The sequence below is a fragment of the Magnolia sinica genome, chromosome 12 (genome assembly GCF_029962835.1).
Source record: "Magnolia sinica isolate HGM2019 chromosome 12, MsV1, whole genome shotgun sequence".
Taxonomy (NCBI): Eukaryota; Viridiplantae; Streptophyta; class Magnoliopsida; order Magnoliales; family Magnoliaceae; genus Magnolia; species Magnolia sinica.
In genome coordinates this window covers 79,413,471-79,485,559 of record NC_080584.1, presented here as the reverse complement: position 1 = coordinate 79,485,559, position 72,089 = coordinate 79,413,471, and the positions used below count along the sequence as shown (strand labels likewise).

Below are 72,089 nucleotides of genomic sequence, written 5' to 3'. Positions count from 1 at the left end.
TTATTATGTACGGTCCTTGTAATGTACTTGGTGGAATAGTATAAGTATATCGGGCACTGCACGGCACTCTGTGGCACTTGTGGCATAGAGCTAGTAGCTCTCTATTCGTGAGGGTCCAACGTTTTGGATGTGTTAGTGTTGTACAACCATAAATAAGCTGTCGTTGTGATCAGCAAAAACCGCACACATAAAATAAAAACAAATGACGACAAATAAAGTAAAATCAAACATGCACACAAATAAATTAAAATAAAATAAAAACACACGATCACGAACCAAATCAAATCAAGCACACGGAAATAAAATAGCCATGGCGAGAAGAACTCATCAGCGCCTGTTGAAAGGTCGGCGTTCTTTGAAGTAGACATGGCGCTTGATGTTGTCTCCTTCCAACTTGAGGCTGGCCCACCATACCAACTCGCCTTCCACCTTAACACCACCCCCACCGATAACAGTTGTAGAAGCAGCAGCATTGTCATTAGAGATTTGAAGAGGAAGCTTATTCAGCTTCGGACATCCACCCACTCTCAGTTTCTTCAATGCCCCCAAGCACACGTCACTGCAAATACTCTCCAGCTTAGGTAGCTCCCACAGACACACCGTGTGTAGTCGTTGGAGCGAACCTTCTTCCTTAGCTACCCCTCGAAACACTGCCTCCAGTCTAGTGCAGAACTTGATATGCAGAGTTTCCAGGTTTGTTAAGCATACGCCTGACGAGAAGACGACAATGAGTCTCGGACAGCGCTCCAGATATATATGTTTCAGGAGTGTGAAGCTTTTGCTCGCATATCTGCCCTCGCACACGCCCTTCAGCCTTGGAAGGTTAGACATCCATACGTTCTCGAGGCAACTTAAAGCGGCAGAACTTAGATTTACTCCTTCAAAAAATTTCTCCAAATTCTTGCAACTCTCAACCCGGCATTCTCTCAGTTCTGCTATTGCATCCACAATGCAAAAATCCGACAATCTATGGACGAAGGCATTGTCACACAGAGTGAATAATTCCGTTCGAATGAGAAGATAACGAGTAGAAATGTGGGGGGAAGTATCGCCTCCTCGGATCTCCAAATGCCTATCGAAATGGCTTTCTGAAGGTAAATTAGGTATTTGTGTCTTGAAACCGATTTTTGCATATAAAAATCGCCTTTGACGTTTTTCTTCTTGGCAAGGAGAGATGCATATATGGAATCGAGAGAAGCATTTTGCTCCCCACAATTTTGAGTCTGCTGTCAAGGATTGTAAAAGATGGTAATTACTTACCCTTATGTGAGCCCCAACTGTATCTCCCTGCCATTTATTATCCCCCGTGTTGCACTGATCGATGTTGAGATATTCGAGCTCGGTACTTAGATCATCCCATTTAATTTCTTGAAGGTGATTCATGCATTGGAAGTCCAGGCGCCTTAGATGATTAGTGTCGACCATATTATCTTCAGGAAAGCATTTGATTTTGGTACCTGAAATATTGAGCTTTCGAAGGTTTGTAAGCTGGTTCAGGCTTACAGACTCTAGGCTTTGGCAGCCATTCAAGGAGACCTGCGAAATTGCCTCGATTCCGGAAAGATAGAGCTTTCGGAGGTTTGGCAAGATATTTCCAAGAGAAGTAGAAAGATCCTCAATATCTTCCAGGGAATTACAGTTTTCGATATCAAGCTCCTTGAGTGCGGAGAGCTTTTGCAAATGCGGCAGCAACTTCATCTTTAGGGAAGAACAGTTCGCTAGCAGGAGTTGCCTAAGATTGACCAACTTGGAGAGAGAGGATGGCAGAGATTCTAGATTAGAAGCACCGATCAAGCTAAGAACCTGAAGCCGCTCCATACATTCGAAGGTCTCATTTGGGATTTTCAATAAAGAGGGGGATTCTGTTAAGTTGAGTTGATGGATGGTGTGTAGCTTGGAAACAGAGGAAGGCAGTGACCTGATGCTCGTTCTATAGAGTTTGAGAAATTGAAGGTTGGTCATTTGTCGAAAGCACTCATCTGGCATTGTTTCGAAAGAAGAACATTGTTCAACATAAAGGAACTCGAGATTGTAAAGAGCTTGAATGGAAGTGGGGAGAGAGTTTAAGTGTTGGCATTGAGATATACCAAGAAGTCTGAGATTGTGCAAGCAGGCGATGGAGGAGGGCAGAGATTTGATACTTAGTTGATCAAGACGCAGGACTCGAAGGCCCTGCATTTGCTTAAAAAAAGGGTCTGGTATGACGATTTCGAAATCGGAGTGGAAATAATTCCACCCCCCAAGCTGTAGAGCGGAGAGTTTGTGGCATTCTAGAGGGAGTTCCGTTGGCCAATAGGTGTCCAATAATTTCCTCTTCGGTGGTAAGTAAATCCTGTATCTCCCATGAGTTAAAGCATTTGCTAGATCACGACCACGATCATTCTCCATGGCCCAATCCGGCAGTTGCCAATGTGTTTGGCTTTCAGTTAATTGAATCAGAGAACGAAACTCGAACTCTCTCAGTAGAATGCGAGCCTTCTCCGCAAGCATGGAATCATATTCTTCATCTTCCTCTATCTCCCTTCTAATAATAACACCCTCCGCCCTCCAAATCCTTGTCACATAATACATACTATATTGAGAAATTGAGAAAAACCAGAAGAACAGCAAGCAGTAGAGAATGGTTTCAGGAGCAAAGTAGCCCTGGATGCCAGTAGAATGGGACACATCACTGGCCTCTTCGAGTAACATGTCTTCGGACAACTTCTCAAAGTCGATGGTCACATTGTATTGTGGCACAGCAACTGTCGGCATCACTCTCTCTCACAAAAACGACCTTGGAATCATATGGAGCTTCTCCGGGTAGGGGAATTCCCATCAAATCCACCTTTATTTCACCGCTCACATCTCCTACAATTAGCAAGAACGTCCGCTTCACCAACGATTTATAGATCTCGCCTGCAGCTACAATAGACTTGGTCTGGACACCATCAAGATTAACGTTGCCTGTCAATTTTAACTGTTCCACGATCTCCATCTGCACTCTTTCAGGATTGAGATCTCCTTTCGGTATCTTTACCTCTATCTGCACGTCGAAGAGATCAAATCCCTTCAACTTTCGAGCTGCATATTCGATGATTCTCCATCTTCCAACACCATTACACCCTATCACATTGACGAATTGAATAGTCCGATTCATAAGGTGTTCGAACAGCTTTTCACCAGCATGTCGTATGGCGTCCGAATAATTCTCTAACTCGCTTGTAAATGTAACATCGTTTCCTCCTCGACCAGCCATGCGTGCTCTATCTTCTTTCCGAAAAGCCTGACGGCGACTTTTCTAATCCCACACTCACAACTGCAGAGCATGCGGAAATCATTTAGGAAAAGAGTAAAAAAGAAAGGAAAAATAAAAATAAAAAAGAGAGGCCAAAGATGGGGCGCGGATTAGCCACTGAGAGGTTGAGCAGCGAGACTCGCTACTGAAGTTACGTCACCAAGTTCCTTGGGTCCCACCATGATGTATGTTTTGCATCCATCCATTTCAAGAGATCATTTTAGGGAAATACCCAAAGACTGAGTTAAATCCAAACCTCCAGTGGACCCCAGCACAGAAAACAGTGGGACAGTGTCGCCCACCATTAAAAATTCTAAAGGCCACAAAAGTTTTAGATCAAGCTGATATTTGTGTTTTCCCTTATTTAATGTCTTTCTTAACTTTTTTACAGGTTCGATTTCTAATAAACATTATGATGGGCCTTAGGATAGTTTCAACGGTGGGAATCACTCTCCCCACTGTTTTCTGTGGTGGGGTCCACGACAGATTTTTAACTGACTCATTATTTGGCTCATACCCTAAAATGATATCTCAAAATTGATGGACGGTGCGGATATAACACATACGTTATAGTGGGCCCGGAACTTGGTGACGTCACGTCAGTAGCTGACTCGCATCTAATCCGCGTCCGCTCAAGATGCCTCTGAGTGGGAAGCGGATTGGCTGGTGTACCACACACTACCGAACTGGCTCGGGGGCTTACGTCTCCAAGCTCTGTGGGTTCCACAATGAGGTATGTTTTATATCCAAACCGTCCGTCCATTTGGCAAGCAGTTTTTAAGGCTTGAAATATAAAATAAGAGAGATCCAAAGATTAAGTGCACCACACCAAAAATAGTAGCGGGCGTAATGATTTTCACCGTTAAAACATTCTTATGGCACACCATAACATTTATTTTCCATCCAATCTGTTCATAAGGTCAAAAAGACCTGGATGAAGAGGTAAAACAAATATGATATTGATCCAAAACTTTTCTTACGCCAAAAGGGTTTCAATGGTAAACATTCAATCCCCCACTTCTTTCTGTAGCGTGGTCCACTTGATATTTATCTCTTTCTTATTTTTCGTATTAAGCTTTATGACAAGCTCGCTAAATGGATGGACGGTTTGGATATAACACATACCTTATGATGAGACCTACAAAACTTGGTGACATCAACACATCAGCTATGTATCGCTGGCGTGTAGTACACCAGCCAATCCGCTTCGCTGGAACCCTGCGTTTGGTTGCACTACTTAGCTTGATACGTGGTTTAACAAAACGCACCCACGGCTGGGATCTTTAAATGTCAATGTTATTTATTTATTTCATTTCTGGCCCACAACAGTGAGAACATCATCTATCAACCGTTGCACCCACGGCTGGGATCCATAGCTCAACTGATGTGTACTGACATGGGTGTGTACTAACAAGCTAACCCAAAAATAATAAAAAATCATCTATCAACAGTTATGGATTGCTGGGTCACGGCTCTGCACATATCCATGTATCCATGATCAAATAAGGATTCGTATTGTAATCCAGTAGAGCGAGTTCCTCTGTGAGGCTAAACGTGGGTCCACCAATGATTACTGTGGACCAATAGATATGGGGTGCCAACCATGAATTAAGATCATTAATAAAAATTTTAAGGCAACATGTATTTTTGTACGTCTGCCGTCTACCCGATCAGTTTATGGGCCTTGATGTAGATCGAGCAAGGACATCTAAAAGTGTCATCAAAATAAATAACGGACTGGATGTCTAAATTACACTCCTAGATGCACTTTGTTGCCCCATCGGAGGGGAACCGGATTGTGTGGTGTGGCACCAAGTTCTTAAAACATATCCAAAGCCACGACTTCCACTGTAGGTTGTTGTCACCAAGTTCTGTGGGCCCCAACAAGACTATGTTTATATCCACACTGTCCATCAATTTGGAGAGATCATTTTAGGTCTTGAGCCCAAAAATTTGGTAAATCAAACACTCAAGTGGACCACACCCAAAAAAGCAATGGGGACAATGATTTTCACCTAGTGCCCACCATAATATTTATTTGTCATCCAATCTGTTCATAATGTCACACCGACCTGGATGAAGGGTCAAAAAATATCAGATTATCCAAAACTTCTGTGGCCCCTGAGAAGTCTTCAATTGTAGATGTTCAATCCCCACTGCTTTCTGTGGTGCGGTCCACTTGAACTTCGGATCTAACTCTTTTTCCTGCGCATGTCCTAAAATGATCATCTAATATAATGGATGGATGGTGTGGATATAACACATACATCATGATGGGTCCCATAAATCCTGATGACATCAACCCCACAAGTCGGTGTGGTGTGTGTCATACCAAGCAATCCGTTTCCCAATGGAGGTGCTAGGGCTCAGAACACGGATTGCCTGCCACGGGGAGCATGAAGTTCTGCAGCCGGGTTCGGCCCGATGTTTGTGAGAAATCCACACCGGTTCCTTCATTTTCTAAATCATTTTAGAAAATGCCAAAATAATAATAATAACACTGATAATAAAATAAATCCAAAACTTAAGTTTGTGAATTGACCAAATAACTGTAAACAGTAGGGCTTTAGCGCCCACCGTTAAAACATAAGTGGGGTCCTGGATGTTTTTTTCCAGGGTAATATGTTTTTGTTTTCCCCTCATAACAGTGGAAATGATATTATGAACGGTTTGCATGGCATATAAACATCAACCTGGACCCTAAGAAGAATTCAACCGTAGGCTTTTCCCTCCCCACTTTTTCCTTTCATGTGGTAACCTTGAGTTTTGTATCTGTCTATTTTTAGTCTCATGTACTGACGTAATATAGAAAAATAGATGGTTTGAGTGAATTTCTCACAATCATCACGTTGGACCCTACCTTGCTTAGGTCAGGTGGGGTACATTGGAGCCGATTAGCTGTTACGTTGCTTAGGTCAGGTGGGGGAGATTGGAGTGGATTAGCTGTTACCTGGTAACACTTCGGTGTTGTTTTCTTACAGTGTGGGGCCACTCTGAAGAATGTATTATATATTAATGTTGTCCATCGGTTGTCTTGATTCATTTCAAGATGTTATTCCAAAACTTAAGCATATTAACATCTCTGACTACAGTACTGTAAAAAGTGATGAATAATTATAAAAAGCTTCCGTAGACACCAAAAGTTTTGAATTAAGCTAATATTTGTATGTTCCCTACATCCAAGTCTCTTTAACCAATGGCAAATAAACATTACATATTTTCTTATAGTAGATCGTAGGAAGTTTTTAATGGTGTGCAATTAATACCACTGTTTCCTGTGGTGCGGTCCACATGAGATTTGCATATGCTTAAATTTGGTAGTACGTCCTAAAATTGGCTGGAAAAACGGATGGACTGCATTGATATATAACACATTATCATGGTGGCCCCACCACAATCGGTGTTACCACCTAGTCTACTCCCATGGCCTAGAACCAGCATTCTTGGCTCATATATGAGTTTTGATAGAATGTGGGCATCACGTTGCAATTAGATGCAATTTGGTAAACTGTAAAATAAGGTGTAATAGGGAAATACATATCAGACAATTAAAGACAAATCGTCATCCTTATCCATATACAATAAGTTGGATTAAGAAGGTCATGGTGGTAAAGTTACAATTAAAGACAAAGCGTCATCCCTATCCATATATGATTGATTGAATTAAGAAGGTCAGCGAAATAAAAGTAACTAAATAGTGCACTATTTCTTTTTCGATTGATAGATATTATAAAGACGAAGTAGTATGCGATGTAGTTGATATGGAGGCATGTCACATACTACCCAGTCGACCATGATATAATAATATTAATGCTATGCATAGAGGTCGGGATAACATATTTCTATTTATTAAAGATGGTAGAAAAATTATCCTCGTACTTATGGGAACAGAGAACCAACCCAAGACTTCTAAAGTTGAGGTACAGTCTCTCATACCCAAACATGATTTCGTTAAACAATTTGAGGAGACGAGAGATGTAGATGTATTAGTTGAAAAGGAAAATTATATGGAGCTTGTGAACATCTCAAAAGATTTGAAACTAGTGTTGCAGCAGTTCAAGGTGATCGTGTTCAATGAACTTCTTAATAAATTGGCTCCCATACAAGATATACAAAATCATATTAATCTTGTTTCATGAGTAAATTTGCCTAATTTCTCACATTATTAGGAAGAATCTGAGATCTTGTAACTACATGCATGTGAAGGGACTAATCCATACTAGTTAACTCAAAGAGAGCATGAATCAATTCAAAGAAAGTGTGAGTACATATATTCTTTCAGCTCAAGAGCCTAATGCAACTATAAGGAAGATGCTGATAAACATCGGCGTCAGAAATTATTTGAGTACCATGATCAAAGCCCATTGAGTAACTAGAGGACGAGTTTCTTTCAAGTGAAGGGGTATGATGTATAAAATGGCATAGATACATTCCTATCATGGTTGAACCAAAAGAAGGTGGACTGTAAATTGGTCATAACTTTTGATCCAGGTACTATTACGGAGTACATAACCTATCAGTCTTTATTGAAACGGGCCATCTGAGGTGAATCGACCCACAAAGTGGGTTGCATCCATCTGTTTCATCAGAAAACACAAACTTTCAGCTTAAAAACGAAAATTTAAGGAAAATTTACTATATTTAATAATTCCAAATTTTTTAATATTTTCTTACTTTTAGAGTTTTAGATTTTCTTCTTTTTTAGAAACAATTTGTAATTGTGCTAGGACTCTTCTAACAAAACTTTATTTGAAATTTTTATTTTTAAAAATTAAATTTTAGAAGAGTTTTATTAGAAATAGAATTTTTATTATATTTAGAATTTTGTTATTTTTGGTAATTACGAATTTTGAAAAAAAAAAATTCTATATTAATGGTGTACCAGGGACATAGATATCTGACAATTATTAGAATTAGGACCATTATGTCACATGTTGGCATGTTAGTACATGTGGGACACCTTACAAATGTGGGGTGTATGTATTGCATAACTAAAGATGGGCAATGGCTCATTGGCTCATTGGCACATGTGAGGAGATTGAATATAGATGGTGGTATGTTTGGGCTTAACCCTTGACAAACCCATTTTCCTTTCATCACAAGAAGATGAAGTTCTTAGCAGTAGCCCTTGAGAAACCCGTTTTCCTTTCATCATGAGAAAATGAATTTCTTAGGAGTGGAAGTGGAAAAATAATTTCATTTATTTTTCAACAAAGATTAGTGGAAATAGTGTTTCTCAAAATTTTCTAAAGGAAAGGCTTTGAAATCAACGAAAACTGGGTATCACCAAAAGTAATGTTCTCCTCCCATTTATTTCCATGAATCCACATACGCCTTCAAAAAAAAAAATGGAAAATTAGGAACATGCTAGGAAATCGTGGCTTTTTTTATGGGTGCAAAAATGATAGAAAGTAGACAATTGCAAAACAAAGGTTTTTGAAAAGATGATACAACTTCTAGGCACCTTAGTCATTTGGTATGATGAGTGCTACTAGGGAGATATAGATGAGTTTGAGTAATGATAGATTTGGTGGCATTTGATGTGGTGGTGTGCAGCGGCAATCAATGAAGGGAGAGATGCTGGCTCAAGATCTGGTTGCAACATACTCAGACCGATTAGTGGTGTTGGAGGTGAAGAAGCGAAGGGAGACATGGGAAGATGGACAATCATGATCAACACCACATGGCATTAATATCATGTTAAATACGAGTCTACGTTGTGGAATTTGTAACTTGTTCATTTCATTGAAGGTAAGAAAAATATATAAAAGATGTGGGAGATTTAAGAAAATTTAATAGAGAACATAAGAAATATGCATTGTAATAAAAAAAGAAAATATCCAAGTATAATAATATTATCATCATCGACTCCAACACGCTGAAAAGATGCTGATGATGAATAAGTATTTGTTATATTTATTATATCATATAAGTAGAAACCATGTACAGAGACCGAGGAAAAAAGACCCGGGGAGCCTATCATGTAGGGAAAATGGAAATATAGCTATGGACATGACTAAGGCCGGACTTGGACTGACACAAACTCCTCCCTAATGCTACCAAGGCACACTTTGTCCAGAAATATCAGCCCCTTGATGTGGGGAGGAAGATCGGAAGGGTCCTTCGTACGAAAGGAGAAATGTTGCTCGGACCCATTCGGGCTATAACATCTGCTAGACCGATCCCTTCCCTAGGAACATGGGAAAAAGCTGACCTAGCCTTCAACACTTAAATCTTTCTATCCTCTACATCTAATACATCCAACACCAGTCCCATTTAGGAGCCCCACCACCAACATGGAATTCGACTCTACTTCAACGTTTACTAATCCCATAGCTCTACAATAGGCAAGGCCGTCCTAGGTTGCCTCTAACTGACCCGTCAACGTTGAGTTTGACCCAACCGCATTTATGCCTTCTCCATTTCACCAACTTGAAATGGGCCCTTGGGCTAAAAGAATCAACGTTACCCGATCACGGAAAGCCAAAAAATTGGCCACTAGTTGAACTGAATTGGCGTGGGTTAACGAGGAAGATGAAGACAACCTCCACGTAACCCGAGCTATGATCCTGGCTGCCAACGGGGGAATCCCATCATTTTTTGAGGCATTTCTGGAAATCCAGATCTCCCACAAGATGAAGCAAGGGGCCAGCCCTCCAATGATATGAAGCAGGCCCGAAGATGGCTGGGAATGCCACCAGAACCGAAGCCAATGTTGCACAGAGAGACTAGGCAAGGAAGGGAGCCTGAAAATAGACTAGAAATGCCCCTAAACTGTCCCCGTCAGATTGCTCTGAAGGAAGAGATGATGCAAGGACTCACAAGCTGGATGGACGAGCGGATTCCCCACGCAGCAAGCACATTTGGAAGCTAGCGGAATGCCTCCGGTTTGGACTGTTTCATCCATCAGAATTGCATTCTTCCGCACTCTCTAGACATTAACTGAAATTTCCGGCAGCATCTTCGCATGTCAAACCCTCTACGCTGCTTCTCTGCACAAACCCCAGGTAGATTTGACAAAGAAGGAACCGGAAGGCTAGAACGGCCAGAAGATGGGTTTTGACTCATCTGACACACAAAAACCACCCTACAAGTACATTCCAACACCCATTGCGGCAAGAAAAGAGAGGCAAAGGATGGAGGAAGGGGCCCATCCTTCCCTAGGAACTCACACACTTGCATCTAGTACAGGGCCAAAGGAACTGGGTTCGCGACCAGGTCGATTAGCGGCCCCAACCCAGTCCAATTAGAGAACCACAAATTCCTTCTACCTTGCCCAAGCTTAGACTGAACCGAGGAAAGGAGAAGGGGCATCTGATCCTGATGCTCTTCCACAAAGGGGATGGAGCCGAAAGTAGACTACCTTGCTCCTCTGAGTTGAGATGTAGGGAGTATTTTGCTATGCTGAAAACGCCGCAAAGACTGGAGGCCGAGCCGAACTTCACTGACCACGCCAACTTCAAGCGGAGGGCCGAGATGATGTCTTTCAGTAGTCTAATGCCCAGCCCACCTTCGGAGATTTGGATTGTTCACTATATGAATAGGGTTGAACTGGGCGGAGCTAAAGCATCTATGTGCTAATCTAACAATTTGGAAAATGAATTAATTAAGTCTACCCTAACATTTAAGAACTTTTGATTGTAGTAAATTGCTAATTATGAATTCAAACCTCTCCAACTGGGATCCATAATAACTATGACTTTAGCAACGTTTGATCATATAAAATTAAAATTTATAGTATTAATGGAATACTTAAATATTCAAAACATATTAGAAGTTGATAGAACCAAATCTTGAGCACCTACACGCCCCATGTGCCAGTGGTTCATGTTGGTGCAAGATCCAAGCCGTCCATTAGTTGGGTCTTCAGCATGATTGATATGTGTCGTAAAAATACAACATGTGGCAGAGGTATTAAAAACAACCACATGGCTTAGAAAAACATTCCTGATATTTGTAGCCACTGATTTGGACCACCTGATAATTAGACTAGCCTTATCTTTTGTTCCCATCCATCTAAATAGTGGGAAGCCAGCTAGCGGATGACTCTAAAATCTTGCACGTGGGCTACTTTGGCATGTGTAGTGGCATGTAGATGAGCCCCCTTATACAGACTTGTGACTCAGTTGGGCAAGAAAAAAAAAAAACTCAAGGCTTCTAATCCCCAGAATGTTAATTAGAAGAAAGTTGTGTGAAAACAATGAAGAACAGTAAGAAAATGAAGAGAAAAATCAGAGGTGTAAGAAAATGAAGAACATACCAGGAAATTGATACTTTTTTCTTCCTGGGCGGGGCAGTGCAAACAACGCTTTGAAGGAAGAAAACACAATCTTCTTTGTGTTTAGATGGCCAAGGGAAGCAAGCTATATATAGATTCCACCAAGCATGACACCTCAGTCGTTAGATCTACGCTGTCCATCATGTGGGTCCCATTCTTTAAATGCCCTAAGACATGAACAACAACGGTCCACATAAAAGCTAGTAAAAAATGTTAGAAACAGTAACTCTTTAGTAAAATCTGGCTCACATGAGAATGAAATTGTGCCACCTGGCACTTAGTAGATGAACTGCCTCATAATTCATAGGTGGCTCTTAGTAGATGAACTGCCTCATAATTCATAGGTGGCACTGAGTAGATGAACTGCCTCATTCATACCTCTTAGCAAAATAAGTTACCGTCCAAGACTTCCAGTGTATATATACAATATCCAAACCATCCTAAACGCCCACCGCCACAGTAATGATCACACCTATACATTCACCATGTAGAAAACCATAGACAGTTAAGGATCGTATATATTTTTGGGCTCATGAATTAAAATGACTTGACGCAATCCAAGGCCCAAGTGGGCCATGCGATAGAAAGCAGCCGAGATTGTATGCTCACCGTTGAAACATCTGTGAGGCCACGGAAGCTTTGGATCAGGCTATGACCGTATAAATGGTTTTACTGTATTACGAACAGTTTGGATGGCATGTAAACATCATGGTGGAGCTGGAAAAAGTTTGAACGATAGATTGCTCTCTTTCCACCTGTTTCCTGAGGCCTACTTTATCCACGTGATTTTTTATACCATGTCTTACATAAGCTGCCAAAACAAACGGTTGCATTTCTCACAAACATCATGGTGGGTCAACACTCATCAGGCCAAATGGCCTTAGTTCAATGAGCAGCTGTATTTCGGTAATGGCTGGCAACAGGCCAGGCCTGGTGCTGGTCTCCGCCCGAATTTTGAACTATTTCGGGCTGGGCCATCGGGGCGGGTCTATTCAAAATTCTTGTTTTAGTAGGTCAGATGGCCCAGGTCTATTCAAAATTCTCATTTTAGTAGGTCCGAGCTTGGGCCATTGACAGCCCTAATTTCGGCAGAGAGGTATAGATGCACCGTGAGAGAATAACGATCTGTGTTAAGGCAAAGTTCTGTGTTCTCCACCATGATGTCCGATATATCCACACAATTCATCCAGTTCTTGAGATCATTTTAGGACATGAGCCTCAAAATGAGGCAGATCGAAAGCTCAGGTTGACCACACCATAGTAAGAAGTTGGGATTAATGCCTGCCATTCAAAATTTCTTGAGGGCCATGGAAGTTTTGGATTCATGGTTTCCTTCCGTACAGGTCTGTGTGACTTTATGAATAGGTTAAATGGCCAACAAACATTATGGTGGGCTCTAAGAAGGTTTCAGCAATGGCCATCATTCCCCACTGATTTCTGTGGTGTGGTCCAATTGAGCTTTGGATCTGCCTCAGTTGTTTGCGCAGGACCTAAAAATGATGTCCCAAAATGGATGGATAGTGTAGATGTAACACAACATCATCAAGTTTTGTTGGCCCAGCGTGATGTATGTGTTATATCCACACTATCCATCAATTTTTGGACATCATTTCAAGTGATGGGGCCAAAAATGAGGCAGATCCAAAGCTCAAGCGGACCACACTATAGAAAGAGGTGGGGATTGAACATGTCAACCACTGAAAACTTCTAAGGGGCCATCGAAGTTCTGGATTGTGTTTTCCCTTCTTGGCACAAAATGATGAACCGCCTTATGTCTAAACTACTTTCCAATCTGCACTTTGTTGCCTCGCACAGATGTGCGTATGGAACAGGGATTAGCTGCCACCCCGGTCCAGCCACGTGGGAGCGACCTTAACCTTAAGGCCCACCTTAATGTATGCATTGTATATCTGTTCTTTCCATCTGTTTTACCATCTTATTTTAGGCTATTGTGTCCCAAGAATGAAAGAAGATTTAAATTTCAGGTGGGCCACACAACCCTTCATCTAGGCTTGTGTGACGTTATGGGCGATAGCAAGTAAACATTACAGTGAACCCTAGGAAGTTTTTAATAATAGGTGTTTAATGAACACTGTTTCTTGTTGGCTGGATCCGGGTTTGCTGCTAATCTGCGTTCCGTGCATATGGGCTCAGATCAGGATACGATAGATTGTGGGCCCCACACAGAAGCTACCATTCCCCATCAGATGGATCACGTGTGATGATATAGTCAATTTGTCATGTTGTGCGCACTTTAAACTGGAAAACTGCAAAAATCGGAGCAGTGCATTTATTCAGTGGACCACTGATTTACGTTGAACTTGAGCTGTTGGATTTCTTTGTTTCTAACTGTATTTATTATTTTTTTTCTGTTTTATGTAAGTGTGATTTTAGTTTTTTTTTTTTTTCAATATACTTGCTTAGGGTTTGAGCTATCGCCTAATAACTGCCTGCTATTAAATTTTATTTTTTTCTAACCCAGAAATATCTTCAAAAATCTATTTACTTTTAAAGGAGTATAATGGATATGACCTAAACGGTTTTGCAAGAGCTAAATGTGCACAGAACTTCAACTCAGAGTTCCTTAACAAGAATCATATTTAACATCAGAAAGACATATACACCCCAGCTTTTGCAAGGTTTCAACTGCTTTACCCGTCACACCCAGTAAAGAAAATGGTCAAAGGTGTAATTATCGTATACTTAGAAAGCATTCGAGTGATTAAAAGGTGCATTTAAAATTAGTTACTTAGAGAGCATTCCTGTGATTAAAATTAAAAAAAAAAAAATCAGCAGCTCAGTCTAACATCTTTTAGAACAAATCTAACAGAAGGAATCTCAATGACAAATACATGAACTAATGAGGTACCTAAGTGAAAAGATTTTTAAAGTAGGCACTAGGATGGAAATTACACAGCATTTTGTAACGATCCTTATTGTTAATCCTTACCAAAATCTCTAGTTGACAATATGAGGTGGGATTCTCCATAACATTTGTCAAAAAAGCTTATGTTAGAAGCCAATTCTCAGTGTAGAGAATCTATCACGTCAAGAAAGGTTACCCCCATAGAAAAGTGAAAATGAAGTAGATCTAACCATTAAATTGACCAACATGTGAATTAGAAGTTTCTGAGTGACTTTTGGATGGCCGGAATTTTGGGATGTCTTGTCATCCTAGTAACACATTTTCTGAATGAGCCCGTTGATATGTATAAAACACAATGGCCCCACACAATGTAGAAAGCTTTTAATGATGGGTGTCCCCATCTCAACTATTCAGTGGGGTAGCCCACCTAAGTATTCTATCTGCTTGATTTCGGAACCCAAGAAATACTTGAGGGAGTGCACAGGATATACAGGATGTCGCTTATGTATCAGTACTGTGGGCCAAAAATTGTGTTATAGGTTAAGCTCAACCTACAATGCAGTGTATCTGGCCTCTGAAATGTGCTGAACTGGAAACTATAAATTCCAAATCCTTGAATTGTGGTTCTGACAATGATGGTTTTAATTATAAAAATTAAATTCTAATATTAGTGGCATATTAAGATATTCAAAGGATATGAGGTTCTCATCTATGGGCCACGTGAAAATGTGGTACCTTGGTGTGAAAATCCAAGCTATCCCCTAGGGCCCCTCCGTGTAAATGATTTGTCTGAGAAATCTAGCAAGTACATCATGTGGGAGAGGTACTAAAACATGTAGTTATCATAGAATAATTTTACCATATTTTCCCCGGTCAAGGGTTCGAGTATCCATAGGTGGTGAAATTCCACCAGCGTGAGTGTGTGGGGTGTGTGTGTGCGTGTCAAAAAAAAAAAAAAACTTTACCATATTTTCCAGTGAATGATTTATTCTATGGACAGTGGCCCAACTGATAATTAGACTAGCCTTATTTTTTTTATCTATTCATCCAAACCATGGGAAGCCAACTAACAATGGCTCCAAACTCACACACATCGGCCACATTGGCACATGTTGTGGCTTGTACGTTGGATACCTTATAAAAACTTGTGAAATCAGTAAAAAGGAAGAAATTTGTGCGTAAATTCAGAGGTGTAAGAAAAGGAAGAACATACCAGGAAATAAACGTTTTGGCTGAGCAAAGAAGATAGAAAGTAGACAAATGAAAAAGAAGGGTATGCAAAGATGAAATACAGCCTTCTCTTGTGCTTAGATGGCCGAGGGAAGCAAGCTATATATAGAGGGAATGCCACTAAAGCATGGTACCTCAGTCTGATTCTTTTAATGCTCTAAGACATGAACCAGGCTGGTCCACAAAAAAGTAGGTGGAAACGTTTGAAACAAGCTCTTTCGTAAAAGCTGGCTCACATGGTGAATGAACTTGTGCCTCCTGGAACTTAGTAGATGAGCTGCCTCATTCATACCTCTTAATTAAGACAATAAGTTATTGTAAAACAACTAGCTAGTGCAAGGTGTCGTGTACATTATCCAACACGTCCTAAACACCAGCCCTACAGTAAAGATCATACCCATACACTCATCATGTAGTCCATCATGTTGAAAACAATGGACAGCCAAGGATCTTATATGAAGTACATGTGTGTTCTAGTTATAAATGGATTGTCATAGCTTTTGTACTTCGGTAACCTTCATCGCAGGCCAACCTTTTGGACAGTTTGGATGTTATACATTCATAACAATGGGTGATTTTATGCTAGTTTGACCGCACTCCAACTAGTTGCATGCAGTACCTCTCAAGGAAAAGAACTCCCTCAGATGCTTCCCTTGCAATAGCGGAAAAGCTCCATGTCACCGACTGAAGAAAGGAAAATCAGATGCGGGTCCTTGTGTGCTCGAGTGACTGACTCTAGTTTACCAGAATATCAAATAATTAAATGATCTTTGGCCAAAGAATTATATATATATATATATATATATATATATATATATATATATATTGGGAGACTCACTTCACCCAAGGTGATCACCTCCATCTTTCTTCGGTGCAAAGGGCAGTTTTCTACAATTTGGACTATTGACATCAGCAATAAAACACGTATGTGAGATTTGAGCTTTTTAATCAAGTGATAATACTTTTCTGATCTTCTGAAAAAGAAAAGAAAAAAAAAAAGAAAAGAAAAAAAAGAACCTATTTCACAGCTTAGGTGGGCCACATCATATCAAAATAAATTAATGGCTAAAAAGAAGTTTCTAATTGTGAGGTATTTTGTATGTTGTGGCCCACATAATGAGAAAATTATCTGATTTTTATATAGAATATCAAAGAAGGTATGCCCCTTTCCCTTCTGGAGAAAGATAGGAGCATACCACCTGTAACTTTGTCACGCTCAGATAAAAAAAAATACTTTACAACTTTCAGGCAAGCTCTGCAAAAATACTAGACCTTACCTATCATATATAATATCAAAAAAAGATATACACTATCACACACACACACACACACACACACACACACATGGAAAACAAAATAAGGAGAGTAGGGCACCAAAAACCAAGCAAGACAACTACCACCAATCTGCTTCCACATCCATAGCAATGGAACTAGAACCTCCCATGTCTCGTCCCACACTTCGGATATAGAGTGTGTACCCTCAGACTCGACTTACAGTCCATGACTCATGCACTAAGTATACATAAATCCATCTATCTTACAGTAATTAAGAGGTACAATTACATATATTCTAAAGCATCATCACATTAACATTCATACATTCAACTATTTTGACTTTATTTCATAACAATTTATCCATAACATTCTCATGCATTTATAAAATAAATTCTCAAAACTGATATAAATCTACCCATTTTATTCAACTAAAATAATTAATCATCGTCTAACAAAGTTATAACTATAAAATTTTTCAATTTTAATCAACTAGCTGCAGTTAGAATAAATGGATACTAAAATTCCTAAAATCAATCTCAAAATCAATTCAGCCATCTAATGCAAGAAACTCGTCTTCTGCCAAATGTGATCATTGGTCTTGAGTTGCATCCACCAACTTGACCTTATTTTTCAATACCTGATTAGATCGTCCTATATCGTCCGCCTTTATATGGTTGTTAATGCACAACATTAGCTGACCAAGCTAGTGAGTCAACTCAACATGGTTCATACATAACACAATATAAGATGACACAATTAAACTCAAATATTATGTATGTAGTATGAGCATAGATGCAAAGATTGCATGAGATGCATGTCGAGTGAGATGATCGTTTACTTGCTTTGGTTGGATATTCGTTAACTCAAAAATTGTACCCTTCAGATATCCACCGTATGTAGGCATGAGTAACCTTTAGACGTCAGACATCTACCATAAGTAAGCATGAATAACTTGTACCCATCAAACATCCACCTAGGTAGGCATGAGTAATCATACATCTACTTTGTGAGTAGACTTCCACTATTGTGGGCATATGATAATGAATCTACCAGGCATTACCATTCAAGAAGGTCCTGGGAACTCAGGCACAAGGTGTGCATGAAGTTACAATGGATACACGTAATGCATGCTCAATGTCTACGTATCGACGTATTTAGTGAATATATAAATCTCTTGTTCAAGAGGAAATAATTGTTTAATGATCGCAATGGTTTATACATCCATGTATTTAATTCACATTTACAGTCATTTAAGTATGAATCAATACATAAGAATTATCTTAGCATATTATCACAGCAACACAATAGATAATCAATTATGATAATCATGGCAATCGTATCAAACATATCTTCAATCTTAACCGTACATATATGAGACACGTTAGGATTCACTCATCTATTTACGGTAGGGTCAAATCTTTCAAACAATCAAACGCTTCAAAAATTATATTTCAAATTCATATTAAGATGATTTAGTATACCACAATTCAATCATATTATTCCAACAAATGAGGTCCACCTTTGATTCAAGAAAGATGACCCAACATACATTTTTAAATTTAAAATTTGAAAAATACAGAGACTGTTGATCGATGTAGTCGATCGATCAAGACAGCCCGAGGGTCCTTGATTGATCTCCCAATCACTCAATCATAGATCGATGAAAATTCGAATTTAGTTTCTTAAGTCTCTTGACACTGTTAGCCACCTTTAATCGATGGAACCCTGCTCGTTGATAGATTGAGCTTGTTCGAATAAAATTAGTCTAGTCACTGGAGTGTTTTGGTCACTCTCGATCAGAAACCCTTAATTGATTGAGATCGCTTGAGGAGAGCCCCAATCGATCAAATCTGATCATCAATTCAATTGAAACTCAACACAATTTTCCAAACTTGGTTTCTAGACAAAATTTGGCATGTTCGATCAATCGAACACTTCAGTCGATCGATCAACTGAGCCAGATAGGTTTTGTTACGCGGTTCAATTTTTATTTTTTATTTTTTTATTTTTTTGTAATTAGGATTTTTTTTTTCTTCCATAGTTTCGATGGATTCCATTGATTACAAAAGTGGATACAACCCATCCAATGGTTTTTCTCATTATCAAATGCAGAAAAACCAAAGAATCACTTACATCCAAATATCTTACATCTATATGCCCGTGTCAAGATGTGTATGGCTTCATGTGCTATTGATTGATAGAGCACTTTCTTGGAAGAAAATATTGCTAGCAACTTTTCACAAGTATGCCAATTTTGCTATTGTGGTTATAAAATTTAGGGTAACGAAATCCATGAAATACAACTATCCATTAGTTAGGGGCCATTGTGGCAAAATTGAATTTTCGTAATTCGTACAAATAACTTAGAAAATCAAAGATAATTGGGGCTTTTCACAAATTTAATTATGGTGCATGAGGCAAAACCAAATACATGTGATCATCTTATTGGAGGTATGTGAAGAAGCAACCCTGAGTTAGAATCAAATAATAATAAATTAAATTAACCAAGCTCACTCCCATTGATCGACTTACACAATTTTGTAAAATTGTGCTTTTTGTTTCCTAATACAGTTTTAACTCTATTTAAGAGTTTGTACGAAGGGATTAAGGAATAGAGAATGTGTTTAAGGCTTTTGTGAGAAAAATGGAGAGCAAAGTTAGGGCTTTGTATGATTTTTTAGGCTAATTCTCAAAACAGTAAGATCTTCTATGTCTTATAACATTTTTTATTATAATATATTCATTGTCACTTTTTACCGTAATTTTTTCACATGAGGGTTTTTACATGTAAAATCTTGTGTTCTCTCTTTGATTGGTTTATTTGATCTCTTATTGTTTAATTTTAAATTGATACTGTTTCTACATGGCCCCAATACATTTATGTACATGATAATAGCTATTACCTATAAACATAATCGTCTATGTACATATAGATTTTCATAACCATCATTAGTAACTTTTCATGGCAAACGTGCATGTACATGATCATAATTATCATTACTGACATGTCATGGCACACCATACTAACAAAATCCTCATGGATTAGCTGATTTTGAGGAGGTCATAGTTCATCTATTCAGAATATTAGTGTGCCGGGCCTATCTATGAATGGAAAACCCAACTCTTTGTAGGCTGTAAATAGATGTCTGAGAAGAGAAACAGCATGCCTCCACATTCTACTTACGCCTGTAGGAAAACAAGTTCTAGAATTAGATGGGAGTCCATCTAAAAGCCACTAAGTATGCCAATTCAGGTGGGTCCCATTCTCTGATGCCCTGGGAACCGAACCAGGCTAGTCTGCATAAATACAAGTTAAACTATTAGAAAACAGGAACTCCTTTGTAAAATTTGGCCCACGCGACGGACAGAATCCAATGTAGCATGTAAACCACTCAAGATTATGGGACCATCATGTTATATATATATATATATATATATATATATATATATATATATATAAACTCGTCTATTATATTCTGTCCTCCGTTCTATAACATTGGGGAGCAGATACAGGACTCGGGTGGGCCACATCAACTCTGACCATTGTTTTGTATGTGTGGCCCCCATGGTGTTTATTTCACCTGGCACTTTTAGTAGCAAGTCAATGAGCCACCCAAACATATCTTTGCACAGTAAGTTTCGTTACAACAAACACAATGTGTGAAGTGTGTACAACATCCAACCCATCCAAAACGTTGGCCCTGCTTTGAAAATCAGGTGATACACTCATCATGTGAGCCACTGTGTAGAAAAGCCGTAGAGAGGTAAGGATCTTATACAAAGTACATGTACGGCCCATTTGATGAGTGGATCGTCCTAATTTTTGTGCTCAGCAATCTTCACCATAGGGCTAACCTTTTTGTAAAGGTGAGATGCGGTACGGCTAACTAGGCCGCAACTATTCTCTATTTAGACTACGGTCAAACTAGTTGCATGTGACACCCCCAAGAAAAGCTCTCCTATATTTAAAAAGAAAAAAAAAAAGAGAAAAGAAAAAAAAAAGAAAAGAAAAGTAAGAATTAGTAGAAAAAGCTCTTCTCATGCCTTACCTGATCCGGAAGAAAAACACCAGGAACTTAAAGAAGAGGCATCAGATGCTTGGGAAGGGCAAGTGACCTTTAGAAGATTACACTGAGCCATATGCATGAGAAAAGCAATTTCCTCAATTGAATTTGGACTGTTGTTCTATTTATCACCAACCTTTTATGTGAAGCCAGAAATTTGAATTTTTGGAACTGGCCTATGGAAAATTTCTTATGATATGGTCCATTTAGAACGAGGTCCAACACACCAATGGTCCGGATCAATCAGCCATGTTCAACTCGAAGAAATTGAATATCCGTACATACTTTGCGTACCCTCCAGGGATCAGTCGAGGCTACAACTCCTTGGGCAGTTCACAAAAGAAAAAGTGATAAAAAAATCAAAAAATAAAAAAGCAGACGGAGATTGTTTCTGTCGTTCTCTCCTTTTCTTTTTTTCTTTCTCTGTGCAATCGGATGCACCTGATTGGGCAGTTCCAACTCATGATCATGGTAGAATTTCGATCTTGAACTTTTTCATTTTAACCGTTCAGTGGGCAAAAGGTAACCGGACAATTATTAGGTGCACCCATTCAGTGAAATTTTTGGGTTGTGAAATATCCAAATGGGCCCAGCGATTTGGACAGTTCAGATCAAATTACTTACATGCGACATGTACAGTGGCCACCAGCATATTTTCGCTACCTTAGCAGGCGTGCCGATAGGTGTTATTCTACTTTCAAAGTTAAAGGGAGCCGATTAGGTGTTTTACCCTGACAGTGGGGCCACCTTGAAAATGTACTGTATATACACACCATCCATCCGTTTTTGCAGCCCATTTTAGGTTGTCAACCCAAAAATTAAGTAAATTCAAATCTGAGATGGACCAAAACACAGAAACAGAGGCGATTGAAGGCTCTACCATTCCCAAGGCATATCATAATGTTTTGTAATGTTTATTTGCCATCCAATCTATTGATAAGCTGAAGAAGAGCTGAGTGAAGGGAAAATACAAGAATAAGTTTCACATCAACTTTTGTAACTCACAAAAGAAAATTAATTGTCATTATTTCCAATCAGGAGAGGTGGTGTCTGGATAGGATCCTTTTAGTTGGTTTGCTAGATGGCCCTGTTTTTTTTTTTTTTTTTTCGGAGTTTCATTTTCATTTTCGGTTTATTCTGTTTAACTGATATGATAGGTGAGGTCCAATTTTTTGGTGCCCGTCCGAAAGTATAGATTGTACATAATCTGTTCTTATTAACAAAGATTACGGGGCAAGGCCCTCCTTTTGAAAAAAAAGAAAAAAGAAAAGAAAGATTTGGATCTGCTTAACCTCTGACTTATTTAAAATAAGCTGAAAAGAAAAAACAAAAAGAGTATGGATGGCTTGGATATACAACATATTTGTTAAGGTAAGCCCCAAATGTCAAAATAACACCCACTAAAGTGTTACCCAGGTAACAGCTAATCCGCTCAACATATTCATTAAGGTAGGCCCCAAACGTGACGATAACATCCACTGAGGTGTTGAAGTGAAAATTAATGTTGTAAATTCTATAATAAAAAAGAACTATATATAAAATAAAAAGAGTCTAATTGATCATGGATTAGAATATATCCAATCAAATGCATGCATTTGAACAAAAGAAAGAGACTAGTAACTTAGGGTAACGAGTCTTCTTTAACTTTTACATTTTTTTACATTTTTTTTTCTAAAGGATTTTTTGCACAGACTGCCTCAAGAATATGGATATTTCCAAATAATTCCTTCAGAAACTGTTATTGCATTGGTTTTTAAAAGGGTAAAATACATTATTACACTCCTTTATTTTTCCTTTACATGAGAAAGTGGAGAATAGAAAGATGGAGGGGTAAATGCACATCAAGCTTATTGCATAAGGTGGGGCATTCCATATATAATAATATAAACCATTCAAAATATCCCAATTCAATTGTACCCTATCTGATAAATTTATTGACCTGATATTTTGTTCATATCACCATGGTATGGTGCGTATGTGTGATGGGTTGGATGTTATGCACATACCTTGTAGGCCTCACAAGTAATGATTTTTACTACTTATTGAAGAAACCACATGAGAGTATTTTTACAATTTCATCTGTCAAAAAGCACTCGCTGGCAGTTTCTAATTGCAGGGGCAATTAAAGCTCTCGCTCCCACCTTCTTCTTCTTGTTCTTTTTTTTTTTTTTTTTTTTTTTCATACCCCTTCTTTTATTCTATTTTCTTTTAATTCCATCTCATTTTCATCTCTCTCGGCACATTTTGTGATTGGATTTTGGTCTAGAAAAGGTACAATACATTGATATACATATTTAATTGACAAAAAAGCATTATACACAGTAAAATTTTACATGGGAAAATGATCACTTACATTGATTGTCGTTACAAATCAGCGATCCTTCATGGGTTGCTTTGATACCACGAGCTTGGATGGGTGGGTCAAAAGAATTTTGCAGTATCCCTACATTGTTGTGTACCTTCACGCAAAGCCAAAATTGACGGCATACATAAGAGTGGCCTTCCTAACTACAATGGGAGTGAAACTGATCCAGATCACATCACCAGTACGTACGTATCCAGGAAAATTGGGCTACGGGACTTGACAGATTAGTCGATATTAATTACTCTAATATGAGGTTGGTAAACTCCACACCTGTCTGAGACATGCATATCCAAAACACACGTACAACTGCAAACATGCATATCCAAAAACCCAGATATTTCACTGTCAGGTTAGCCACACGCACCCAAGAAAAAAAAAAAACCGTAAGTTATCAGTTTAGCCAGTCTCTGTGTTTTTTGGCCCAACTGAGGAAAGAAAAAGGCCTGATTTATATGCCAAACTTGTAGCAGGCAGCCTCCCAAGGAATCTTGGGAGGCTCATGAGGTGTCCAAAGATGTATGAAGATGCTCAGTTATGGGCCAAGTGGGCATTGCAAGCATTTTGTTGGATTGAATTGAAGTGGGCATGTCACAATCCAGATTTCGAGTACTTGGCACGTATTTGGGATTGAGATCCATGTCATGATTTAAGTAGATTATGTACTGGAAATCTGGGTAGTGAGGGGGCAGGTGATTTTTTTTTTCTTTTTTCTCTTTTTCTTTTTTGTGGTGTCCAAAGGTGGGAGTACATCAGGATTTGTACATAAGCATTGCATGTGTAAAACAAAAATAATGCCACGACAATATATATATATATATATATAGGGAAAAGGTACTATGCGCTCGACCTCACGATAAGCTCCCGTGAGGTCGAGCTGTGTGGGCCCCACCGTGATGCGTGTCGACCATCAAAACCGTGCATTTGATGAGTCCCCTCTAAATTATGGGATATCCCAAAAATCAGCCGTATACAGAACTCAGGTGGGCCATACCATCTAAAACATGTGAAGACATGCCAAAAAATATAAAATCACTTGGTGGGGTTCACCGGAGTTTTGAATGCAGCAGAAACTTGGTCTGAACCCTCATCCAAGTGAGACACACATAATGGATGGGCTGGATTTGTAAACCACATATCGGTGGGCCCAAAAAATGATTATGACTGTTTTAATGGTGCATGGCCCCTCCCCACTTCTGTATGTGGTGTGGCCCACACAAGTAAAGTATTCACTTGATTTTTGAGACCTAGGCCCATGATAGAATGATGCATCTGACTGATGGGGTAGATGTCCGAAACGCATCACGGTGGGGCCCACATAGCTCGACCTCATGGGACGGTCCCATCAACTCGAGCGCATAGTACCTTTTCCTATATATCATCTATTTCTTATTAGGTGCAAATGTACAGGCAGATTCACATTCGGGCTGACCCCTCACAGTAAAGGGAGGAAAGCCAGCCTACCATATCTAACACCTCACTGTTACAAAACAAAAGGAATTTAGCTAGGTGATGTTTATTCTCTATCCAAATAGGTGTACGTCTCCCTTTTCATATTAATAAATTCCAGGAGGTGAGATCTCACCTTTTCCAGAAAAGAAAAATAAAAAATAAAAAATAAAATCCAATGGACGGCTTTGATCCTGTAAACCATGGTCCACAACCGCAGATATAGCAGCTTGTAGATGGGCTGCCTTGCACACGCTTGTAACGTTAATTGCTGGCCTCGACAACGTAAACAAAAGAGTAGAAGAGAACTGAGGGGAAAAATCAGCGTAAGCAAGAGAAGCACACCGGAAACTTAGATGGCTGGCTGAGGAAGGAAAGGTGAGAGTAGGCAAATGTTAAAGGGCTCCAAAAGATCGAAGTAATAATATCTAAATCAGCAAAGACACCTACTTACTTATATAGACGTGGAAAGCCACCACCTGTGCCAACATGGCACATGGCACGAAAATCAAGCTAAGGGGTGGGTCCCATTCTGAATATGACTATGGTCCACTTATACTAGCTGTCCATTATCTAAGAAACATTTATTTGGTTTAGCAGCACAAATGAATGGACTTATCTGACATTGGTCAAAGTAATGTGAACGGTTTGAAATTTGAAATTTTAGAGTCTTAGATTTTCTTCCTTTTTAAAAATAATTTGTAATCGTGTTAAGACTTTTCTAATAAAAGTTTATTTGAAATTTTTATTTTTAGAAATTAGTTTTCAAAAAGTTTTATTAGAATTAGGATTTTCTTATTTTTGGTAATTAGGAATTTCATTTTTTCTATATTAATGGTGTAACAGGGACACATACACATCAGACAATTACCAAATGTAAAAATGGAGCCAATTTACACGTATTGTCATCTAGCTTAAGTTACCCACATGTCAAATGTATCTATACGTGTCATTTTCTGTCATATGCTTTATCATACAACTTCAAGCACCTCATATGTACAACATTTGCTACAATATTAATTCAACTTTGTTGAGGGTCAAATATTGCATATCAGACCCAGTTGCTGCATAGTTTTACAAGCATGATACCGTTTAATGGCCTGATTTAATTATGTTTGTGATGCAGAGTATATTTATGAGCATGGGCTGAAAAAGGGTGGTAAATGCATGAATTTGACGCTCCAGGAGTACCAAGGCAAGGAACGGACTCTAGAAGACCAAGAGCGACGGAATTATACACCAAGGGTCCGCGGAAATTGAGAAACTGAAGCTCAAGTGGCCTGAAAGTCAACCAGAATGCAAGATCATAGGATTCCCACCATCTGATCAGTTCGAAACTTCATACGTAGCCTGAGGACCATAAAGTAACCGTACACGTCAAATTTCAGCCATTGGATCCCTCTAGAAGTGGCCCAACGGACAGATCAGCCCCTTTAATCATTATGTGGGGCTCGCCTGATATCCGGATATGCTTCAAAATTGTTCTAGACTGTTTAAACCACATGTCAAAGCGGATGGACGGAGCGGATTGCTCACGATCATCACAATGGACTCCGTATGCACAACGGGTGTACATAGTGCACCGCTGCCCACGCCGCACCGGACGGAGAGTCCGGTCAAACTATATGCTGACCCGAGTCCGTCTTCCTCTAAGAAACAGTGTTCGACGCTGTGTCCACCGGGAGATCGTTGTGAGCCCCACTTAATCCTCAGTTCGATGATCCAAACCGTCCATTTGATCCGTAGGATGGCCAAGACCCTCACCTAGGTGGTTTTTCTCCACCATGCAACCTATCGCACGTTCCTAGCCGTTTAACGCAGAATGGGCGGTGAAATTCAAAATTCAGTGGACCGCATCAACGGACAACCAAAACCGTCCATCTCCAACCAGAATTCCGAGGCAAATCCAACTGACGAAGTGGATTTCCTCTCCAGCATCATTCATGGCCTCCACCAACATCCCAGCGCAAGCCCTGTTACGCGCAGCCGGGACTTCCGGACCGTTCCCTGATCAAGACAGTGATTGGATCAGCAATCCAAACCATTCATTCTCATCAACAGGGAGCCATGACCACCACCAAGAAGTCCGATTTTGATTTTGGACGATCAGTCGTCCAAAATCTCAAGCCAAACGAGGGTTGATCACGAGTCCTCCACCTGTCGCTGCGAAAGCCGTTTCATTCCGACTCCAACACGGTCTCTGGTGCGTAAGACTTCCGCATGGAGGACGGAAATTGGGCTCGGACGACAGTTCTGTATAAGAGGACGGAAGAAAGAAGAGAAGGGGGTGCTCGGTTTGGTTTTGAACGGGAGAAAAACAGAGGTCGGCTGGAGTTGGGCTCGGTCGTGGGTTTTCTGCTATAACAGAGAGAGAGCTGCCGGAGCGTTAGGGCTGAAAACGAGAGAGAGGAAAGATGAGAGGTTAAAGATAAGAAGTTTTTTTTTCCTTTATTTTTCTTCTCTTTTTCGTTTTCTTTTTCTTTCTATTTGTTTTGGGTTTAGGCCAATCATGAGTGGCTAAACCTCTTAGCTAGGGCTAAGAGGTGAAGCTTGTGGCGAGATGGGAGATACTATTTCCTGGTTTTCATTCAACTGAAGTTGATTTGTATTAATGGAATATTTTTTTGTCTTTAAATGGTCTGTTGTGACTAAAATTACAATGGGTCTGCAACGGCTTTGCTTTAAGCATGTTCCTTTCCTTTTTATGTTTATGACGTCAGGAAGCCCTGTTGTTCACCATCGTCTCCTGGGCATGGTTGGATGATAGTACCCTTCCTGATCCTCATACATTGTTGATTGGTTGGTAATTAGTTTAATCTTGTTGTTGGCTTTGTCTCCTGGGCATAGTTAGATGATGGAATCCATTCTAATTCATATACTTTTCATCTCTTAAAAACCAGATCAAGTAGGTTCAGTTGATTTCCATAATCCTTGATGCAGGCATAAGATCTCCCTGATCTCTACAAGTGGATCCTCTGAATCCCTAATTTCTTCCTCTGAATTCCTTAAAGTTTTAGATAATTATTCCACAACTATTCCTTAAATTTCTATTTGGTTAGATAATATCTTAGTCTAGTTCTATTTCTACCTAGTTTCAGGAAACGTACAAGTTTCAGTCCCTGTGGATTCGACCTCGGTCTTACCGAGTTTATTACTACATCACAACCCTATACTTGGGGAGTGAACAAGTTTTTGGCGCCGTTGCCGAGGACTGACGGTTACGATTCTTTGAAATTAATTAGTTTTAGAATTAGTTTGAGATTAGGATTTTATTAACTTTAGTTTTAAATTTTTATTTTTATTTGATTTTTAGAACTAACTTATTTCCTGTTTTGTAGGATCTTGACATAAATTTCTAAATTGGTAATTCTTTCCTAAATTCTCTACTTTTTCTGTTTTTAGAATTAAGGTTTAAATCTTAGAAATTTTCTAATTCTAGTATCCTCTCATCTGTAGGAAATAGAAACTAGGTTATTTCTTAATTAACTTTCTACTTTTATTTTTAGTAACTTTCTAATCTTAGAATCTAATTTGTTTCCTAATTTATTTTTAGAATTTTTGTTTAGAAACTAACCTTCCTATTTTGTAGGCATTTAAGATAGAAATCTCTAATTCGGTACACTCCTTCTCTACTTTCTATTCTTCAGTTCTCTTTTAGTAATTTACTTTCTAATATAGGACCTTCCTAGGTTATTTTAGAAGTTTCCACTTTCTTTTAGAAATTAGTTTACTGTTATCTTTCTTTTAAAGGATTGTTTTTCTCCTTTTTAGAATCTAACTTATTTTTGTTTTATTTTGCAGGTCCTTAACTTAGGGGCTTCAATTTGGTAATTTCTTTCCAACTCTCTCTTTCTTGCTAGATTTTCTTTTCCTTTCTTAGGGTTAAGTTTTTAATTGAGGGCTGCGAGTGTTTTCATGCCCAAGTGGGCCCGTGACGACACTCGACGTCTCTTAACTGAAGGAGGATTGGTTGAGGGGTTGACTATCCATCGCAGGATTAGACACCGCTCGAAATCCCCTGAGTTAACTGAGGTTATGGCTGAAGACCAACCTCCTCTACTTCCACCTAGGGTGGAGGATACCCAAGATGAGAATGAGGTGCAACAGGCACCCCCGCCTCGTACTTTACGAGATTATCTACAACCGGCGGGAGTGAGTATGCCCTCATACATGATTTTTCCTAAAAATATAGGACAAATGGACATCAAGCCAGGAGTTATCCAACTCCTTCCCAAATTCCATGGACTTGAATCTGAAAGTCCATATTTACATTTGAAAGAGTTCGATGAGATAATAGCTACATTATGTTTTCCTAATATATCTGAGGATACAATTAGGCTGAAACTCTTTCCTTTTTCCTTAAAAGAGAAAGCTAAGACGTGGTTACATTCACTGCGTCCTAGATCCATTGGCACATGGAACGACATGCAGAGGGAATTCATAAAAAATTCTTCCCACATCATAAAACGATTACCCTCAGAAAAGCAATCATGAACTTTGCCCAAAAGGAAGATGAAACATTCTTCCAATGTTGGGAAAGGTTCAAAGACTTGGTCAGTTCATGCCCACAACACGGATTTGAAACGTGGCGCATTACAAATTTTTTCTATGATGGACTGACATCTTCCATGCGCCAAATGGTCGAGACAATGTGTAATGGAGAGTTCATTAATAAAGATGTCGATGAGGTATGGGACTACCTCAACAGTTTGGCTGAAAAAACACAATCATGGGACTATTACCCAATGGCGGACACCACGTCTAGGCCGACTCAATTAAAGGAGAAAGGTGGATTATATCTCTTGAAAGAAGAGGATGATCTCAAGTGTAAAGTGACTACGCTCATAAGGAAAGTTGAGGCCTTGGAAGGAAAGAAGGATAAGGTCAATGAAATTGTTTACGGCATCTGTGATTGCAACATTCACACAACTGAAAACTGTCCTACAATACCTGCCTTTCGAGGAGTGTTGAATGAACAAGCCAATGCCGTAAATAATTATCAAAGACCTTTTACTGGACCTAATTCCAACACATACAATCCCGGCTGGAAAAATCATCCCAACTTTAGTTGGAGGAATGGACAAACGGCGACTCCTCCAGGTTTCTTCAATCAAAATCCAAATCAAGTGAAACCTCAAGAGGAACCGGTTCAAAATCCCATACAAGAGCTGGCTCAGGCAATGCGGGGAATTACAGATTTTATGCAAAAGATAGATTCTCGTATGACGGTTATAGAAAAGGGGATGCTTCCTGCACAACCTCTCCCCAATCCTAAACCGCAGTACGAGAATAATGATCCCAGCTCTTCAAATCAGATGGGGCATGCTAAATCCATCACCACTCTTAGGAGTGGGAAGATCATTGATAAAACTCTTCCGGTTCGGCCCGAAAAGCCTCAAGAACCAGAAGAGGACAACAATGATGGATCCAGTGATGCCCCACAAAAAGTAGAACCAGAACTTCTAGAGAAGCCAGTTGCTCCATTCCCCCAACGGTTGGTTTCACCAAAACCTCTCTCTAACTCTCAGGATATCCTAGAGGTGTTGAAACAGGTGAAAGTCAACATTCCTCTACTTGATGTCGTTAAACAGATACCTTCATATGCCAAATTCCTGAAAGACTTATGCACGACCAAAAGACGGAAAATTATTCAAAAGAAAATTTTCTTGACTGAGAAAGTAAGTGCCATCCTGAAGCAAGACGTGCCACAGAAATTCAAGGATCCCGGTAGCCCAACCATATCATGTGTGATCGGGAACCATCGAATTGATCACGCACTTCTTGACTTAGGAGCGAGCGTCAATCTGATTCCCTACTCGGTATACAAACAGTTAGGTTTGGGTGAATTAAAACCCACCCTAACCACACTACAACTTGCTGATCGCTCTATTCGTGTACCAAGAGGGATAATTGAGGATGTGTTAGTCCAAGTCGATAGATTTTACTATCCTGTAGACTTTATCATCCTGGACACCGAACCCATCAATAACATGAGCACTCAGATTCTTGTCATTCTTGGTCGCCCATTCCTTGCCACGTCAAATGCAATTATCAATTGCAGGAATGGTATCATGACTATGTCTTTTGAAAATTTGACATTGGAGTCAAACATTTTTTTCAATAACGGCAGCAACGCAGAGGATGATGACGATTTCCACGACATTAACATGATTGACTCTTTCGTGGAAGATACGACGCCTCTGACCTTATCCTTTGACCATCTGGAGACATGCCTAGCCCACTCCCATGATTTTGGTGATGACATGCTTAGGGAGACGTGCGCCTTGCTTGATACTGCACCAGTACTTGAAGTTAACCGGTGGAGGCCACAATTTGAAGAATTACCACAAACCGATGTAGTGCCTCTACCGTCTAACCTCAAGCCGCCGAAGCTTGACCTAAAACCTTTGCCTTCTGATTTGAAATATGCTTATTTAGGTCAAGATGAGACATACCCGGTGGTGATCTCTGCCCACCTGGAGAAAGAACAGGAGAGTATGCTTATATCTACTCTCATTGAGCATAAAGGAGCTCTGGGATGGACGATAGCGGACATCAAGGGAATCGATCCCTCGATTTGTACTCACCGCATATATCTTGAGGATAATGCAAAAACCGCTCGGCAACCACAACGTAGACTAAATCCAAATATGAAGGAAGTGGTTAAGGCCGAGGTTCTTAAACTATTAGACGTGGGTATTATATACCCTATATCTGATAGTCAATGGGTGAGTCCAACTCAAGTGGTCCCTAAGAAGTCCGGAATCACCATCGTAGCCAATGCTAATAATGAACTCGTGCCAACTAGAGTCACTACTGGTTGGAGAATGTGCATTGACTACAGGAAGTTGAATACCGTCACGAGGAAAGACCACTTTCCTTTACCATTCATTGATCAGATCCTGGAAAGGTTAGCTGGTCATTCCTATTACAGTTTCCTTGACGGGTATTCGGGCTACAACCAGATAGAGATAGCCCCTGAAGACCAGGAAAAGACCACATTTACATGTCCCTACGGCACCTTTGCCTATCGAAGGATGCCATTCGGACTATGTAATGCCCCTGCCACCTTTCAGCGATGTATGCTTAGTATCTTTTCTGATATGGTAGGGCAATATCTAGAGGTCTTCATGGACGACTTCTCTGTTTATGGTCCATCTTTCAGCAAGTGCCTGGAAAGTCTTAAATGTGTACTGAAAAGATGTGAAGAAAAGAACTTGGTACTTAATTGGGAGAAGTGCCATTTCATGGTTCAGAAGGGAATTGTCCTTGGGCATATCATCTTGTCCAAAGGAATCGAGGTAGATAAGGCAAAAATCGATCTTATCTCTAACCTACCTCCACCCAAGAACATCAGAGACGTGCGATCTTTCTTAGGACACGCAGGATTTTACAGGCGATTCATAAAGGACTTTAGTCTTCTCTCTCGTCCTTTATGTAATCTTCTTCAAAAGGATGCTCCGTATGAGTGGACTGAGCAGTGCCAGGAAGCTTTCACCAAGCTTAAGGGCACGTTAACCACTGCACCTATCATGCAGCCACCCGACTGGAACCTTCCTTTTGAGCTTATGTGCGACGCTTCTGATTATGCTCTTGGAGCAGTTCTAGGCCAGAGAAAAGATAATAGACCCTACGTCATTCATTATGCGAGTAGGACTCTAAATCCTGCCCAAGTGAACTACTCGACTACGGAAAAGGAACTCTTAGCTGTAGTGTTCGCCTTGGACAAATTTAGGTCCTACTTGATCGGATCCAAGATCATTATCTATACAGTTCATGCGGCACTTAAGTATCTTCTTTCGAAGAATGATTCTAAGCCCCGCCTGATACGATGGATCCTTCTACTCCAAGAATTTGATTTGGAAATTAAAGATAAAAAGGGAGTAGAAAACGTTGTGGCCGATCACCTTTCTCGCCTTAATACCTCTGATTCCCTTGAGGCGACCCATATCAATGATATGTTCCCTGATGAACAACTGTTCAGAGTCTCCCATTCACCTTGGTTCGCTGATATTGCTAACTATCTTGCTACAGTGCCATACCGACACGGTGGACTCTGCGTAAGATAAGAAGAAATTTTTCACCGAGGTGCGCAACTTTTCCTGATGATCCTTATTTATTTAAATATTGCCCAGACTAAATTCTAAGGAGATGTGTACTAGACGAGAGCATCAGAGCGTCATCTCCTTCTGTCACTCAGAGGCCTGTGGTGGTCACTTTTCTGCTAAAAAGACCACGGCCAAGATTCTGCAGTGTGGCTTTTACTGGCCCACTATGTTTAGGGACACTCATGAGTTTTGCAAAGCTTATGAGCGTTGCCAGAAATTGGGTGCATTGTCCCGTCGAAATATGATGCCTTTGAATCCCATTCTTATCATTGAAGCATTTGATTGCTGGGGCATCGATTTCATGGGACCATTCCCCCAATCGTTTGGGAATCTGTATATTTTGCTCGCCGTGGATTATGTCACTAAATGGGTCGAAGCGATTCCGTGTCGAAAGAATGACCATCGCACGGTCATTAAATTCCTAAAAGAAAACATCCTTTCTCGATTCGGAACGCCTCGAGCCATCATTAGTGATGGGGGCTCACACTTCTGTAATAAACCATTTGAGAGCTTAATGAAGAAATATGGTATTTCTCATAAGGTGAGCACCCCGTACCATCCACAAACAAGTGGGCAAGCTGAGATTTCTAATAGAGAAATTAAACACATTTTGGAGAAAACGGTTAACCCAGATCGTAAGGATTGGTCAATCCGATTGACCGATGCCTTATGGGCATACCGTACTGCATTTAAAACTCCTATTGGAATGTCTCCCTTTAGACTTGTCTATGGGAAGGCTTGTCACTTGCCTGTGGAACTGGAACATAAAGCGTACTGGGAGATCAAAAATTTTAATTTCAATCTGGACAACGCTGGCTCGCTACACAAACTTCAATTGAATGAACTTAAAGAAATCCGAAATGATGCGTACGATAATTCGAGAATTTACAAGGACAAGATGAAAGCATTTCATGACCAACACATTTTGCGAAAATCATTCACGCCTGGTCAGAAGGTCCTTTTGTACAATTCTCGATTACATCTCTTTCCGGGTAAGCTTCGATCTCGTTTGACCGGTCCTTATATTGTTGTCACTGTTTTTCCGCATGGGGCCGTTGAGATAAGAGATCCCGACAATGGCAAGGAGTTTAAAGTCAATGGACATCGATTGAAACCATTTGTCGAGAAATTTGATTCAGAGGACATGTCCATGCCTCTGATAGATCCTGTTTACCAGGATTAATCTCCTAGTCTGATGGAGGTATAGTCAATTCAATGTTTGTGGGTAACATTACTGCAAACCCTCACGAGACTACAACTCGTCCACTAGGGGAAACCTAGGGGTTTAAAGGTTTGTTGCATACGCTAAATGCAATCGAGAGCACCTACGAAAGTGGTATAGGTAGGGTTGTATTTTTGTTATTTTATTTTACTTCTGTTGGTTTCTCTCTTGTGCTGACCGCTCTTACGTAGAAATCTTTGAAAAGCCTCTTGATTCTTTCATCCAGGTATTATCTTTCCATCACTTCTCATTTACTTTTTGTCCCATGTGCATCGCATACTTATTTCTTTTACATTGAGGACAATGTAGATTTTAGGTTGGGGGCGGGAGATTAGGTCACTTAATCAGCATGTTTCTTGGTCTTGTACAAAAGTTGTGAAAATTTTAAAAATTTTCTGACATTTTGTTGAATTTGAAGTGATTTTGATAACCATCTTGGATTTAAAATTACAAGATAAGTGAAGTTGGTAATTTATGACTCTTAGATTCAGTTATTTATTATATTAGATTTCACAGTTAAGTTTGAAGTATTAATCTATAATTGGAAGTTTTAAACATTGATTGAGTTATGAGTTCATATGTCGCATCTCGCTTTCACATTAAGATTTCAGTTTGATATTAAAGGGTTAACTTGGTAATCACTAGGCATGTAAGGAACCAGCTTGGAAAATTTGCCCGTCATAAAAAATAAAAATAAAAATAAAAATAAAAATAAAAGAGAGAGAGAGAGATACCTTTGGAAAAGGTTAGGCGAATAATTTTCACCATAGGTTTGCTCCCTATAGGTGTGAATTCAATTCTCCTCTCCCTCGATAAAAGAAAAAAAAAAAAAAAAGGAATTGAAAGGCAAATTCTGATTTAAGTTTTGAGTGTCCTAAATACTGTTTTGATTATCAATGTTATCATAAAAATTATCCATTGGATTTCTTAATGATGATAAGCCGAGATTTTATTATACACTCATGATACTCATTGTTTAGAATTGTTCTAATTAATGCATAAATACTTTAAAGTTGATTATGAAATTTTTTTGTGCACTTGATTCCAGGAGGAAGTAATATCCAACATTCATGCATCTTAGAATTTTCGAATCTAGACTGTGTTTTTCGCTTGAGTTCATAAAAATTGTCCTGTATTTCTCAACTTATTTTTCGCATACTTTGCTCGGGACTAGCAAAATGCTGGTTGGGGGTTGTGTTGAGGGTCAAATATTGCATATCAGACTCAGTTGCTGCATAGTTTTACAAGCATGATACCGTTTAATGGCCTGATTTAATTATGTTTGTGATGCAGAGTATATTTATGAGCATGGGCTGAAAAAGGGTGGTAAATGCATGGATTTGACGCTCCAGGAGTATCAAGGCAAGGAACGGACTCTAGAAGACCAAGAGCGACGGAATTATACACCAGGGGTCCGCGAAAATTGAGAAACTGAAGCTCAAGTGGCCTGAAAGTCAACCAGAATGCAAAATCATAGGATTCCCACCATCTGATCAGTTCGAAACTTCATACGTGGCCTGAGGACCATAAAGTAACCGTACACGTCAAATTTCAGCCATTGGATCCCTCTAGAAGTGGCCCAACGGACAGATCAGCCCCTTTAATCATTATATGGGGCCCGCCTGATATCCGGATATACTTCAAAATTGTTCTAGACTGTTTAAACCACGTGTCAAAGCGGATGGACGGAGCGGATTGCTCACGATCATCACAGTGGACTCCGTATGCACAGCGGGTGTACATAGTGCACCGCTGCCCGCGCCGCACTGGACGGAGAGTCCGGTCAAACTATATGCTGACCTGAGTCCTTCTTCCTCTAAGAAACAGCGTCCGACGCTGTGTCCACCAGGAGATCGTTGTGGGCCCCACTCAATCCTCAGTTCGATGATCCAAACCGTCCATTTGATCTGTAGGATGGCCAAGACCCTCGCCTAGGTGGTTTTTCTCCACCATGCAATCTATCGCACGTTTCTAGCCGTTTAACGCAGAATGGGCGGTGAAATTCAAAATTCAGTGCACCGCATCAACAGACAACCAAAACCGTCCATCTCCAACCAGAATTCCGAGGCGAATCCAACTGACGGAGTGGATTTCCTCTCCAGCATCATTCATGGCCTCCACCAACATCCCAGCGCAAGCCCTGTTACGCGCAGCCGGGACTTCCGGACCGTTCCCTGATCAAGACAGTGATCGGATCAGCAATCCAAACCATTCATTCTCATCAACAGGCAGCCATGACCACCACCAAGAAGTCCGATTTTGATTTTGGAGATCAGTCGTCCAAAATCTCAAGCCAAACGAGGGTTGATCACGAGTCCTCCGCTTGTCGCTGCGAAAGCCGTTTCATTCCGACTCCAACATGGTCTCTGGTGCGTAAGACTTCCGCATGGAGGACGGAAATTGGGCTCGGACGACAGTTCTGTATAAGAGGACGGAAGAAAGAAGAGAAGGGGGTGCTCGGTTTGGTTTTGAACGGGAGAAAAATAGAGGTCGGCTGGAGTTGGGCTCGGTCGTGGGTTTTCTGCTGGAGTTGGGCTCGGTCGTGGGTTTTCTGCTGTAACAGAGAGAGAGCTGCCGGAGCGTCAGGGCTGAAAACGAGAGAGAGGAAAGATGAGAGGTTAAAGATAAGAAGTTTTTTTTCCTTTATTTTTCTTCTCTTTTTCGTTTTCTTTTTCTTTCTATTTGTTTTGGGTTTAGGCTAATCATGAGTGGCTAAACCTCTTAGCTAAGGCTAAGAGGTGAAGCTTGTGGCGAGATGGGAGATACTATTTCCTGCTTTTCATTCAACTGAAGTTGATTTGTATTAATGGAATATTTTTTTTGTCTTTAAATGGTCTGTTGTGACTGAAATTACAATGGGTCTGCAACAGCTTTGAAATATCTCTTTTTTTTCTTTCTTTTTGGATGTTTATGACGTCAGGAAGCCCTGTTGTTCACCATCGTCTCCTGGGCATGGTTGGATGACAGTACCCTTCCTGATCCTCATACATTGTTGATTGGTTGGTAATTAGTTTAATCCTGTTGTTGGCTTTGTTTCCTGGGCATGGTTAGATGATGGAATCCATTCTAATTCATATACTTTTCATCTCTTAAAAACCAGATCAAGTAGGTTCAGTTGATTTCCATAATCCTTGATGCAGGCATAAGATCTCCCTGATCTCTACAAGTGGATCCTCTGAATCCCTAGTTTCTTCCTCTGAATTCCTTAAAGTTTTAGATAATTATTCCACAACTATTCCTTAAATTTCTATTTGGTTAGATCATATCTTAGTCTAGTTCTATTTCTACCTAGTTTCAGGAAACGTACAAGTTTCAGTCCCTGTGGATTCGACCTCGGTCTTACCGAGTTTATTACGACATCACAACCCTATACTTGGGGAGTGAACAAACTTCAAGTATCCACATGTGCTTAGCAAGTCACACGGTCCACTATCAATATTCAAACACCTTACATATTCCACATGTCCTAATCTAGCAATGCTAGTGACTATCTGGAAACTCTTTCTTAAAAAGAAAGCATATTATTTTGACAAACAATGACAAACAAAAAATTTAAAAATATATCTCAAAATTTGTTGAAAAATAAGAAAATACTATTTACGTTTTCATAATTTATTAGAAATAAGGCTTCTCAGGAAACACCATCCCTTTTCCTCCTTTCCATGAATCCAAACAATCCTTAATTTTCTTTCTTCTTTTCTTTTTTCCTGAAAGAGTTTATAAGCCATCCCATCTACAAGCTACCACATGTGCCAATGTGAACCACGTGTGAGAGGTTGGAGCCGTCACTTAGTTGGCTTCCCTCTGTTTAGACGTATAGGAGCAAAATATAAGGCTACTCTATTATCAAGCAGTCCCGACAATCTGCCAATAAATCAGAGGCTGGAAAATATGGGTAAAATTTTCGGAAGAGAACTAGGTGTCTTTAATACGATCTCCCACATGATACATTGACCAGCTAAATTAATTTTTATGATACGGAGGGACACTAGTGATGGATAGATACCCTATGCATCAGCTGTAGAAAGTTTGATATATGCTAGGTGTGTACACGCCCAAACATAACATATGCGGTTGGTGTTGTCAGCCGGTATCTTGTCAATCCTGGCAAAAAGCATTGGGCAGCGGTGAAATGGATACTGCAGTATCTAAGAAGCTTATCCAGGTTGAGCATATGATATGGTGATGAAAAATTTGTATTAGATGGCTACACAGATGCAGATATGGCAGGCGACATAGACTTCAAGAAGTGTACATCGGGGTTCATGTTCGCATTTACAAGGGGAGCGATTTCTTGGCAAAGTAAGATACAGAAGGTGGTGGCATTGTCGACGACAGATGCCGAGTACATTGCAGTTATAGAGACATATAAAGAGATGCTTTTGATGAAGAGGTTCTTACAGGAACTTACCCTGAAGCAGGAGGAGCACGTGGTCTATTACAATAATTAGAGTGCTATACACTTGAGCAAGAATTCAAGTTAGCATTCCAAGTTAAAGCACATAGAGATTCGGTATTACTGTATCAGGGATACTTTAGAACAGAAGGTGTTACAGCTTGAGAATGTCTACACAGACGATAATAGGTCAGACATGATGACCAAGGCTTTACTCAAGGGCAAGTTTGAGGTTTGTACAAACCAGACTGGCTTGAAGAAGATAAATCCCTCCTAAGTCAAAAAGGGAGAGATTTGATGGAGTTTTTTTCCCATGCTCGACCGGTTGTGAGCCCTACACAACCGATCGAGGGCTGGTGCACGACCAGTCGTGGATTCAAACCCTGACTCAACTCAAAGTCCAACGACTTTGGGTTATTTTTCTTCGGGGTGCTCAACTGGTCTTGGGTGACACTCAATCGGTCGTGGTTATGCAGATTCGTTCGGCGATTTTACGGATTGCGGAAATCTGAGTCATTTCGCAACTGGGATGCAGAAAGAAGTTTCCTAAAACTATAAATAAGGGTTCCTAGGATTTTTCTAATTACATGAAAAACATAAGAGGGCTATTAAAGGTGCAAGAGAGAGAGAGAGAGAGAGAAAGAGAGAAATGAAGCTTATAAAAGGGAGGTTATGATCGTAGAGGTTATCTACTGTGCAATTTATATCTCAGCGCTTCTACGTCCTCGTAATCGGTGAAATCTCTCTGTTTTCTTTGTTTCTCTTATTGTTTATCCACTCCTGTGTGAGTGAAGAAGGTTGTAACGTTTTACTTCATAGTGAATTGTTGATCTGGATAAGGTCCCGTGGTTTTTACCTCTTTGAGGGTTTTCCACGTAAAAATCTATTGTGTGGTGTATGATTTATGCTTTGATTTATTTCATTGCTTTCTTATCCATAATTCTGATTTGTTTCGGGAGGCTAGATCTTAAGGTTTTGTACAAGGCCCCTAACACTCCCATCATGGATGGATCATTCCCCAAAAATCTCTAAAATCATAGGATTTTAGTCATTGAATTTTTGGTTTCGCCTCCATTGAATGTCTCTTGCTTGTGCATTTCTTATCAATCATGTAGTTGCATGTCACTAATTGGAAGTTTAGGGCTGATCGATTGAGGGGTTTTATTTGATAAGAAAGTTCCATCAATGATGGGCCATCTAATCAATGGATTGGATAGGCCGATCATGGCTCCAAATCTACTAACCGAGTATTCCAAGGGAACTTTCCATTGCCAATATAATTGGAAACTCGCCTCTCCAAAATTTATTAGACAATTTGGGATTTTGAAGAATTGGAGCGTTTTGCAGAAGCATTGATGGCCATGGTGGGGGCAGAAAAGGACACGACACTTTGGCATTGGCCTTTTTTTGTTTGTCCACTCAATTGAAGGCTTGGGGCTATGAAGGAATCTTGGATGTGCTGACTGTGCAGTCCAGCTAGTGTATCTACACACACCCTCATTGATTGTAAATTGATTTACATGCATTCATTCTCTATTTTAATAATTGAAGTAGGTCCCAAAATGTAAAATGGGTGAATGCAAATCACAATGGTTGGTTCTCTTGAAATTTTAGATCAATGCATGAAACTAGGAGTTCATACGCTATAGCTGGAAGAATCAAAACACTGACAAAGCCAATGTCCAGACAGCTCATGGTGATTCATTGATCATAGCCATCAATCTAGTGATATCTAGTATGTATAATCGGTTCTTCTTCTTCTTCTTCGTTTTAATTTAATTCATCACTTTTCTTTACTTTCCCGTCGTCTGTGTTGCCCATTAATTAACTTTCTTTTACTCTGATGGTGTTGACGTTCGCTGTTTGGATGGATTTTAATTGTACTCCTATGGATGCATATTTTGAAGAATTTTCTATCCAGTGTCGGGAACTAGACAATGGTCCTGATTTTATGGCATATGGAATGTTGATGCCACATGGGCTTTGTAATATTGCACCTAGGCAATGTTGCATTGTTTCCAGGTCCAGTTCAAGCCAAGAAATTGAACCCGAGGATGGCTAGCCAAAATGCTGTAAATTGGGCCTTAGATGGGTCCACCAGCAGAATACTCCACCAATGGTGTTTATAAATGGAGCTCACCTGACCAGGCTATCATGTTTAAACAGATTCCAAGCCGAACCATTGCCCCTCCAGACTCAGTCAAAACAAAAGCACAAAGAAGGCTGGCTTTTCGGACACCCACTAGCTTGTTGTATATCCTCAGCCTCTGCCACTCAACTACCCAAGAGTGGGGAAGGCTACTTGGGGCGCCAACTAGCAGACCATCAATCCTCAGGCTCCGGCCACTCAACTACCAAAGAGTGGCATTGGGCCAGGTAGCCTTTGTGACTTAACGAGCCTGTCGCAGCATTAGGTCAGGCTTGGACCTATCAGCTTGGACTATGGGTCAGGTTAGGCTCAAATCATTTTAGCCCGACATGACGTAGCTCAGCCTGACCTGATGGAACTCTTTTTGTCCTTCAAATAGAAGTAGACCTTTCTCTCGGAAACGGATTGGCTACCCCCCTGACACCAGCCAATGGCTGATGGTCGGTGCTCCGTGGGCCCCACCATGATGTATGTGTTTCAACCATGCCGTCCATATATTTTTACAGATCATTTTACTGTGCGCTACAAAAAGTTAGATATATCCCAATCTTAATTGAACCACATTACAGGAAACAGTGTTGAATGAGCGTCGACCATTAAAAAACATTTTGGGGCCATAAAAGTTTTGGATCAAACTGATTTTTGTTTTTCCCTTCATCTGGGCCTGTATGACGTAATCAACGTATTGGATGTCAAATAAACAGTACATCGGGCCTTAGATGGCTTTTAATGATGGATATCCAATCACTATTGTTTTCATGTGGTGTGGTGCACCTTAGATTTATATACCTCTCATTTTTGGGATCAAGTCATAAAATGATCTTTAAAAATGGATGAACAGAATGGATGAAATACATACATCATGGTGGGGCCCACAGAGCACCAACCACCAGCCACCAAGCTAGTGTCAAGGGGAGTAGCCAATCCGTTTCCCCTTCTCTCTAGCAAGGAACAGGCAGATCTGTATGGGGGGCCACGGTGATGTATATTTTTATCCACACCATCGATCCCTTCTCTCATATCATTTTAAAGTATGAGCCCAAAATTAAAGTAGAGCTAATGCTCAAGTGGTCCACTTTGACATTAGATCTGCTTCATTTTTGGGTGCATACTTTAAATTGATATGAGAAAAGGCATGGGCGGAATGGATAAACTGATACATAATGGTAGGCCCCACAAAGATCTGCCCGTTCCTCGCTAAAGACAGAAGGCTTCCCTTTCAAATATGGTTATTCCAATGCTTTGTCAGGCAACCGATTCATGTTGAATGTAGACCGGTGGTTTCATTTTTTAAAAGGTCCATTTCTTAGAGCGTTAACCACTTGATCAATGATATGTTGGGAACATTGAAGTGAGAAATAAGAATCTATCAATTTTCAGCCCTCTCTGAGCCCCAACTTTTCTGGACTATTCTTGACCCTAGTCTTCAGTGCAAGTAAAATTAGAATGTCACCCGAAGTTGCACTTCATTAAGTTGCATTTGGAGAATCGGACAATCCAAATAATCAATCTGCGCCATCCATTGGGCCCACACTTAATGGGTGAAGACAAGGGTTCCAATTCCGAAACCATCCATTCTTCAGTAATGTTTTTAAACTGCATCAATTTGTGATGTATTTGTGAGAAATACCGGATCAGGTTCATCCATCTCCCCGTGTCTGCCGAATGAATAGTCCGTTACTTGGGGCAGGCTGTCTGCTCAGTGGGTCCCACTCCAATTAACACATAACATGTAGCCACGTGTGGGAGCACCGAGCCAAAAATCTTACCGATCAAATCATCAGGAGGGCCACATGTGAATTTGGAGTTTTTGGCTGGTATAGATTGTTTTATATATGGTGTGTCCCACTTCACAGTTGGAACGGCCTGATTTTTGTTTAGTGGGGTTGTGATATTGGGATGCATCCGTTAGATGGCTTAGATGTCATAACAAACCTCAAGCAACCTCAAGCACTCTCGACCAATTTATTATGTACAGTCGTTGTAATGTACTTAGTGGAATAGTGTAAGTAGATCGGGCACTGGACGGCACATGGCACTTGTGGCACAGAGCTAGTACCTCTCTATTCCGTAAGGGTCCATCTAGAATTGATCTACAAGAAACTACAGTTATTTAAAATCCCGTGATGTAGAAAACCATGAACAGAGGATGATCATATCCAAAGAACATATGTGGCCCACTTAATTAGTGGATTAGCTTGGTGATCTTGTGGTGGGCCAACCTTTTGAATGTGTTAGTGTTGTACAACCATAAATAAGTTATCACTGTCATCAGCAAAACACGCACACAAATAAAATAAAATAAAAACAATTGACGACAAATAAGCTAAAATCAAACCTGCACACAAATAAATTAAAATAAAAACACACTGTCACAAATCAAATCAAATGAAATCAAATCAAGCACAAGGAAATAAAATAGACATGGCGAGAAGAATTCATCAGCGCCTGTTGAAACGTCGGCGTTCTTTGAAGTCGACAAGGCGCTTGATGTTGTCTCCTTCCAACTTGAGGCTGGCCCACCATACCAACTCGCCTTCTACCTTAACACCACCCTCACCGATAACAGTTGTAGAAGCAGCAGCATTGTCATTAGAGATTTGAAGAGGAAGCTTATTCAGCTTCGGACATCCACCCACTCTCAGCTTCTTCAATGCCCCCAAGCACACGTCACTGCAGATACTCTCCAGCTTTGGTAGCTCCCACAGACACACGGTATGTAGTCGTTGGAGCGAACCTTTTTCCTTAGCTACCCCTCGAAACACTGCCTCCAGTCTAGTGCAGAACTTGATATGCAGAGTTTCCAGGTTTGTTAAGCATACGCCTGACGAGAAGACGACAATGAGTCTCGGACAGTGCTCCAGATATATGTGTTTCAGGAGTGTGAAGCTTTGGCTCGCATATCTGCCCTCGCACACGCTCTTCAGCCTTGGAAGGTTAGACATCCATACGTTCTCGAGGCAACTTAAAGTGGCAGAACTGAGATTCACTCCTTCAAAAAATTTCTCCAAATTCTTGCACCTCTCAACCCGGCATTCTCTCAGTTCTGTTATTGCATCCACAATGCAAAAATCCGACAATCTATGGACGAAGGCATTGTCACACAGATTGAATAATTCCGTTCGAATGAGAAAATAATGAGTAGAAATGTAGGGGGAAGTATCGCCTCCTCGGATCTCTAAATGCCTATCGAAATGGCTTTCTGAAGGTAAGTTAGGTATTTGTGTCTTGAAACCCATGTTTGCATATAAAAATCGCCTTTGACGTTTTTCTTCTTGACAAGGAGAGATGCATATATGGAAACGAGAGAAGCATTTTGCTCCCCACAATTTTGAGTCTGCTGTTAAGGACTGTAAAAGATGGTAATTACTTACCCTTATGTGAGCCCCAACTATATCTCCCTGCCATTTATTATCCTCTGTGTTGCATTGATCGATGTTGAGATATTCAAGATCGGTACTTAGATCATCCCATTTAATTTCTTGAAGGTGATTCATGCATTGGAAGTCCAGGCGCCTTAGATGATCAGTGTCGACCATATTTTTTTCGGGAAAGCATTTGATTTTGGTACCTGAAATATTGAGCTTTCGAAGGTTTTTAAGCCGGTTCAGACTTACAGACTCTAGGCTTTGGCAGCCATTCAAGGAGACCTGTGAAATTGCCTCGATTCCGGAAAGATCGAGCTTTCGGAGGTTTGGCAAGATATTTCCAAGAGAAGTAGAAACATCCTCAATATCTTCTAGGGAATTACAGTTTTCGAGATCAAGCTTCTTGAGTGCGGAGAGATTTTGTAAATGCGGCAGCAACTTCATCTTTAGGGAAGAACAGTTGCATAGCACGAGTCGCCTAAGATTGACCAACTTGGAGAGAGAGGATGGTAGAGAATTTAGATTAGAAGCACCTCTCAACTTAAGAACCTGAAGCCGCTCCATACATTCGAAGGTCTCATTTGGGATTTCCATTAAAGAGGGGGATTCTGTTAAGATGAGTTTATGGATGGTGCGCGGCTTGGAAAAAAAGGAAGGCAGTGATCTGATCTTGGTTCCACGGAGGTTGAGAAATCGAAGGTTGGTCATTTGTCGAAAGCAATCATCTGGCATTGTTTCGAAAGAAGAACATTCGACAACTTCAAGGAACTCGAGATTGTGCAGAGCTTGAATGGAAGTGGGGAGAGAGTTTAAGTGTTGGCATTGAAATAAACTGAGAAGTCTGAGATTGTGTAAGCAGGCGATGGAGGAGGGCAGAGATTTGATACCTAGTTCATTAAGACGCAGGACTCGAAGGCCCTGCATTTGCTTAAAAAAAGGGTCTGGTATGATGGTTTCGAAATCGGAGTGGAAATTATTCCACCCCCCGAGCTGTAGAGTGGAGAGTTTGTGGCATTCTAGAGGGAGTTCCGTTGGCCAATAGATGTCCAATAATTTCCCCTTCGGTGGTAAGTAAATCCTGTATCTCCCATGAGTTAAAGCATTTGCTAGATCACGACCACGATCATTCTTCATGGCCCAATCCGGCAGTTGCCAATGTGTTTTGCTTTCAGTTAATTGAATCAGAGAACGAAGCTCGAACTCTCTCAATAGAATGCGGGACATCTCCACAAGCGTGGAATCATATTCTTCATCTTCCTCTATCTCCCTTTTAATAATAACTCCCTCCGCCATCCAAATCCTTGTCACATATTTCAGAGTAGTTATAATCTGAGAAAAACCAGAAGAACAGCAAGCAATGGAGAATGGTTTCGGGAGCAAAGTAGCCCTGGATGCCAGGAGAATGGGCCACATCACTGGCCTCTTCGAGTAACATGTCTTCGGACAACTACACAAAGTCGATGGTCACATTGTATTGCGGCACAGCAACTGGCGGCATCACTGGATCTCTCACAAAAACGACCTTGGAATCATATGGAGCTTCTCTGGGTAGGGGAATTCCCATCAAATCCACCTTTATTTCACCGCTCACATCTCCTACAATTAGCAAGAACGTCCGCTTCACCAACGATTTATAGATCTCGCCTGCAGCTACAATAGACTTGGTCTGGACGCCATCAAGATTAACGTTGCCTGTCAATTTTAACTTTTCCACGATCTCCATCTGCACTCTTTCAGGATTGAGATATCTTTTCGGTATCTTTACCTCTATCTGCACGTCGAAGAGATCAAATCCCTTCGACTTTCGAGCTGCATATTCGATGATCCTCCATCTTCCAATACCATTAAGCCCTGTGACATTCACGAATTGAATAGTCCGATTCATAAGGTGTTCGAACAGCTTTTCACCAGCATGTCTTATGGCGTCCGAATAGTTCTCTAGCTCGCTTGCAAATGTAACATCGTTTCCTCCTCGACCAGCCATTCGTGCTCTATCTTCTCTATAAAAAGCCCGACAGCGACTTTTCTAATCCCACACTCACAACTGCATTGCATGTGGAAATCATTCAGGAAAAGATTAAAAAAGAAAGTAAAAATAATAATAATAATAATAAAGGAAAAAAAAAAAGAAAGAAAGGCCTAAGATGCCTTTGAGTGGGAAGCGGATTGGCTGGTGTACCATACACCACCGAACTGGCTGACGTACTTACGCCACCAAGTTCTGTGGGTTCCACCATGAGGTATGTGTTATATATAAACCGTCCGTCCATTTGGAGAGCTATTTTTAATGTTTGAAACGAAAAATAAGACAGACATAAAAATCAAGTGGACCACACCACAAATAGCAGAGGAGACAATGATTTTCACCGTTAGACTATTCTCAAGGCCCACCATAACGTTTATTTTACATCCAATCTGTTCACAAGGTCACAAAGACCAGGATGAAGAGGTTATACAAATACAATATTGATCCAAAACTTCTCTTACCCCAGAAGAGTTTCAATAGTAAACGTTCAATCCCTCACTACTTTTTATAGTGTGGTTCACTTGATCTTTATCTCTTTCTTATTTTCTTATTAAGCTTTTTGGCAAGCTCACAACATGGATGCACGGTTTGGATATGACACATACCTCATGATTGGACCCAAGGAACTTGGTGACGTCAACACACCCGCTATATCGCTGGTGTGTGGTACAACAGACAATCCGCTTCCCTGGAACCCTGCCTGTGGTTGCACTACTTAGCTTGATACGTGGTGTAACAAAACGCACCCACGGCTGGGATCTTTAAATGTCAATGTTATTTACTTTTATTTCAGGCCAAAAACAGTGAGGAACGTGGATTGCTGAAACGTGGGCCACAGTTCTACAAATATCCATGATCAAATAAGGATTCGTATTGTAGAGCAAGTTCCTCTGTGAAGCTAAGGTTGGGTCCACTAATGATTTCTGTGGACCAATAGATCATATGAGGTGCCAATCATGAATTAAGACCGTAAATAAAAAATTTAAAGCAACATGTATTTTTGTACGTCTGCAGTCTAACCCATCAGTTTATGGGCCTTAATCATGAGCAAGGACATCTAAAAGTGTCACCAGAATGAAAAACGGACTGGATGTCTAAATTACACTCCTAGCTGCACTTTGCTGCCCCGTCGGAGGGGGAGGGATTGTGTGGTGTGCCACACCCAACCGACCTCCATTGTGGGTTGATGTCACCAAGTTCTGTGGGTTCCGAAGTGATTATGTTTATATCTATACCGTCCATCTATTTGGAGAAATCATTTTAGATCTAAGACCAAAAATGAGGTAAATCCAATGATCAAGTGGACCACACCTAAAAAAGCAGTGGGGACAATGGTTTTCACCTTTGAAACCTTCCTAGTGCCCACCATAATATTTATTTGTTATCCAACCTGTTAATGAGGTCACACAGACCTGGATAAAGGGTAAAAAACATATCAGATTATCCAAACCTTCTGTGGCCTGCGAAGTTTTCAATTGTAGACGTTCAATCCCCACTGCTTTCTGTGGTGCGGTCCACTTGAACATCGGATCTGACTCATTTTTCTAAGCATGTCCTAAAATGATCTCGTAAAATGGATGGATGGTGTGGATATAACACATACATCCTGGTGGGTCCCACAAATCTTGATGACGTCAACCCCACAAGTCGTTGGTGTGTGTAATACCACGCGATCCGTTTCCCAACGGAGGTGCGTGGGCTCAGAGCACAGATTGCCTGCCACAAGGAGCATGAAGTTCTGCAGTCGGGTCCGCCCCGATGTTTCTGAGAAATCCACATCGGTTCCTCCATTTTCTAGATCATTTTAGAAAACGTCCCCTACACCCCTCCCCCCACAAAAAATAAAATAAAAAATAAAATAAAATAATAAAAAAATCCAAAACTTAAGTTTGTGAATTGACCACATGACTGTAAACGTACAGTAGGGGTTTAACGCCCACCGTTAAAACACTTGTGGGTCCTGAATGTTTTTTATCAGGATAATATGTTTTTGTTTTCTGCTCATCCCAGTGGAAATGACATTACGAACGGTTTGCATGGCATATAAACATCGACCTAGACCCTAAGAATTCAACGGTAGGCTTTTTCCTCCCTGCTTTTTCCTTTCATGTGGTACCTTGACTTTTGTATCTGTCTATTTTTTGTCTCATGTACTAATGTCAAATGGAAAAATAGATGGTTTGAGTGAATTTCCCACAATCATCACCGTGGACCCTACCTTGCGTAGGTCTGGTGGGGGAGATTCGAGCGGATTAGTTGTTACCAGCGGGGTAATACATTGGTGTTGTTATCTTATAGTGTGGGCCACTTTGAAGAATGTATTATATATTCATGTTGTCCAACGGTTGTCTCGATTCATTTCAAGATGTTATTCCAAAACTTAAAGCATATTAACATCTCTGACTACAGTACTGTAAAAACTGATGAATAATTATTAAAAGCTTTTGAAGAAACTGTAAGTTTTGAATTAAGCTAATATTTGTATGTTCGGTGCATCCAAGTCTATTTAACCTTAAAGGATGGCAAATAAACATTACATATTTTCTTATAGTAGATCTTTGGAAGTTTTTAATGGTGTGCAATTAATACCACTGTTTCCTGTGGTGTGGTCATTTGCATATGCATAAATTTTGATAGTAGGTCCTAAATTTGGTTGGAAAAATGGATGGACTGCATTGATATATAACACATTATCATGGTGGCTCCACCGCAAGGGTAACACCCACTAAGGTGTTACTCTGTGTTACACCTAGTCCAATCCCATGCTTAGAACCTACATTCTTGGCTCACATATGAGTTTTGATAGAATGTGGGCACCACGTTGTAGTTAGGTGCAGTTTGGTAAACTATAAAATAAGGTGTAATAGGGACATATATATCAAACAATTAAAGACAGATCATCATCCTTACGTATATACGATCAGTTGTATTAAGAAGGTCATTACGTGGTAAAGTTACAATTAAAGATAGAGCATCATCCCTTCCCAGATATGATCGGTTGAATTAAGAAGGTCAGTGAAACAAAGGTAACTGAACAATGCACTATATCCTTTTCAATTGGTAAATATTATAAAGATGAAGTAGTATGCGATGTAGTTGACATAGATGCATGTCATATACTACTCAGTCAACTATGATATAATAATATTAATGCCACACATAGAGGTCGAGATAACATATTTATATTTACTAAAGACGGTAGAAAAATTATCCTCATACATATGGGAATGGAGAACCAACCCAAGACTTTTAAAGTTGAGGAACAGTCTCTTATACTCAAACATGATTTCGTTAAGAAATTTGAGAAGACAGGAGATGTAGATGCATTAGTTGAAAAAGAAAATTATATGGAGTTTGTGAATATCCTAAAAAATTTGAAACCAGTGTTGCAGGAGTTAAAGGTAATTGTGGTCAATGAACTTCCTAATAAATTACCTCCCATACGAGATATACAAAATCACATTGATCTTGTCTTATGGGCAAGTCTGCCAAATTGCCCACATTATCAAAAAGAATGTGAGATCTTGCAATCACATGTGAAGGGACTGATTCATACTAGTAAGATCAAGGAGAGTGTGAGTACATGTATTCTCTCAGCTCAAAAGACTAATGCAAACTATAAGGAAGATGCTGATAAACATTGAAGTCAGAAATTATTCGAGTACCATGAGTGAAGCCTATTGAATAACTGGAGGACGAGTTTTTTTCAAGTGGAGGGGTATGATGTAGAACATGACACAGATATATTCCTATGATCATGGTTGGACCAAAAGAAGGTGGACCATAAATTGGTCATTAAATTTGGTCCAGGTATTGTTACGGGGCACATAACCTATCAATCTTTATTGAAACGGTCCATTCGAGGTGAATCAATCCAAAAAGTGGGTTGCATTTATCCATTTCATCAGAAAACACAAACTTTTAGCTCAAAAACAAAATTTTAAGGAAAATTTATTATTTTTAGTAATTCCGAAATTTTAAATATTTTCTTACTTTTAGAATTCTAGATTTTCTTCTTTTTTAGAAACAACTTCTAATCATACAAGACTCTTCTAGATTTGAAATTTTTATTTTTAGAAATTAAGTTTTAGAAGAGTTTTATTTGAATTAGGATTTTTATTATAATTAGAATTTGTTATTTTTGTTAATTATGAGGATTATATATATATATATATATATATATATATATATATATATATATATATATATATATATATATATATATATATATATATATATATATATATGGTATAACAGGGACATACATATCTGACAATTATTAGAATTATGACCATTATGTCAATGTGGCATGTTAGTACATGTGGGATGCTTTACAAATGTGAGGTGCATGTATTGTATAACTAAAGATGGGCAATGACTCATTGGCTAATTGGCACATGTGAGGAGATTGAAGAAAGATGGTGGTATGTTTGGGCTAAACCCTTGACAAACTCATTTTCCTTTCATCACGAGAAGATGAAGTTCTTAGGATTGGCCCTTGAGAAACCCATTTTCCTTTCATCATGAGAAGATGATATTCTTAGCAGTGGAAATGAAAAAAATAATTTCATTTATTTTTCAGCAAAGCTTAGTGGAAATAGTGTTTCTCAAAAATTTCTAAAAGAAAGACTTGAAAAGCAAGGAAAACTTGGTATGACCAAAAGTAATGTTCTCCTCCCATTTATTTCCATGAATCCAAAAATGCCTTTAAAAAATAAAACCAGAAAAAAAAGGTGTAAGAAAGTTAGGAACATGCTAGGAAATCGTGGCTTTTTTTAAGGGAGCAAAAATGATAGAAAGTAGGCAATTGCAAAACAAAAGTTTTTGAAAAGAAGAAAATACAACTTCTAGGCACCTTAGTCATTTGGTATGATGAGTGCTACTGGGGAGATATAGATGAGTTTGAATAGTGATAGATTTGGTGGAATTTGATGAGGTGGCATTTGATGTTTTTTTCCAAGGTAATATGTTTTTGTTTTCCCCCATACCAGTGGGAATGATATTATGAACGGTTTGCATGGCATATAAACATCAACCTGGACCCAAGAAGAATTCAACGGTAGGCTTTTCCCTCCCCACTTTTTCCTTTCATCTGGTACCCTTGAGTTTTGTATTTGTCTATTTTTTGTCTCATGTACTAATGTAATGTAGAAAAATAGATGGTTTGAGTGAATTTCTCACAATCATCACGTTGGACCCTACCTTGCTTAGGTCAGGTGGGGGAGATTGGAGCCGATTAGCTGTTACCTTGCTTAGGTCAGGTGGGGGAGATTGGAGTAGATTAGCTGTTACCTGGTAACACTTCGGTGTTGTTATCTTACAGTGTGGGGCCACTCCGAAGAATGTATTATATATTTATGTTGTCCATCGGTTGTCTAGATTCATTTCAAGATGTTATTCCAAAACTTAAGCATATTAACATATCTGACTACAGTACTGTAAAAAGTGATGAATAATTATTAAAAGCTTATGTAGACACCAAAAGTTTTGAATTAAGCTAATATTTGTATGTTCCCTACATCCAAGTCTCTTTAACCGATGGCAAATAAACATTACGTATTTTCTTATAGTAGATCGTAGGAAGTTTTTAATGGTGTGCAATTAATACCACTATTTCCTGTGGTGCGGTCCACATGAGATTTGCATATGCTTAAATTTGACAGTACATCCTAAAATTGGCTGGAAAAACGGATGGACTGCATTGATATATAACACATTATCATGGTGGCCCCACCACAATCGGTGTTACCTCCTAGTCTACTCCCATGGCCTAGAACCTGCATTCTTGGCTCACATATGAGTTTTGATAGAGTGTGGGCACCATGTTGCGGTTAGATGCAATTTGGTAAACTGTAAAATAAGGTGTAATAGGGACATACATATCAGACAATTAAAGACAAATCGTCATCCTTGCTCATATACAATAAGTTGGATTAAGAAGGTCATGGTGGTAAAGTTACAATTAAAGACAAAACGTCATCCCTTCCCATATACGATCGATTGAATTAAGAAGGTCAGCGAAACAAAGGTAACTAAATAGTGCACTATATCTTTTTCGATTGGTAGATATTATAAAAACGAAGTAGTATGCGATGTAGTTGACATAGAGGCATGTCACATATTACTTAGTCGACCATGATATAATAATATTGATGCTATGCATAGAGGTCGGGATAACATATTTATATTTATTAAAGATGGTAGAAAGATTATTCTCGTACCTATGGGGATGGAGAACCAACCCAAGACTTCTAAAGTTGAGGAACAGTCTCTCATACCCAAACATGATTTCATTAAACAATTTGAGGAAACGAGAGATGTAGATTTATTAGTTGAAAAGGAAAATTATATAAAGCCTGTGAACATCCCAAAAGATTTGAGGAAACGAGAGCATGTACTATATTTAATAATTATGTTTGCAACACCGATTTAGATTTTTAGAAAAATTGTTCGTGAATTGAAAACAGGAAAATTATATCAAGCCACTCATCTGTGAACGGTTTGCATGGCATATAAACATCGACCTGGACCCTAGAAGAATTCAACGGTAGGCTTTTCCACTAATTAATGTGATATGGTAAAATAGATGGTTTGAGTGAATTTCCTCTCACAATCATCAGGGTGGACCCTTACCTTGCTTAGGTCAGGTGTTATCTTACAGTGTGAGGCCACTTTGAAGAATGTATTATATATTCACGTTGTCGATCGGTTGCCTTGGTTCATTTCAAGATGTCATTCCAAAAATTAAGCATATTAACATCTCTCATAACAGTACCGTAAAAAGTGATGAATAATTATTAAAATTTTTGTAGACACCAAAAGTTTTGAATTATGCTAATATTTGTATGTCAACACCCCCTAACAGGATGGCAAATAAATATTACATATTTTCTTATAGTATTTCTTTGGAAGTTTTTAATGGTGTGCAATTAATACCACTGTTTCCTGTGGTGTGGTCCACATGAGATTTGCATATGCTTAAATTTTGACAGTAGGTCCTAAAATTGGCTAGAAAAACAGATGGACTGCATTGATATATAACTCATTATCATGGTGGCCCCACCGCAAGGGTAACACCGACTAAGGTGTTACTCTGTGTTACACCTAGTCCAATCCCATGGCCTCGAACCTGCATTTGGCTCACATATGAGTTTTGATAGAATGTGGGCACCACGCTGCAGTTAGGTATAATTTGGTAAACTGTAAAATAAGGTGTAATAAGGACATACATATTAGACAATTAAAAATGAATTGTCATCCTTACCCATTACCCATATACGATCGTTTGGATTAAGAAGGTCATGGTGTTAAAGTTACAATTAAAGACAGAGCGTCATCCCTTCTCATATACGATTAATTGAGTTAAGAAGGTCAGCAAAATAAAGGTAACTGAACAATGCACTATATCCTTTTAGACTGGTAAATATCATAAAGACGAAATAATAGTAGTATGCAACATAGTTGAGATGGAGGCATGTCACATAAATATTCTTTTGAATTTTGTATACACGTACATGGCTTGCCGATATAGAACATGATACGGATGTATTCTTAGCACGAAAAGAATTTCAAATGAAAGCGAAAGTAGTCTGTCAAAATCGGACCCAATCTTATGTAAGACATAATGTAACTGGGTCACATGCATGTCCAGTTCGAAGAGATTTTTTTCGAGTATGGAGAAATTGTCATTTGAAGTATTGATCGTAAAAGAATCATACCTTTTGATCTATGCATCGTCATGAATAACATAACCTATCAATCTTTATGTAACAGTAGTTCTGAGGTCAATTGATATGTATAGGAGATCACAGACATATGTTTCGTAAAAGTGGATATCTTAAGGTTCAAAATTGTGATTTTAGAAAAAAATTACTAATTTTAGAAAATTTTTAATATTTTCTTACTTTTAGAGTTTTAGATTTTCTTCTTTTTTAGAAATAATTTGTAATCATGCTAGGACTCTTCTAACAAAACTTTATTTGAAATTTTTATTTTTAAAAATTAAGTTTTAAAAGAGTTTTATTAGAATTAGAGTTTTTATTATAGTTAGAATTTTGTTATTTTTGATAATTACGAATTTTGAATTTTTTTTTCTATTGTAATGGTGTACCAGGGACATAGATATCTGACAATTATTAGAATTAGGACCATTATGTCACATGTTGGCATGTGAGTACATGTGGGACACCTTACAAATGTGGGGTGCATGTATTGCATAACCAAAGATGGGCAATGGCTCATTGGCTCATTGGGACATGTGAGGAGATTGAATATGGTATGTTTGGGCTTAACCCTTGACAAACCCGTTTTCCTTTCATCACGAGAAGATGAAGTTCTTAGGAGTGGCCCTTGAGAAACCCATTTTCCTTTCATTATGAGAAAATGAATTTCTTAGGAGTGGAAGTGGAAAAATAATTTCATTTATTTTTCAACAAAGATTAGTGGAAATGGTGTTTTTCAAAATTTTCTAAAAGAAAGGCTTGAAAATCAACGAAAACTGGGTATCACCAAAAGTAATGTTCTCCTCCCATTTATTTCCATGAATCCAAATATGCCTTCAAAAAATAAAAATAAAAAATGGTGTAAGAAAGTTAGGAACATGCTAGGAAATCGTGGCTTTTTTTATGGGTGCAAAAATGATAGAAAGTAGGCAATTGCAAAACAAAGGTTTTTGAAAAGATGATACAACTTCTAGGCACCTTAGTCATTTGGTATGATGAGTGCTACTAGGGAGATATTGATGAGTTTGAGTAATGATAGATTTGGTGGCATTTGATGTGGTGGTGTGCAATGGCAATCAATGAAGGGAGAGATGCTGGTTCAAGATCTGGTTGCAACATACTCAGACCGATTAGTGGCGTTGGAGGTGAAGAAGGGAAGGGAGACATGGGAAGATGGACAATCATGATCAACACCACATGGCATTAATATCATGTTAAATAGGAGTCTACGTTATGGAATTTGTAACTTGTTCATTTCATTGAAGGTAAGAAAAATATATAAAAGATGTGGGAGATTTAAGAGATTTTAATAGAGAACATAAGAAATATGCATTGTAATAAAAAAAGAGAAAATATCCAAGTTTAATAATATTATCATCATCGACTCTGACACGTTGAAAAGATGCTAATGATGAATGAGTGTTTGTTATATTTATTATATCATATAAGTAGAAACCATGTACAGAGACCTCAACAGCTTTCGGGCTGCCCGAGGAAAAAAGACCCGGGGAGCCTATCATGTAGGGAAAATGGAAATATAGCTATGGACATGACTAAGGCCGGACTTGGACTGACACAAACTCCTCCCTAATGCTACCAAGGCACACTTTGTCCAGAAATATCAGCCCCTTGATGTGGGGAGGAAGATCGGAAGGGAAGCTGACCTAGCCTTCAACACTTAAATCTTTCTATCCTCTACATCTAATACATCCAACACCAGTCCCATTTAGGAGCCCCACCACCAACATGGAATTCGACTCTACTTCAACGTTTACTAATCCCATAGCTCTACAATAGGCAAGGCCGTCCTAGGTCCGATCACGGAAAGCCAGAAAATTGGCCACTAGTTGAACTGAATTGGCGTGGGTTAACGAGGAAGATGAAGACAACCTCCACGTAACCCGAGCTATGATCCTGGCTGCCAACGGGGGAATCCCATCATATTTTGAGGCATTTCTGGAAATCCAGATCTCTCACAAGATGAAGCAAGGGGCCAGCCCTCCAATGATATGAAGCAGGCCCGAAGATGGCTGGGAATGCCACCAGAACCGAAGCCAATGTTGCACAGAGAGACTAGGCAAGGAAGGGAGCCTGAAAATAGACTAGAAATGCCCCTAAACTGTCCCCGTCAGATTGCTCTGAAGGAAGAGATGATGCAAGGACTCACAAGCTGGATGGACGAGCGGATTCCCCACGCAGCAAGCACATTTGGAAGCTAGCGGAATGCCTCCGGTTTTGAATGTTTCTTCGCATGTCAAACCCTCTACGCTGCTTCTCTGCACAAACCCCAAGTAGATTTGACAAAGAAGGAACCGGAAGGCTAGAACGGCCAGAAGATGGGTTTAAGGGGCCCATCCTTCCCTAGGAACTCACACACTTGCATCTAGTACAGGGCCAAAGGAACTGGGTTCGCGACCAGGTCGATTAGCGGCCCCAACCCAGTCCAATTAGAGAACCACAAATTCCTTCTACCTTGCCCAAGCTTAGACTGAACCGAGGAAAGGAGAAGGGGCATCTGATCCTGATGAGTTGAGATGTAGGGAGTATTTTGCTATGCTGAAAACGCCGCAAAGATTGGAGGCCGAGCCGAACTTCACTGACCACGCCAACTTCAAGCGGAGGGCCGAGATGATGTCTTTCAATAGTCTAATGCCCAGCCCACCTTCGGAGATTTGGATTGTTCACTATATGAATAGGGTTGAACTGGGCGGAGCTAAAGCATCTATGTGCTAATCTAACAATTTGGAAAATGAAATTGCTAATTATGAATTCAAACCTCTCCAACTGGGATCCATAATAACTATGACTTTAGCAACGTTTGATCATATAAAATTAAAATTTATAGTATTAATGGAATACTTAAATATTCAAAACATATTAGAAGTTGATAGAACCAAATCTTGAGCACCTACACGCCCCATGTGCCAGTGGTTCATGTTGGTGCAAGATCCAAGCCGTCCATTAGTTGGGTCTTCAGCATGATTGATATGTGTCGTAAAAATACAACATGTGGCAGAGGTATTAAAAACAACCACATGGCTTAGAAAAACATTCCTGATATTTGTAGCCACTGATTTGGACCACCTGATAATTAGACTAGCCTTATCTTTTGTTCCCATCCATCTAAATAGTGGGAAGCCAGCTAGCGGATGACTCTAAAATCTTGCACGTGGGCTACTTTGGCAAGAAAACCTTGATATAATCGTAACCATCCATAACTTCTAAACCTAAATATCTATTCCAAATAACAAAAATGGACTAAATTGCCTTTTTAAAAAAAGAAAAAAAAAAGAGAGTGTATATTCAACTATGAGGCATCTTTACAGAGGCATGTAGATGAGCCCCCTTATACAGACTTGTGACTCAGTTGGGCAAGAAAAAAAAAAAAAAAAAACTCAAGGCTTCTAATCCCCAAAATGTTAATTAGAAGAAAGTTGTGTGAAAACAATGAAGAACAGTAAGAAAATGAAGAGAAAAATCAGAGGTGTAAGAAAATGAAGAACATACCAGGAAATTGATACTTTTTTCTTCCTGGGCGGGGCAGTGCAAACAACGCTTTGAAGGAAGAAAACACAATCTTCTTTGTGTTTAGATGGCCAAGGGAAGCAAGCTATATATAGATTCCACCAAGCATGACACCTCAGTCGTTAGATCTACGCTGTCCATCATGTGGGTCCCATTCTTTAAATGCCCTAAGACATGAACAACAACGGTCCACATAAAAACTAGTAAAAAATGTTAGAAACAGTAACTCTTTAGTAAAATCTGGTTCACATGAGAATGAAATTGTGCCACCTGGCACTTAGTAGATGAACTGCCTCATAATTCATAGGTGGCACTTAGTAGATGAACTGCCTCATTCATACCTCTTAGCAAAATAAGTTACTGTACAAGACTTCCAGTGTATATGTACAATATCCAAACCATCCTAAACGCCCACCCCCACAGTAATGATCACACCTATACATTCACCATGTAGAAAACCAGAGACAGTTAAGGATCGTATATGTTTTTGGGCTCATGAATTAAAATAACTTGACGCAATCCAAGGCCCAAGTGGGCCACGCGATAGAAAGCAGCTGAGATTGTATGCTCACCGTTGAAACCTCTGTGAGGCCACGGAAGCTTTGGATCAGGCTATGACCGTATAAATGGTTTGACTGTATTATGAACAGTTTGGATGGCATGTAAACATCATAGTGGAGCTGGAAAAAATTTGAACGATAGATTGCTCTCTTTCCACCTGTTTCCTAAGGCCTACTTTATCCACGTGATTTTTTATCCCATGTCTTACATGAGCTGCCAAAACAAACGGTTGCATTTCTCACAAACATCATGGTGGGTCAACACTCATCAGGCCAAATGGCCTTAGTTCAATGAGCAGCTGTATTTCGGTAATGGCTGTCAACAGGCCAGGCCTGGTGCTGGTCTCCGCCCGAATTTTGAACTATTTCAGGCTGGGCCATCGGGGTGGGTCTATTCAAAATTCTCATTTTAGTAGGTCAGATGGCCTAGGTCTATTCAAAATTCTCATTTTAGTAGGTCCGAGCTTGGGCCATTGACAGCCCTAATTTCGGCAGAGAGGTATAGATGCACCGTGAGAGAACAACGAACTGTGTTAAGGCAAAGTTCTGTGTTCTCCACCATGATGTCCGATATATCCACACAATTCATCCAGTTCTTGAGATCATTCTAGGACATGTGCCTCAAAATGATGCAGATCGAAAGCTCAGGTTGACCACACCATAGTAAGAAGTTGGGATTAATGCCTGCCATTCAAAATTTCTTGAGGGCCATGGAAGTTTTGGATTCGTGGTTTCCATCCGTTCCGGTCTGTGTGACTTCATGAATAGGTTAAATGGCCAACAAACATTATGGTGGGCTCTAAGAAGGTTTCAGCAATGGCCATCATTCCCCACTGATTTCTGTGGTGTGGTCCAATTGAGCTTTGGATCTGCCTCAGTTGTTTGCGCAGGACCTAAAAATGATGTCCCAAAATGGATGGATAGTGTAGATGTAACACAACATCATCAAGTTTTGTTGACCCAGCGTGATGTATGTGTTATATCCACACTATCCATCAATTTTCTGACATCATTTCAAGTGATGGGGCCAAAAATGAGGCAGATCCAAAGCTCAAGCAGACCACACTATAGAAAGAGGTGGGGATTGAACATCAACCACTGAAGACTTCTAAGGGGCCATCGAAGTTCTGGATTGTGTTTTCCCTTCTTGGCACAAAATGATGAACCGCCTTATGTCTAAACTACTTTCCAATCTGCACTTCGTTGCCTCGCACAGATGTGCGTGTGGAACAGGGATTAGCTGCCACCCTGGTCCAGCCACGTGGGTGCGACCTTAACCTTAAGGCCCACCTTAATGTATGCATTGTATATCTGTTCTTTCCATCTGTTTTACCAGCTTATTTTAGGCTATTGTCCCAAGAATGAAAGAAGATTTAAATTTCAGGTGGGCCACACAACCCTTCATCTAGGCTTGTGTGATGTTATGGGCGATAGCAAGTAAACATTACAGTGAACCCTAGGAAGTTTTTAATAATGGGTGTTCAATGAACACTGTTTCCTGTTGGCTGGATCCGGGTTAATTTGCTGCTAATCTGCGTTCCGTGCATATGGGCTCAGATCAGCATACGATAGATTGTGGGCCCCACACAGAAGCTACCATTTCCGGCCTCATTCCCCATCAGATGGATGACGTGTGATGATATAGTCAATTTGTCATGTTGTGCGCACTTTAAACTGGCACACTGCAAAAATCAGAGCAGTGCATTTATTAAGTGGGCCACTGATTTGCGTTGAACTTGTGCTGTTGGATTTCTTTGTTTCTAACTGTATTTATTATTATTATTTTTTTCTGTTTTATATAAGTGTGATTTTAGTTTTTTTTTTTTTTTTCAATATACTTGCTTAGGGTTTGAGCTATCGCCTAATAACTGCCTGCTATTAAAATTTTTTTTTTCTAACCCAGAAATATCTTCAAAAATCTATTTACTTTTAAAGGAGTGTAATGGATATGACCTAAACGGTTGTGCAAGAGCTAAATGTGCACAGAACTTCAACTCAGAGTTCCTTAATAAGAATCATATTTAACATCAGAAAGACATATACACCCCAGCTTTTGCAAGGTTTCAACTGCTTTACCCGTCACATGACCCAGTAAAGAAAATGGTCAATGGTGTAATTATCGTATACTTAGAAAGCATTCGGGTGATTAAAACGTGCATTCTAAATTAGTTACTTAGAAAGCATTCCTGTGATTAAAATAAAAATAAAAAATCAACAGCTCAGTCTAACATCTTTTAGAACAAATCTAACCAAAGGAATCTCAATGACAAATACATGAACTAATGAGGTACCTAAGTGAAAAGATTTTTTAGGTAGGCACCAGGATGGAAATTACACAGCATTTTGTAACGATCCCTATTGTTAATCCTTACCAAAATCTCTAGTTGATAATATGAGGTGGGATTCTCCATAACATTGTCAAAAAAGCTTATGTTAGAAGCCAATTCTCAGTGTAGAGAATCTATCACGTCAAGAAAGGTTACCCCCATAGAAAAGTGAGATGGCCCCAAAAATGAAGCAGATCCAACCATTAAATTGCCCAACATGTGAATTAGAAGTTTCCGGGTGACTTTTGGATGGCCAGAATTTTGGGATGTCTAGTCATCCTATTAACACATTTTCTAAATGAGCCCGTTGATATGTATAAAACACAATGGCCCCACACAATGTAGAAAGCTTTTAATGATGGGTGTCCCCATCTCAACCATTCAGTGGGGTAGCCCACCTGAGTATTCTATCTGCTTGATTTCGGAACCCAAGAAATACCTGAGGGAGTGCACAGGATATACAGGATGTCGCTTATGTATCAGAACTGTGGGCCAAAAATTGTTTATAGGTTAAGCTCAACCTACAATGCAGTGTATCTGGCCTCTGAAATGTGCTGAACTGGAAACTATAAATTCCAAATCCTTGAATTGTGGTTCTGACAATGATGGTTTTAATTATAAAAATTAAATTCTAATATCAGTGGCATATTAAGATATTCAAAGGATATGAGGTTCTCATCTATGGGCCACGTGAAAATGTGGTACCTTGGTGTGAAAATCCAAGCTATCCCCTAGGGCCCCTCCGTGTAAATGATTTGTCTGAGAAATCTAGCAAGTACATCATGTGGGAGAGGTACTAAAACATGTAGTTGTCATAGAATAATTTTACCATATTTTCCCCGGTCAAGGGTTCGAGTATCCATAGGTAGTGAAATTCCACCAGCATGAGTGTGTGGGGTGTGTGTGTGCGTGTAAAAAAAAAAAAAAAACTTTACCATATTTTCCAGTGAATGATTTATTCTATGGACAGTGGCCCAACTGATAATTAGACTAGCCTTATTTTTTTAATCTATTCATCCAAACCATGGGAAGCCAACTAACAATGGCTCCAAACTCACACACATCGGCCACATTGGCACATGTTGTGGCTTGTACGTTGGATACCTTATAAAAACTTGTGAAATCAGTAAAAAGGAAGAAATTTGTGCGTAAATTCAGAGGTGTAAGAAAAGGAAGAACATACCAGGAAATAAACGTTTTGGCTGAGCAAAGAAGATAGAAAGTAGACAAATGAAAAAGAAGGGTATGCAAAGATGAAATACAGCCTTCTCTTGTGCTTAGATGGCCGAGGGAAGCAAGCTATATATAGAGGGAATGCCACTAAAGCATGGTACCTCAGTCTGATTCTTTTAATGCTCGAAGACATGAACCAGGCTGGTCCACAAAAAAGTAGGTGGAAACGTTTGAAACAAGCTCTTTCGTAAAAGCTGGCTCACATGGTGAATGAACTTGTGCCTCCTGGAACTTAGTAGATGAGCTGCCTCATTCATACCTCTTAATTAAGACAATAAGTTATTGTAAAACAACTAGCTAGTGCAAGGTGTCGTGTACATTATCCAACACGTCCTAAACACCAGCCCTACAGTAAAGATCATACCCATACACTCATCATGTAGTCCATCATGTTGAAAACAATGGACAGCCAAGGATCTTATATGAAGTACATGTGTGTTCTAGTTATAAATGGATTGTCATAGCTTTTGTACTTTGGTAACCTTCAGCGCGGGCCAACCTTTTGGACAGTTTGGATGTTATACATTCATAACAATGGGTGATTTTATGCTAGTTTGACCGCACTCCAACTAGTTGCATGCAGTACCTCTCAAGGAAAAGAACTCCCTGAGATGCTTCCCTTGCAATAGCGGAAAAGCTCCATGTCACCGACTGAAGAAAAGAAAATCAGATGCGGGTCCTTGTGTGCTCGAGTGACTGACTCTAGTTTACCAGAATATCAAATAATTAAATGATCTTTGGCCAAAGAATTATATATATATATATATATATATATATATATATATATATATATATTGGGAGACTCACTTCACCCAAGGTGATCACCTCCATCTTTCTTCGGTGCAAAGGGCAGTTTTCTACAATTTGGACTATTGACATCAGCAATAATACACGTATGTGAGATTTGAGCTTTTTAATCAAGTGATAATACTTTTCTGATCTTCTGAAAAAGAAAAGAAAAAAAAAAAAGAACCTATTTCACAGCTTAGGTGGGCCACATCATATCAAAATAAATTAATGGCTAAAAAGAAGTTTCTAATTGTGAGGTATTTTGTATGTTGTGGCCCACATAATGAGAAAATTATCTGATTTTTATATAGAATATCAAAGAAGGTATGCCCCTTTCCCTTCTGGAGAAAGATAGGAGCATACCACCTGTAACTTTGTCACACTCAGATAAAAAAAAATACTTTACAACTTTCAGGCAAGCTCTTCAAAAATACTAGACCTTACCTATCATATACAATATCAAAAAAAGATATACACTATCACACACACACACACACACACGGAAAACAAAATAAGGAGAGTAGGGCACCAAAAACCAAGCAAGACAACTACCACCAATCTGCTTCCACATCCATAGCAATGGAACTAGAACCTCCCATGTCTCGTCCCACACTTCGGATATAGAGTGTGTACCCTCAGACTCGACTTACAGTCCATGACTCATGCACTAAGTATACAAAAATCCATCTATCTTACAGTAATTAAGAGGTACAATTACATATATTCTAAAGCATCATCACATTAACATTCATACATTCAACTATTTTGACTTTATTTCATAACAATTTATCCATAACATTCTCATGCATTTATAAAATAAATTCTCAAAATTGATATAAATCTACCAATTTTATTCAACTAAAATAATTAATCATCGTCTAACAAAGTTATAACTATAAAATTTTTCAATTTTAATCAACTAGCTGCAGTTAGAATAAATGGATACTAAAATTCCTAAAATCAATCTCAAAATCAATTCAGCCATCTAATGCAAGAAACTCGTCTTCTGCCAAATGCGATCATTGATCTTGAGTTGCATCCACCAACTTGACCTTATTTTTCAATACCTGATTAGATCGTCCTATATCGTCCGCCTTTGTATGGTTGTTAATGCACAACATTAGCTGACCAAGCTAGTGAGTCAACTCAACATGGTTCATACATAACACAATATAAGATGACATAATTAAACTCAAATATTATGTATGTAGTATGAGCATAGATGCAAAGATTGCATGAGATGCATGTCGAGTGAGATGATCGTTCACTTGCTTTGGTTGGATATTCGTAACTCAAAAATTGTACCCTTCAGATATCCACCGTATGTAGGCATGAGTAACCTTTAGCCGTCAGACATCTACCATAAGTAAGCATGAATAACTTGTACCCATCAAACATCCACCTAGGTAGGCATGAGTAATCATACATCTACTTTGTGAGTAGACTTCCACTATTGTGGGCATATGATAATGTATCTACCAGGCATTACCATTCAAGGAGGTCCTGGGAACTCAGGCACAAGGTGTGCATGAAGTTACAATGGATGCACGTAATGCATGCTCAATGTCTACGTATCGAAGTATTTAGTGAATATATAAATCTCTTGTTCAAGAGGAAATAATTGTTTAATGATCGCAATGGTTTATACATCCATGTATTTAATTGACATTTACAGTCATTTAAGTATGAATCAATACAGAAGAATTATCTTAGCATATTATCACAGCAACACAATAGATAATTAATTATGATAATCATGGCAATCGTATCAAACATATCTTCAATCTTAACCGTACATATATGAGACACGTTAGGATTCACTCATCTATTTACGGTAGGGTCAAATCTTTCAAACAATCAAACGCTTCAAAAATTATGTTTCAAATTCATATTAAGATGATTTAGTATACCACAATTCAATCATATTATTCCAACAAATGAGGTCCACCTTTGATTCAAGAAAGATGACCCAACATACATTTTTAAATTTAAAATTTGAAAAATACAGAGACTGTTGATCGATGTAGTCGATCGATCAAGACAGCCCAAGGGTCCTTGATTGATCTCCCAATCACTCAATCATAGATCGATGAAAATTCGAATTTAGTTTCTTAAGTCTCTTGACACTTTTGGCCACCTTTAATCGATGGAACCCTGCTCGTTGATAGATTGAGCTTGTTCGAATAAAATTAGTCTAGTCACTGGAGTGTTTTGGTCACTCTCGATCAGAAACCCTTAATTGATTGAGATCGCTTGAGGAGAGCCCCAATCGATCAAATCTGATCATCAATTCAATTGAAACTCAACACAATTTTCCAAACTTGGTTTCTAGACAAAATTTGGCATGTTCGATCAATCGAACACTTCAGTCGATCGATCAACTGAGCCAGATAGGTTTTGTTACGCGGTTCAATTTTTATTTTTTATTTTTTTATTTTTTTGTAATTAGGATTTTTTTTTTCTTCCATAGTTTTGATGGATTCCATTGATTACAAAAGTGGATACAACCCATCCAATGGTTTTTCTCATTATCAAATGCAGAAAAACCGAAGAATCACTTACATCCAAATATCTTACATCTATATGCCCGTGTTAAGATGTGTATGGCTTCATGTGCTATTGATTGATAGAGCACTTTCTTGGAAGAAAGTATTGCTAGCAACTTTTCACAAGTATGCCAATTTTGCTATTGTGGTTATAAAATTTAGGGTAACGAAATCCATGAAATACAACTATCCATTAGTTAGGGGCCATTGTGGCAAAATTGAATTTTCGTAATTCGTCCAAATAACTTAGAAAATCAAAGATAATTGGGGCTTTTCACAAATTTAATTATGGTGCATGAGGTAAAACCAAATACATGTGATCATCTTATTGGAAGTATGTGAAGAAGCAACCCTGAGTTAGAATCAAATAATAATAAATTTAATTAACCAAGCTCACTTCCATTGATTGACTTACACAATTTTGTAAAATTGCGCTTTTTGTTTCCTAATACAGTTTTAACTCTATTTAAGAGTTTGTAATAAGGGATTAAGGAATAGAGAATGTGTTTAGGGCTTTTGTGAGAAAAATGGAGAGCAAAGTTAGGGCTTTGTATGATTTTTTAGGCTAATTCTCAAAACAGTAAGATCTTCTATGTCTTATAACATTTTTTATTATAATATATTCATTGTCACTTTTTATCGTAATTTTTTCCCATGAGGGTTTTTACATGTAAAATCTTGTGTTCTCTCTTTGATTGGTTTATTTGATCTCTTATTGTTTAATTTTAAATTGATATTGTTTCCACATGGCCCCAATACATTTATGTACATGATAATAGCTATTACCTATAAACATAATCGTCTATGTACATATAGATTTTCATAACCATCATTAGTAACTTTTCATGGCAAACGTGCATGTACATGATCATAATTATCATTACTGACATGTCATGGCACACCATACTAACAAAATCCTCATGGATTAGCTGATTTTGAGGAGGTCATAGTTCATCTATTCAGAATATTAGTGTGCCGGGCCTATCTATGAATGGAAAACCCAACTCTTTGTAGGCTGTAAATAGATGTCTGAGAAGAGAAACAGCATGCCTCCACATTCTACTTACGCCTGTAGGAAAATAAGTTCTAGATTTAGATGGGAGTCCATCTAAAAGCCACTAAGTATGCCAATTCAGGTGGGTCCCATTCTCTGATGCCCTGGGAACCGAACCAGGCCAGTCTGCATAAATACAAGTTAAACTATTAGAAAACAGGAACTCTTTTGTAGAATTTGGCCCACGCGACGGACAGAATCCAATGCAGCATGTAAACCACTCAAGATTATGGGACCATCATGTTATATATATATATATATATATATAAACTCGTCTATTATATTCTGTCCTCCGTTCTATAACATTGGGGAGCAGATACAGGACTCGGGTGGGCCACATCACGGAGAACAACGGGGAAGGAACTCTGACCATTGTTTTGTATGTGTGGCCCCCATGGTGTTTATTTCACCTGGCACTTTTAGTAGCAAGTCAATGAGCCACCCAAACATATCTTTGCACAGTAAGTTTCGTTACAACAAACACAATGTGTGAAGTGTGTACAACATCCAACCCATCCAAAACGTTGGCCCTGCTTTGAAAATCAGGTGATACACTCATCATGTGAGCCACTGTGTAAAACCGTAGAGAGGTAAGGATCTTATACAAAGTACATGTACGGCCCATTTGATGAGTGGATCGTCCTAATTTTTGTGCTCAGCAATCTTCACCATAGGGCTAACCTTTTTGTAAAGGTGAGATGCGGTACAGCTAACTAGGCCGCAACTATTCTCTATTTAGACTACGGTCAAACTAGTTGCATGTGACACCCCCAAGAAAAGCTCTCCTATATTTAAAAAGAAAAAAAAAAGAGAGAAAAGAAAAAACAAAAAGAAAAGAAAAGTAAGAATTAGTAGAAAAAGCTCTTCTCATGCCTTACCTGATCCGGAAGAAAAACACCAGCAACTTAAAGAAGAGGAATCAGATGCTTGGGAAGGGCAAGTGACCTTTAGAAGATTACACTGAGCCATATGCATGAGAAAAGCAATTTCCTCAATTGAATTTGGACTGTTGTTCTATTTATCACCAACCTTTTATGTGAAGCCAGAAATTTGAAATTTTGGAACTGGCCTATGGAAAATTTCTTATGATATGGTCCATTCAGAACGAGGTCCAACACACCAATGGTCCGGATCAATCAGCCATGTTCAACTCGAAGAAATTGAATATCCGTACATACTTTGCGTACCCTCCAGGGATCAGTCGAGGCTACAACTCCTTGGGCAGTTCACAAAAGAAAAAGTGATAAAAAAATCAAAAAATAAAAAAGCAGACGGAGATTGTTTCTGTCGTTCTCTCCTTTTCTTTTTTTCTTTCTCTGTGCAATCGGATGCACCTGATTGGGCAGTTCCAACTCATGATCATGGTAGAATTTCGATCTTGAACTTTTTCATTTTAACCATTCAGTGGGCAAAAGGTAACCGGACAATTATTAGGTGCACCCATTCAGTGAAATTTTTGGGTTGTGAAATATCCAAATGGGCCCAGCGATTTGGACAGTTCAGATCAAATTACTTACATGCGACATGTACAGTGGCCACCAGCATATTTTCGCTACCTTAGCAGGCGTGCCGATAGGTGTTATTCTACTTTCAAAGTTAAAGGGAGCCGATTAGGTGTTTTACCCTGACAGTGGGGCCACCTTGAAAATGTACTGTATATACACACCATCCATCCGTTTTTGCAGCCCATTTTAGGTTGTCAACCCAAAAATTAAGTAAATTCAAATCTGAGATGGACCAAAACACAGAAACAGAGGCGATTGAAGGCTCTACCATTCCCAAGGCATATCATAATGTTTTGTAATGTTTATTTGCCATCCAATCTATTGATAAGCTGAAGAAGAGCTGAGTGAAGGGAAAATACAAGAATAAGTTTCATCAACTTTTGTAACTCACAAAAGAAAATTAATTGTCATTATTTCCAATCAGGAGAGGTGGTGTCTGGATAGGATCCTTTTAGTTGGTTTGCTAGATGGCCCTGTTTTTTTTTTTTTTTTCGGAGTTTCATTTTCATTTTCGGTTTATTCTGTTTAACTGATATGATAGGTGAGGTCCAATTTTTTGGTGCCCGTCCGAAAGTATAGATTGTACATAATCTGTTCTTATTAACAAAGATTACGGGGCAAGGCCCTCCTTTTGAAAAAAAAAAAGAAAAGAAAAGAAAGATTTGGATCTGCTTAACCTCTGACTTATTTAAAATAAGCTGAAAAGAAAAAACAAAAAGAGTATGGATGGCTTGGATATACAACATATTTGTTAAGGTAAGCCCCAAATGTCAAAATAACACCCACTAAAGTGTTACCCAGGTAACAGCTAATCCGCTCAACATATTCATTAAGGTAGGCCCCAAACGTGACGATAACATCCACTGAGGTGTTGAAGTGAAAATTAATGTTGTAAATTCTATAATAAAAAAGAACTATATATAAAATAAAAAGAGTCTAATTGATCATGGATTAGAATATATCCAATCAAATGCATGCATTTGAACAAAAGAAAGAGACTAGTAACTTAGGGTAACGAGTCTTCTTTAACTTTTACATTTTTTTACATTTTTTTTTCTAAAGGATTTTTTGCACAGACTGCCTCAAGAATATGGATATTTCCAAATAATTCCTTCAGAAACTGTTATTGCATTGGTTTTTAAAAGGGTAAAATACATTATTACACTCCTTTATTTTTCCTTTACATGAGAAAGTGGAGAATAGAAAGATGGAGGGGTAAATGCACATCAAGCTTATTGCATAAGGTGGGGCATTCCATATATAATAATATAAACCATTCAAAATATCCCAATTCAATTGTACCCTATCTGATAAATTTATTGACCTGATATTTTGTTCATATCACCATGGTATGGTGCGTATGTGTGATGGGTTGGATGTTATGCACATACCTTGTAGGCCTCACAAGTAATGATTTTTACTACTTATTGAAGAAACCACATGAGAGTATTTTTACAATTTCATCTGTCAAAAAGCACTCGCTGGCAGTTTCTAATTGCAGGGGCAATTAAAGCTCTCGCTCCCACCTTCTTCTTCTTGTTCGTTTTTTTTTTTTTTTTTTTTCATACCCGGTCTTTTATTCTATTTTCTTTTAATTCCATCTCATTTTCATATCTCTCGGCACATTTTGTGATTGGATTTTGGTCTAGAAAAGGTACAATACATTGATATACATATTTAATTGACAAAAAAGCATTATACACAGTAAAATTTTACATGGGAAAATGATCACTTACATTGATTGTCGTTACAAATCAGCGATCCTTCATGGGTTGCTTTGATACCACGAGCTTGGATGGGTGGGTCAAAAGAATTTTGCAGTATCCCTACATTGTTGTGTACCTTCACGCAAAGCCAAAATTGACGGCATACATAAGAGTGGCCTTCCTAACTACAATGGGAGTGAAACTGATCCAGATCACATCACCAGTACGTACGTATCCGGGAAAATTGGGCTACGGGACTTGACAGATTAGTCGATATTAATTACTCTAATATGAGGTTGGTAAACTCCACACCTGTCTGAGACATGCATATCCAAAACACACGTACAACTGCAAACATGCATATCCAAAAACCCAGATATTTCACTGTCAGGTTAGCCACACGCACCCAAGAAAAAAAAAACCGTAAGTTATCAGTTTAGCCAGTCTCTGTGTTTTTTGGCCCAACTGAGGAAAGAAAAAGGCCTGATTTATATGCCAAACTTGTAGCAGGCAGCCTCCCAAGGAATCTTGGGAGGCTCATGAGGTGTCCAAAGATGTATGAAGATGCTCAGTTATGGACCAAGTGGGCATTGCAAGCATTTTGTTGGATTGAATTGAAGTGGGCATGTCACAATCCAGATTTCGAGTACTTGGCACGTATTTGGGATTGAGATCCATGTCATGATTTAAGTAGATTAAGTACTTGAAATCTGGGTAGTGAGGGGGCAGGTGATTTTTTTTTTTCTTTTTTCTCTTTTTCTTTTTTGTGGTGTCCAAAGGTGGGAGTACATCAGGATTTGTACATAAGCATTGCATGTGTAAAACAAAAATAATGCCACGACAATATATATAAATATATATATATATATATATATATATATATATAGGATATATATACATATATATACACGTGTATATATAGGATATATATATATATATATATATATATATATATATATATATATATATATGCGCTCGACCTCACGATAAGCTCCCGTGAGGTCGAGCTGTGTGGGCCCCACCGTGATGCGTGTCGACCATCAAAACCGTGCATTTGAGGAGTCCCCTCTAAATTATGGGATATCCCAAAAATCAGCCGTATACAGAACTCAGGTGGGCCATACCATCTAAAACATGTGAAGACATGCCAAAAAATATAAAATCACTTGGTGGGGCTCACCGGAGTTTTGAATGCAGCTGAAACTTGGTCTGAACCCTCATCCAAGTGAGACACACATAATGGATGGGCTGGATTTGTAAACCACATATCGGTGGGCCCAAAAAATGATTATGACTGTTTTAATGGTGCATGGCCCCTCCCCACTTCTGTATGTGGTGTGGCCCACACAAGTAAAGTATTCACTTGATTTTTGAGACCTAGGCCCATGATAGAATGATGCATCTGACTGATGGGGTAGATGTCCGAAACGCATCACGGTGGGGCCCACATAGCTCGACCTCATGGGACGGTCCCATCAACTCGAGCGCATAGTACCTTTTCCTATATATCATCTATTTCTTATTAGGTGCAAATGTACAGGCAGATTCACATTCGGGCTGACCCCTCACAGTAAAGGGAGGAAAGCCAGCCTACCATATCTAACACCTCACTGTTACAAAACAAAAGGAATTTAGCTAGGTGATGTTTATTCGCTATCCAAATAGGTGTATCTCTCCCTTTTCATATTAATAAATTCCAGGAGGTGAGATCTCACCTTTTCCAGAAAAGAAAAATAAAAAATAAAAAATAAAATCCAATGGACGGCTTTGATCCTGTGAACCATGGTCCACAACCGCAGATATAGCAGCTTGTAGATGGGCTGCCTTGCACACGCTTGTAACGTTAATTGCTGGCCTCGACAACGTAAACAAAAGAGTAGAAGAGAACTGAGGGGAAAAATCAGCGTAAGCAAGAGAAGCACACCGGAAACTTAGATGGCTGGCTGAGGAAGGAAAGGTGAGAGTAGGCAAATGTTAAAGGGCTCCAAAAGATCGAAGTAATAATATCTAAATCAGCAAAGACACCTACTTATATAGACGTGGAAAGCCACCACCTGTGCCAACATGGCACATGGCACGAAAATCAAGCTAAGGGGTGGGTCCCATTCTGAATATGACCATGGTCCACTTATACTAGCTGTCCATTATCTAAGAAACATTTATTTGGTTTAGCAGCACAAATGAATGGACTTATCTGACATTGGTCAAAGTAATGTGAACGGTTTGAAATTTGAAATTTTAGAGTCTTAGATTTTCTTCCTTTTTAAAAATAATTTGTAATCGTGTTAAGACTTTTCTAATAAAAGTTTATTTGAAATTTTTATTTTTAGAAATTAGTTTTCAAAAAGTTTTATTAGAATTAGGATTTTCTTATTTTTGGTAATTAGGAATTTCATTTTTTCTATATTAATGGTGTAACAGGGACACATACACATCAGACAATTACCAAATGTAAAAATGGAGCCAATTTACACGTATTGTCATCTAGCTTAAGTTACCCACATGTCAAATGTATCTATACGTGTCATTTTCTGTTATATGCTTTATCATACAACTTCAAGCACCTCATATGTACAACATTTGCTACAATATTAATTCAACTTTGTTGAGGGTCAAATATTGCATATCAGACCCAGTTGCTGCATAGTTTTACAAGCATGATACCGTTTAATGGCCTGATTTAATTATGTTTGTGATGCAGAGTATATTTATGAGCATGGGCTGAAAAAGGGTGGTAAATGCATGGATTTGATGCTCCAGGAGTACCAAGGCAAGGAACGGACTCTAGAAGACCAAGAGCGACGGAATTATACACCAGGGGTCCGCGGAAATTGAGAAACTGAAGCTCAAGTGGCCTGAAAGTCAACCAGAATGCAAGATCATAGGATTCCCACCATCTGATCAGTTCGAAACTTCATACGTGGCCTGAGGACCATAAAGTAACCGTACACGTCAAATTTCAGCCATTGGATCCCTCTAGAAGTGGCCCAACGGACAGATCAGCCCCTTTAATCATTATGTGGGGCTCGCCTGATATCCGGATATGCTTCAAA

At 39.2% G+C, this 72,089-nt stretch overlaps 2 protein-coding genes and 1 non-coding gene across 3 annotated transcripts; all 3 read right to left on the bottom strand.

The window, feature by feature from the left end:
* Positions 1–327: 327 nt before the first annotated feature.
* Positions 328–2,691, bottom strand: LOC131220309 (putative disease resistance protein At4g19050). Its single transcript, XM_058215260.1, has one exon. It carries the CDS (start codon positions 2,689–2,691, stop codon positions 328–330), a length of 2,364 nt encoding a protein of 787 aa, XP_058071243.1.
* A 26,582-nt stretch (positions 2,692–29,273) lies between these two features.
* On the bottom strand, positions 29,274–29,380 carry LOC131222021 (small nucleolar RNA R71). The gene has a single exon (XR_009159731.1). It is a non-coding gene; the product is annotated as a small nucleolar RNA R71 (small nucleolar RNA).
* A 13,737-nt stretch (positions 29,381–43,117) lies between these two features.
* LOC131220308 (putative disease resistance protein At4g19050) lies at positions 43,118–45,767 on the bottom strand. Its single transcript, XM_058215259.1, has 2 exons — positions 45,513–45,767; positions 43,118–45,373 (listed from the first exon to the last, which is right to left on the bottom strand). Exons 1-2 carry the CDS (start codon positions 45,765–45,767, stop codon positions 43,118–43,120), a joined length of 2,511 nt encoding a protein of 836 aa, XP_058071242.1.
* Between the last annotated feature and the right edge of the window lie 26,322 nt (positions 45,768–72,089).

What these genes read in the sequence shown, in the direction of transcription:
- LOC131220309 (XM_058215260.1), bottom strand. Translation starts at nt 2,691, where the DNA reads ATGTTACTCGAAGAGGCCAGTGATGTGTCCCATTCTACTGGCATCCAG.
- LOC131220308 (XM_058215259.1), bottom strand. Translation starts at nt 45,767, where the DNA reads ATGGAGATCGTGGAAAAGTTAAAATTGACAGGCAACGTTAATCTTGAT. An exon ending in TTGCTGTGCCGCAATACAAT is followed by an intron (nt 45,374 to 45,512) that starts GTGACCATCGAC and finishes GGTTTTTCTCAG; the next exon opens with ATTATAACTACTCTGAAATA.